Source organism: Nicotiana tomentosiformis, chromosome 6 (assembly GCF_000390325.3).
Source record: "Nicotiana tomentosiformis chromosome 6, ASM39032v3, whole genome shotgun sequence".
NCBI lineage: Eukaryota > Viridiplantae > Streptophyta > Magnoliopsida > Solanales > Solanaceae > Nicotiana > Nicotiana tomentosiformis.
The window spans coordinates 105,755,135-105,814,643 of record NC_090817.1 but is presented as its reverse complement, the minus strand read 5'-3'; the positions used below and the strand labels follow the sequence as shown (position 1 = coordinate 105,814,643).

The 59,509-nt window shown below is 40.2% G+C and overlaps 4 protein-coding genes across 7 annotated transcripts; 1 reads left to right on the top strand and 3 right to left on the bottom strand.

The window, feature by feature from the left end:
• Nucleotides 1-20,477: 20,477 nt before the first annotated feature.
• Nucleotides 20,478-20,939, bottom strand: LOC138894528 (uncharacterized). Its single transcript, XM_070179230.1, has one exon. It carries the CDS (start codon nt 20,937-20,939, stop codon nt 20,478-20,480), a length of 462 nt encoding a protein of 153 aa, XP_070035331.1.
• Nucleotides 20,940-30,858: 9,919 nt separating this feature from the next.
• On the top strand, nt 30,859-37,922 carry LOC104121143 (zinc finger CCCH domain-containing protein 32-like). Its single transcript, XM_009633047.4, has 7 exons — nt 30,859-31,241; nt 31,342-31,487; nt 31,748-31,822; nt 32,897-33,016; nt 33,170-33,496; nt 33,590-33,907; nt 36,741-37,922. The coding sequence occupies exons 1-7, from the start codon at nt 31,157-31,159 to the stop codon at nt 37,134-37,136; spliced, it is 1,467 nt and encodes a 488-aa protein (XP_009631342.1). The 5' UTR covers nt 30,859-31,156; the 3' UTR covers nt 37,137-37,922.
• Nucleotides 37,923-39,573: 1,651 nt separating this feature from the next.
• Nucleotides 39,574-43,773, bottom strand: LOC104121144 (uncharacterized). Of its 4 annotated transcripts, none has more exons than XM_009633050.4 (5): nt 42,958-43,773; nt 42,666-42,794; nt 42,529-42,586; nt 42,096-42,331; nt 39,574-40,568 (listed from the first exon to the last, which is right to left on the bottom strand). In XM_009633050.4, the coding sequence occupies exons 1-5, from the start codon at nt 43,272-43,274 to the stop codon at nt 40,499-40,501; spliced, it is 810 nt and encodes a 269-aa protein (XP_009631345.1). In that variant the 5' UTR covers nt 43,275-43,773; the 3' UTR covers nt 39,574-40,498. The 4 variants fall into 4 exon arrangements, with proteins under 4 accessions (XP_009631345.1, XP_070033761.1, XP_070033762.1 ...); XM_070177660.1 differs by having other exon boundaries at nt 39,574-40,557; XM_070177661.1 differs by having other exon boundaries at nt 40,545-40,670.
• Nucleotides 43,774-43,922: 149 nt separating this feature from the next.
• LOC104121145 (monothiol glutaredoxin-S3-like) lies at nt 43,923-44,584 on the bottom strand. Its single transcript, XM_009633055.4, has one exon. It carries the CDS (start codon nt 44,470-44,472, stop codon nt 44,164-44,166), a length of 309 nt encoding a protein of 102 aa, XP_009631350.1. The 5' UTR covers nt 44,473-44,584; the 3' UTR covers nt 43,923-44,163.
• Between the last annotated feature and the right edge of the window lie 14,925 nt (nt 44,585-59,509).

Sequence of the window (59,509 nt, the reverse complement as noted above, 5' to 3'; positions counted from 1 at the left end):
GCGTGCGCTTTTACAAAGGCATCTGCAAGCATAGCAAACGAATCAATAAAATTAGGGGGTAAGTTGTGATACCATATCATTGCTCCCTTTGACAGGATTTCTCTAAACGTTTTCAGCAAAACCGACTCGATTTCGTCATCTTCTAAGCCATTTCCCTTGATGGCACACATGTAGGAGGTCACATATTCATTTGGATCCGTGGTTCCATTATACTTCAGAATTTCGGGCATACGAAACTTCTTCGAGATTGGCTTCGGTGCCGTGCTCGGGGGGAAAGGTTTTTGAACATATTTCTTGGAATCCAGGCCTTTCAATATCGGGGGTGCTCCTGGGATTTGATCCAACTCTGGAGTTATAGGTCTCCACTTTTTTGTCGTTGGCTTCAATCTTTTTCTCCCCCAATTTCACCCGCTTTGTCAGTTCCTCAAGCATCTTTATTATTTCGGGGTTGGTCCCGAGCTCAACTTCACCAAGCCTTTCCGTGACTTGTTCATTTCTTTAGGTGTTTTCCTGGGATAGTTCGGGCTCAACTCTGTTGGGGGCGCGGCTTTGATTCTGCAGTTGGGCTATCGCCGCATGTTGTGCTTATAACATTTCAAAGATCACCCGCAAATTGATCCATTCGCCTTCACCGTCGTGCGTACCTCGAGCTATTGATCGGGATCCTCCGCGAAAACTGTTCTTGGGGTCGGTCGACAAGTTTGCATTGATGGCCACATGCGAGTTGACATCGATTGTGTTCGCAACTAGGACTCCGTTGGGGTCAATATGGGGCACCTTATTGCTAGGTACTATATTATTGTTTTCGCCATGGTGGCCAGACTAATCAACGTTCAAGTGAGTAGATTGAGGGTTTGACATTCTTAAGTTGACTTGAAATTAAAATCTCAAAGAACAAGCATAAAACAGTATATTATGAAAATTTATATCAAATTACCACTATTATTCTTATCCCCACGGTGGGCGACAAACGTTTTACCCTTAAAAATGGATAACAATTGAATTTATACGCGTTTTTAAGGATATGTGGACTAATTCAATACAAGTGATTAATAGCGTTAGATGAGCAAATTAAAGATGGAATAAATGGCCAAACCAGTAGTAAGACCGAATTCGGGCTCGGTTGTGATCCAAACAATTAGCCTGCCTTCGATTCTGAATCAAACACTTATGAAGGGCTATGAACAAAACTAAGAACTTAGAATAATCTTTAGAAGGAGAGGAAACAAATGTATATTGCCTTGATATGCGTGTTATAGTGTCCCTAATGAATAATCAGCCTCCCTTTTATATAGTAGAGGAGATTTACCCTGAGTACAATTCTAAGAAAGGTCAGAATCTTCCTTTTCGCTAATCACTGATCTACCGCTGATACGGGCCGGGATTCATGCCGTGATATTCGATTGGACACGGATATCACGACCCTTTGTTAATCGTGCGTGGTCGTTTGGTAATGCTCTCTGAGGTCTTGGAACTCGAACCAGACCCAGGTGTGTGGCCGCCATGGCTCTGAGGGCAGGTGTTTTGCTCGGGCCTTGATGCGAGAGGCTTCTAGCTTCGATTTCGATTCTTTGCAGTCATGTTCTTGCTTCGTTTGCCTCACCGGGAAATCGGGGTACTCATTGACCTCGGTTTTATCCGTATACAAAATGTATGGTATGAATATTAAATACGAGTACTAACTTTTATTACGAATAAAAAATGAAAATTTCAATCCTACTTTTCCATTTCAGAAGGATTCTTTTAACTTTAGGCCATCACTCTTTAATTTCCTTTACGTATTTACTCATTAGCTTAAAATTTCTAGTGCCTTTTGCCTTTTCGTTCTTAGTACACAAGGTGGAATTTAAAATTACATTTTATCTTTGTTCTATTTTATTCAATAATGGGTTCAAAAATGAAACATCTCTAACTATTAAGTTGTTCGTCCGAAATATTACGTACGAGAATTTTTTGTTTCAAAGAAAGCATAAAAAATAGGGAATTTTCGAATTTTAATTTTCGGCTTTGGGAGAACTTTTGCCTAAGCCATCACTCTTTACTTGGCGTATTTAAATTAAATCAAAATTTCTACTGCCCATTCGATTTTTCGTTCTCCGAGTACATGGTGAAAATATTAAAATTAACTTTCTACAAAAAGGGAGGAAAATCAAGAAGTGACTTTCTGTTCGTTTTCTATTTCCAATTTGAGATTACAAACATTGATCACACGTCCAAAATTTTATCCAACACATAATTGGACGAACGTAATGCAAACAAACAACAAAGTTTTGCTTAACTGATTCTTCGTCTTAAATGAGTAATTCAACTTTCTAGGAGTAGACTGATATCAATATTTTTGGTCGATTATACATATTTTTTCTAGTTTATTTTTTGGATTCCTACACTATGTTTGTTATCCGCATTGGCCCATTAAATTTGGATTCTATTGGAAAGTTTTACATTTGGGATAAAATATTCCCGATGCAGGACCCCATATTTGTACAACATTGTTTTTTCAAATATGGCTTTGGAGAACTTAAGCCGAGATAATCCCCAAATAACATAATGAAAAAAAAAAAATAATCTGTACGTAGTTGAGTACAGTGCCGGCCCAAGGGTAAGGCTGCTAAAACAGCTGATTTGGGCCTCATAATTTTTAGGGCCCCAAATTTTTTTAATAGATTATATATTAATTTATTTTTAGAAGAATATTTAGTGCTTTAAATGAGAAAGTACAAATTTTTATAGTAAAAAAATATGATTAAATTGTTGATCATAAATTAAGAAAAAATATCTTTTTGAGAATCACTCTCTAGACAATAAATTGAGAAAGGATTCGATAATTAATTCATAACTCAAAAAAGATTAAAACTTTAATACAGTCCCACAACGTATATATCTCTAAGAGAAATTAAATGGATTAGATAAACTTACTAATAACTTTGCATATGAAAAACTAGAAATACAAAATTTAAATGAAATTATATATAAAAATTTTCTTTTATATAAAAAATAGGGTCTTTTGTTGAATTTTTTACTTTAGGCCTCCATATTTATTAAGCCGCCCTGTTGAGTAGTTCAATGTAAATTGCAATTGTTACACAACCGCGTAGATAGAATATTTTTCTTTCGTCGGACAATTCTTCCACGAGTCCATGGCATGCCCCCAATGACTGGACTTTTCGTTAATTATTCCATTTCTTTAATTTAGGAGTGTTTTATGTATATTGACGCATTGGATACTAGCCATTTATTGATCAGATTCATCATTCATACTTAGGGGATTGCCCACAAAAAGATGAAGAGGCGTTTGTTCTCAAAGAAATAAAGGGGGGGGGGGGGGTGGTCTTTATTTCACTCAAGTGTGCTAACATACGTCTCTACGTACCTCTACCCAGTTCAAACGGATCGAGTTATCCTCTTTTTATTATCAATGACTCTCTATTTACTCTTAAAATGGATAACAACTAAATTTGCACACGGTTTTAAAGATATGTAGATTAATTCAACACAAGTAATCAAGAATGTTAGATAAACGAATCAAAGATAAAATAAATAATCAAATCAGTTGTGACGTTAAGTGTGGGCTCAAATTTAAGCTAAACAATAGTTCTGCCCTCGATCGGACCCTCGATTCCGAGCTAAATGTGTATGAAGAACGATGATTAAAATAAAAAATTATCAATAACTAGAAAGCAGAGAAACAAGTTTATATTATTTTGATATGCGTGTTCCAATGTGTATTGAATGAAAAAGCTTCCCCTTTAGATAGTAGGAGAGTTTCATCCCTAGTACAACTCTAAAAAGGTAAAAAAATCCTCATTTCTCGTCAATTACTGATATGCTACTGACGTCGGGCGAGATTCGCGCCGTGATATCCGATTGGGTGAGGATATCACGGTTTTTTATTAGTCGTGTGCAACTGTTCGTAGTGCTTTCCGAGGTTTAGGAGCTCACTCTAAGTCCAGGGAGTGTTGTCTTGCCAGGCCCGGTGGCGAGCACTCCGTTCGGCCCCTGGTACGAGAAGTCCCTCGCTTTGATTCTGATCCCATACAGTCATGTGCCCGCTTCATTTGGCCACCGAAAAATCGAGGTATATGTTACCCTCGGTTTTACCCGTATATAGATAGACCCTCGTTTGCTAGAGATTAGGTTTGCCAAAACGATGGGAAACAATAGATGTTCCCCGGTTCCTTCCTTCGTACGTTACAACCGAGGCGATGAAGGAGCCGAAACATCCCATCAGTCACGTCGTCCTGACTTCGGACACGTGTCAACCATCGGCTGGTCGCCTCCGAATGTGAAACACCACGTAATGATTACGTTTTCTCCTATAAAATCTTTGAACTTTTGTACTTTTTCCACTTTTCGATCTTAACTCTTATCTTCGAATTCCCTAGCAACTTCCAATTCTTTTAAATCTTCATCTTTTTGCCTTTAACCTTCAAATCTTCATAATTGCTCTTAAGTTTCTACCCAAATCTTCATCCTACCTTCAAACCTTCATACATTTTCTTGGATTTTCAACCCAGAACCTCATATCTTCACTCTCAAACTTCAAATCTTCATAAACTCTTTCCAAATCTTCACATATTTTCCAGATTTACAATGGCCAAGACTTCCAAATCAGTTCCTCAGCAGGCTGCCTCTTCATCTTCTCACCCGGCCACAGGTATCGAGGCAACCATCCCCGAAGTAGTTATTCTCGAGACGGCTTCTCCGTAGGCGGCTGCTCCTGAAGTGGCTTCCGCCGAAGCGGTCCTAGATCCCCCCATAAAAAGTTTTATTCCCGGAGGTTGTTCAATCTTAGACGACTTCAAAGTTGAGAAGGCCTTATCCAAACAAGACCGAGGTGAAGGGGCATCGGGATATATATGCTCTGTCACTGAAGGTACCCTTCCCATTGTCCGAGAGGATTGTAACTGGGGAGGTAAAGACGTGGTAGTCCCCGGGTCTAAGGACAATATCACCACTCATGTGGAGGGGTATTTAAGTGTTTACACTTATGCCTTCACACTGGGCCAGGTAGACTTAGTTGTTTTGGACTTCTGCAAGAGATACGAGGTGTGCCTTGGGCAAATCCACATGTATCTTTTGATGATCGTGATCCTCCTTCGTTATTTTGCAAATAACATCGAGTTTCCTCGTTCACCCTCAACCTCCTGCTCCGTTTATATAGTCCTCGAATTTTCTGGGGGGACTAATCAAGCTTACTTGCCGGGCCAACAAGGCCCACTTTTCGAGCATTGACGAGCATCGAGACCGAGGCTAGCAGGGGCGCTTTGTTCAGGTGAAGACCGAAGATTTGATCCTTCTCAAGCTTTTGCTATTCCCCGAGAAGTGGAATGCAACTCATAAGTGTACTATTTCCTTAAGTGTCGAGTTTTCTTTGTTCCCTTTCTCGCAACCAGTATTTGTGATCGTGCAGATCTTTCTCGGGTTCCCAATGCGGTCCCCCAGCTCAAGGAGTGGATCTAGGGCATCTGCTAGTAGATGTCATATTTTGAGCGCTCGTGGCGCAAGATTTTGAAGGGCCGATGGGAGTCATGTTCACATGGTAAGTTTCTTCTTAGAATAGTTAATATTACGCCCCGAACATACATAACGCTGACCCTTTCTCTTTATTTAGAAGGTTTGCCTAAGACCATTGAACTTAGGTCGCTGAAAGGGGGCGGGGATGTGTCCCTATCCATTGATACCTCCATTATGGGACAGCCTGGGGTTGTCGCAGAGGAATAGAAGAAGAGGAAAAGAAATTCCTCGGGCTCGAAGGGGTCCGAGGTGAAGGTAAAAAAGAGGTCGACCACTTGGGCCCACAAGCCCAAGAAGAATACTGGGTCCCGGGTACCGGACTCCGATTTGCTTTACCAGCTCAGGGGTGAGCCCGAAGAAGATGATATCTTTGTTGCCCACGGATTGACCCCTGCCGAAGAGCAGGCGGCGGCCGAGGAAGAGAGCTATGAGGTCGATCTCCCTCCGACTCGGGAGGCCGAAATAGAGAACGGGGCCGAGACCTCCCGAGAAACCGCCTCTATTCTGAAATAAGCAACTGGTGTGATAGATATCCTGGAGACGCCCTCCTACACCGAGTCCATGCTTGAAGAGGTCCAGGCGGGGAAGGAGAAGTCAAATGAAGGAGTTCATGGTGCGGACAACCCTCTATGTTCCTTCTTCAATGGAATTGACATGTCCAATTTGGACGACTTTATCGGGCTAGGTGGCCTGTAGATCCCGAAGAAGGACGTGCCTTCGAAAACTGGCGGACCAAGCTCGAGCCCAAAACTGGTGAATCAGTTTCCTGCTCTAAGTGTAGACCCCGACCGCAAGAGAATAGTCATTATTTCGGTCCAGGAATATTCTCGAGTTTTATCTGCTTCAGTGGGCATAGCCAGTTACCTCCGATGTCTAGTGACCGAAGATGACCAGGCGAATATGAACGAGGTGGGCACGTCGAGTCTCTTCAACGAGGCTGAGCAGGCACTTAACTGGGTAAAGCATCAATGCTCCTTGTGGTTTCCACTTAGATTTCAATATCTCTTACTATTTTCGTTGCTTTGCTAGCCTTGATGCTTCACAATGAGAGCTTTCTTAGGTTCCGCTCTAAGATCAACCAGCTCGAGTTTGAGTTCAAGGAGTAGGCTCGAAAGAAGGATATGTACAAGCTCCTTAGTGAGCAACAATACGGGGTCATGAAGGACATTCAGGGCGAGCTGGACAGGGCTCAGAAGGAAGCTTTGACTCTGAGGCGGGAACATGCCAACCTGGTCGAAAAGGTAAAAGTCTTTGAAGTTAAAAATAAGGAGCTCATCGTGGTGGCTAATGAAAAAACATCGCAGGTCCAACAGAAGATCGACCAACTTTGAATCGAGATGAACGAGGTCCGAGCCATGGTTGATGGGTGGAAGAGCAAAATGGACCTGCTGGGTTCGGAGAAGGAAACCGCCAAAGTAAAGCTGGAATCGGTAGGGGTTCAACTCCGGGTGGCGAAGAAGAAAGCTGACAAGTGGTCTCAGCTGAATGATGACCTCCGAGCACAGTTGAGCTCGGCTGTCGCGGAGCGGGACTCCCTCGGTTAAGAATAAGAGGCAGTGAAGTCCAAGTTAGATACGACCTCAACCGATGCTGATGAAATGGTGGCCCAATACAAGGCCGATGTGGAGGCAGCCGAAGTCCGCCTAAAGGCCAAGGCCGAATATATGAAGCGACTATCCCGAAGAGAGACCCTCGAGGAAATCCACGCCCGAGGTTTTGACCTATCGGCTGAGATCGAAGAAGACAAAAAGTCTGAGGCCGAGGTGAAGAAGATTTACGAGCCCGAAGGTAGCTAAGGCTGTGAGGAATGGGGGGGGGTTTGGAAGGATCCGAAGGTTTAGACGTCTCTGGCAAAGAGTCGGGCCCTGGCCAAGATTAGACGTAGATGCCTTAAAGTTTTGTCTTATGTGCATTTTTTGTTTATTTTGAGGCCATTTTTATCGGGCCTTTGTAAGTATATTCAGCATCTCTTCATAATTTTTATTCTTTCAATATTTCTAATACCTTAGCATAGAATCAAATATAGTTATACGACGTCCGATTTTCAGAGGTCCGAACGAAGCCTGATTCGATACAACTTTGTTTGCTCGAGGCTTTGGAAACTCGGTGTGACCGGAAGTTTTTCCAAGATACTTAAGTGATTTTAGACGATGCTTTTGCCGAGGGTAACCTTTTAGTAGGTTTTGATTTTTTATAAAGGCCTTATTTTCTGATTACGAGCTTCGGACGTCACCGAGCCATTTTTAGGGCGGCCGTAGCCTTTTGTATTTGGGTACCGCCTAATAGGTTTGATGATTCCGGAATTTGATAGCCCGGTTTATCTGAAAATTTTCCGGATGGTAGTCCCCGCGTAGGGGTAGCCCTTGGGCTTGATAAAAAAAATGATAGTCCCCAAGTAGGGGTAGCCCTTGGGCTTGATAGAAACAACGATAGTCCCCGAGTAGGGGTAGCCTGTGGGCTCTTATGATCCAGAATTTAAGAGGCAAGGAAATGTGTAATAGCAAGGGCTAACTTTTTTTAATTTCGGTATGTAAAGTACATGACCGGAAGTGCGCAAAATCTTGTGTTGTGGCTCAAGTGGACTATGTGGGAACGATTCGCATGACCGTTTGGCCCTTACAATGAATCCTAAACACTAAGACTTAGCTTCTAACATACAAGATTTTCTTTTTTCCCTTGCTAAAAACCTTAACCCGAGGGTGATGTCCCCCAGTATTCGAGGTCGAGCTTGAGAGGGCTCGAATACTGTTGATACGAAATGAACGCCCATTGACTCCAGTTTGAGACTGACCTTCGAATCTAAGTTAGCACGTTTTACTATTACCTCGTTAAAAACCTTGCCGAAAAACCCATTTTGGGACAAAATCGATCTAAGGGAAAAAGAGTGCAATACGTGCTTTCAGACCTAATAGTAACATTCATCCTTGGCCATTGCCTACAAGTGTTAGTCCGATTCATAATATTATTAAAGAGTAATCGAGATCGTACCTTAGCAGTAGTACCGCTTTAAGTGTGTTACGTTCCAGTTGTTCGGTAGTTGCACATTGTTTCCTATTTCTAGTTTGTATGAGCCTTTGCCGGTAATTACGACAACTCGATATGGTCCCTCCCAGTTCGGTCCTAACTTTCCCTCGTTCGGGTTCCGGGTGTGTAGTGTTACTTTCCTCAACACCATGTCCCCGATCTTGAAGTGTCGGAGGTTGGCACTTCGATGTAGTATCTTTCTATCCGCTATTTCTAGGCGACCAACCAGACTAGGGCGGCCTCACGACTTGCATCCAATAGCTCCAAGCTCGTGATCATGGCCTCGCCATTCGACTCTTCGGTCGCATATTGGAACTTAAGGCTCGGTTCTCCTACTTCGACTGGTATTAAGGCTTCAACACTGTAGACCTATGTTGCACGGGGTGGCCCCGGTACTAGATTTCGAGGTTGTACGCCCATAGGACTTCGGGCAAGATTTATTTTCATTTCCCTTTGGCATTAGTCAACCTCGTTTTTAGGTTTTGAAGTATGTTCTTGTTTGTTGACTCCGCCTGTCCGTTCCCACTAGGGTGATAGGGTTTTGACAGTATCTTTTTAATCTTATGATCTTTGAAAATTTTATTTACCTTGCTGCCGATGAATTGCTTCCCATTATCACACACGACTTCGTCTAGTATCCCAAATCGATATATTATGTGGTCCCAAATATAGTCAATGACTTCCTTCTCCCGGACCTTTTTGAATGCTTGGGCCTCGACCTATTTGGAAAAATAATCAGTCATAAATAGTATGAATTGAGCGTTACCGGGTGCCCATGGCAGGGGACGACGAATTCCATCCCCCATTTCATAAACGGCCATGGGGATAGGACCAAGTTTAGTAGCCCCCCCGGTTGATGGATCATCAGTGCGTGTCTATGGTAGCCGTCACATTTTTGTACGAAGGCTTTCGTATCCTTCTCTATTTCGGTCCAGTAATAGCCAGTCTTTATTAATTTTCAAACCAAAGATTCTGCCCCCAAATGGTTCCCACAAGTGCCTTCTTGAACTTCTCTCAAGGCGTACTCGGTATCTCCCAGCCCCAAGCATCTGGATAATAGGTCGTCGAACGCACTTTTGAACAATGCCCCTTCGACCAGGCTAAATCTGGCAGCCTTGGTATGCAGGGCTCTCGATTCTTTGGGGTCCGAGGGAAATTTCCCAATTTTTAAGTAGTCTATGTATCTGTTCCTCCAATCCCAGGTCAAACTCGTTGAGTTTATTTTGGCATGGCCTTCTTCTATCACACACTTCATGTGATGTACGACTGTTCCCGAACTGAATTCATCATCATCAATTGATGACCCGAAGTTAGCTAGAGCGTCAACCTCACTGTTTTGATCTCGGGGCATATTCTATAGAGTCCACTCCTTGAATTGATGTAGTGTTACCTATAACTTGTCTAAATACCTTCGCATTCGTTCCTCCTTTGCGTCGAACGTCCCATTGACTTGATTTACCACGAGGAGGGAATCGTACTTAGCTTCGACCACCTTGGCCCCAAGGCTTTTATCCAATTCAAGACCTGCAATCATGGCCTTATACTCGGCCTCATTGTTAGTCAATGTTACAGTTCTAATGGATTGTCTAACTACGTTCCTCGTAGGAGGCTTCAGCACGATGCCGAGCCCGGACCCCCTTGTGTTCGAAGCGGCATACTTAAGAAGGGTCAAAATTCTAGGGGTACTCCCCAAGGCTATCAATAATTCTCTTTCGACTTTGGGCACTAAGATTGGTGTAAAGTCGGCCATGAAGTCGGCCAAAATTTGAGATTTTATGGCGATTCGGGGCTGATACTTGATATCGTAGCCATTGATTTCGACTGCTCATTTGGCCAATCGGCCCGAGAACTCGGGCTTATGCATGATGTTACTCAGTGGGTAAGAGGTCACAACACATATGGGGTGATATTGAACGTACAATTTTAACCTTCTGGAGGCGCTTCACAAAGCGAGCGCCAATTTTTCCAGGTGAGGATACCTGGTTTCGGCCTCGCCTAGAGTTCTACTGACATAGTAAATAGGGAATTGCGTACCTTCCTCTTCCCGGAGTAGGACTCCACTTACCGCCACCTCACAAACTGCCAAGTAAAGGTACAACCGTTCATCCACGTTCTGAGTGTGGAGCAGGGGGGCTCGAGAGGTATCATTTGAGTTCTTCCAAAGCCTATTAGCATTCCGGGGTCCAAGAAAAGTTATTCTTCTTCTTCAACGGGGAAAAGAACTAATGGCTTTTGTCTGAGGACCTTGATATAAACCGGCCCAGGGAGGCTATACCCACGGTCAGCCTCTGAATGGCCTTGACGTTATCCACTATGGTGTTGTCTTTTATGGCTTTGATTTCTTCGGGATTGATCTCGATTCCCCGATTATATACCATGAACCCGAGGAATTTTTCGGATCCAACTCCGAATGCGCACTTATTCGGGTTCAGCTTTATATTGTATCTCTTCAATATGTCGAAGGTTTCCTGTAAATGTTTCAAATGGTTCTCTGCTCGCAGGGACTTGACTAACATGTCGTCAATATAAACTTCCATTGATTTCCCTATTTGTTCTTCGAACATCCGGTTTACTAGGCGTTGATAGTTGGCACCGACATTCTTTAATCCGAATGGCAATACATTATAACAGTAGGTGCCTAATTTAGTGATAAAGGATGTTTTCTCTTGGTCGCCCGGGTCCATCCGAATTTGGTTGTACCCGAAATAGGCATCTAGAAAACTGAGCATCTCATGCTCGACCGTCGCGTCGATCATCCGATCGATGTTAGTCAAAGGTAAAGAATCCTTAGGGAATGCCTTGTTCAGATCTTTATAATTCACACACATTCTTAGTTTATTTCCTTTCTTAGGTACTACCACTACGTTGGCTAACTAGTCCGGGTACTTAACTTCCCGAATGGATCCTATTTTAAGGAGTTTAGATACCTCATCCTTGATGAATGTGTGCTTGACCTCAGACTCCGGTCTCCTTAACTGCTTAACTGGATGGAATTTTGGATTCAAACTCATCTTATGAGTGGTCACCTCCGACAGGATCCCTGTTATATCAAGATGGGACCAAGCGAAACAACCTATGTTAGCTATAAGAAATTCAATGAGTTTTTTCTTAAGCTCGGGAGTTAACCCCGTGCCAAGGTATACCTTCCGATCGGGCAAGTGTTCGATCAATATGCCTTGTTCCAACTCCTCGACCGTCGATTTGGTGGCATCAGAATCATTAGGGATAATGAACAACCTAGGGACTCCGTAATAATCATTTTTGCCTACTCCTCACTATTCCGGTTCAGTCGGGGCCGGTATCGGTGATTGTTATTTAATTTCTTCCTTCCTAGTCGGCTTCGTATTCTTTGATGTCGAGACCACAGGCATGGGGATCACTTCGTCGACTGTAAATATTTCTTTTGCAGCCAGCTGCTCTCCGTAGACCGTCTTGATTCTTCCAAGCGTAGGGAACTTTAGTGCATGGTGCAGTGTTGACGATACTGCCCTCATGTTGTGAACCCATGGTCTTTTGAACAAGGCGTTATATCTCATATCTCATTCGATCACGTAGAATCTTATATCTTGAATTGTACCAATAGTATTCACAAGCAAGGTTATTTATCCTTTAGTAGTTTGATCACGCCCAACTATGCCTTATAAAAAGGACTTAGCGGTCATTGCAAATATATTCCGCCTAATAAGTCCGAAGTCTAATCCCACAGGGAATTAACCTATCAAACACAGCTACTAGACTCACACAAATTCACGCAATCAATCTTCAGAAATATTTAAGTAATAATTTGGGTTTTTATTAACTAAATATTACGTAATAAAAATGCAATAATTAATAACTAACTACGAACGGGTTGTAAACAAGAATTGGAATGATCTAAGGTTGTGATTTCCCCTATTGTCGGAATCTTTTCCGCTACGTTTTCTACAAATTTACCTAAGTCTTCTCTATCGACCATGAGCACTCTAACTGTCGTAACTCTCTCCCGAGTAATTACCATAATTTACTAGACATATTCTCCCGAATTAAGCTAACTGGCATTAAGTACAGCTCACTCAGATCACACCAAGGTTTTGTTATCCCTAATCCCACCTTTAAACCTCCGTATTGATCCCTCATATCATTTAGGAGTGATGTTGTTCAACAACTACCTAAATATGCACTCTCTCCTGATTAATACATACTAAATAGGCACAGCTAATTGAGGGCTCTTCAATCAACCACAAGAATAATATAGTTGAACAAATAGAGAAAATATTACGGCATATTTATATTAACATAACAAGAAAATCATCCTTCAATAGGTTCCATCAAAACCTTAGACTATGAATTTAGCTACTCATGATCAAAGTAACAATATCCAAAGTATGTTGCATAATTAAAGTACAAGATAAAGATAAAGTGATGTAGAAATTGTTGACTCTAACTCATGGCGGTTGTTCTATGAGCTATCCTTGCCTCCGATTGCAAAAGTCCTTCCAAGTGGCATTTTAGGTCTATTTATATGTGTAGGAAAAGACCTAAATGTATAGGCCAAGTCCTAGTCAAACTCGAAAACTAATTAACTCTTCAAAACTCGGATTGGACATGGTCCCAGGCCTGGCGTCGCCAGCCTAACGCCTGTTTCTGCTTGGCCTTTGCCTTGCGTCTCTAGCCTAACGCTAGCTTCAAGCCTAGCCTTTGCCTTTCAACACCAGCCTAATGCCAGCTTCATGCCTGGCGTCGCCAGGTTCTCTCATTCACTTCTCTCGTGCACGCTTTCGACTTGTAGGTCCTCTTTTTTCTTCTACTTTCATCTCCAATTCACCTACACATAAAATTGATCCTATTACACGCAAATAAGGTATACTTTATCATTAAAGCGTATAAAAATGCAAGGCAAATAATGTGCTAAACCATAAATTATAAACACACATCAATATCCCATACTTAAATATTGCTCGTCCTCGAGCAATCAAACTATACTCATAGACACAACCTATTAAGCAATTACCTTAACTCATTATACCAATAATCTTTAAAATAGTTTAAGCATAAAGGTGTGACATCCTCGCCTCAAGATTCGACTCACAAATACCATGCCTTATTCACAATTCTATTACTTACTCTACATGGAAGTCAACAACATTACTTTTCCTTTATGAATCATGTGCCCTCACCCAATCAAAGAGCTTAGTTCCACACACAATGAATTTTAAGAACATAGGAACTCCAGATAGTCAAAATTCACTCGCTCTCATAAATAACATTTATATGCCACAAATGATGCACCATAGGCTTGCCCGTAGTGTAATACTCTACTAATCGAGTTCATCCAATCTAAGATCAAGTAGGACTTTCATTGGTTGTAATGTAAACTGCGGGTCGGGTAGGATACATTTGGATATGAGTGACTACACCTCCCTAAAGCACATTAATATATATACTTTAATACACAACCCATACTTATGTCAAACCCAACATTCCACCTTTACTTCAATTTATATTACCCCATATTTCTTTAAACACACGTATATCACTAGCCACCAACACCAATACTTATTTTTCATACAATATACTATTGTCATTCATTTATTTTTTCAAGTGGCTTCGATTGACAACTCTTAATGCACCTTTCTCCTTATTTCAGTTGTTCCACTCAAAAGCCAACCCACCACCCCACACTTTGACTTTTTCATAATTTTTCACAATTCACGTGCTCATGAGAGGTGACAAGGTTCAAATATATGGTCGATTAAAACAAAGGGGTATGACTTGTAATGTGGTTACCAAAGAAATAGGATGATAGGCTCAACGGGATTAACTACGATACATAACATTTAGGTGGGTAAACTTTATATATCTGGCTTAACAAAGAAACGCCTATATCACTTCCTAGACTTAACAATACTACTATTTCGTTTCGCACACACACAGGTCAAGTTCTAGACATAAAATGCAATGCATAGAATACATACAAAACCTCACACAGACATGGAACATAATTCACTCAAGATTGGTTTCATCGCGACACTCCAGTCAAAGCGGTTAAGCAAAATTAAGAATCTATGATTTCAGGTACTTATACTAGAGTCAAAAACCGAGCCTAAGCGTCACAACCATAGTACTAAATATTCTCAAGGCATAACAAACCTAAGAGATATTGCTACACTCTAAGGCATAGCTCCGTGATTCCTACTCCTAAAAATTAAAACTAACTATACTCGGTTCAACTAAAAACCCTTGGAGAAAAGAACCGCGGCCCAAAGAAAAATCAAGGGGGAATTACTACACTACCTACAAAAAATTGGTATTTTCTTTAAACTTACTTCCCTCAAGAAAACTGTCTAGGAGATCCATCGTCGGGAAGAGTCCAATTTATTTTGTTTTGTTTTTTTCTATTTTTCTAACTAACACTAAATAACTAAAACACATAGCCAAATCAATTACTAAACTAATACTAAAACACATACTAAAACAAAGCAAACAAATACTAAATAACTAAAATTAACATGTACAAGTCCCCACCCCACACTTAGTTCATGCATTGTCCTCAGTGCATGCACAAAATGACAAAACACGAAAAATGAGTGGGGTGTAAAGAAACTCCCTGATCAAGTAGCGTCTTCATCCTCTGAATCTCTCCACTCTTCATCATGTTAGTCCTCCTCATCATCCCATAGAGGTGGGCCATAAAACTATCATCACGCGCATTGCGCTCGGTACTTGTCAAAGATTACATAGCAGTCTCTTCTTTCATCCGGAGACTAGTGATGTCCGTTTGTCGTAGGGGCTGATCAATGGTGTGGTCAAACTCTAGCTCCTCCTCAACCTCATCGTGTCTTAAGTACTGATTTAGAAAATTGGCAAATGGCATTCGATCGACCTTTTTACTCGTTCTGACTACAAACATCTGGTAGCATATCAGATGACCCACATTTACCCTTTGAGCCATCATGAGGAAGTAGAGCGCACAGGTCCTCTCACGGCCAATGAGTGTGTCATGATCGCACGGTAGGAGCCGTGCATTTATCAGTTTAAGCCACACTTGAGCTTCCGCCCTCATCTTCTGCTTGGGGAACCTCTTGTGCTGATTAGTTTTCTTATCCCGAACCTATGCTACCGTAGAATAGACACCACAAAGCATGTGTCTCAACTCTGTATATGTAGCCCAGCGAATGAAGTGGTCCAATGGCTCAATAGGAACATCTGGGGCACCTAAAAAGTTACATATGGCCGTGGCTGAAAAATCTGTCAATCTCCCACGAATCGGCACCAGATGTTCAGTACTCTGCGGATCAAACCCTGTATAGAATTCATGGACTAAGTTGAGATTAATGTCCCCTGTGTTCTTGAATACATAGCGCATCCCCATATCCTAAATGCCCTTCCAAATTGCCTGATACTTTGCTTTCAAGCTGCGTTCGTGGATAGCTGCTTTCGGGTGTACATGTTTAGGCCTACAGCCCTGTACCAATCCTTAGTATGTGGTAGTATGCTGTTGATGCCAAACTCCCGTTGGCCTTGTGGTTGTTGACGCATGGCTGCTATAGCTGCCACAACTTGTACTCCACTTAGATTGGAGGTAGCTTCTCCCCCTTTTCTCTTCTTTGGAGGAGGTACGGAGGTCGCCTTTGCTTTAGATGGGGCAGTTGAAGTAGCCTTTCCTTTGCCTGTGTCTTTTTTGGGAGGCATCTTCATTCCTATACAAATAAGCAGTAGTCAGATAAAACTGCATTACACACTACACACATAATCTTTGCAAACTTTCCGAGGTTAATCAGACTTCACCTCGAATTTTCTTAATGTTAGAATCAAAGAACAAAACATGGGCTACCCGTGAGCCACCCCACACTTAAGATTTTAACGTGGTGCGCGACTTCATAACACTAGTCTATTAATCCCTGAGACACGGGATCTAATGGGGACAAGGAATGCCATTGAGGCATTATATCAAACACTTAACATGCACTAGTGCCATGGGAGTTCTTATGGAAATGAGGGATTGTCTCATCCTCCCAAATCGGCTTAGGGGTTCCGTACTACCACATGTTTTCACAATCGCAGCACCATTCCTAGGGGATTCATGGGGTTTGGGCACACAAACTCAATACTACAATGAATAACAACCACCAATTTTTGTGTGTAATTGTATACATGTACCCAACTCGAAATTACAAAGGAAAGAGATCAAATCATACCTTTGAAGCTTTTGAGAGGAGGGAGCTGCCCGAGAATTTCTGATAAATGTGAAAGAATAGCAAGACTAAGCTTGACTTCAATGGGGATAGGAGAGACAACTATGGTAATGTGATGTTGAGTATGTGTGGGTGAGCCAATTCGTGCAGTGTGTTTGGTTGAGAGCAAAGCTGATGAGCAGATGTGTATGCTTGTGAATTTTTCTTTTAGAGCTTGATGTGTGTTTGGTTTAAGTGAGGTTAGGTTTTTTTTAATTGTGTTCAGTGTTTAGGGCGTGTAATATGAGGAGGTTCGACTAAAATAAGGAAAAAAAAATTAAACTGGGCCGAAATAACTTACCTGGCATCACCCAAGCGTCGCCAGTCTAACACCAGCCTTACATGGCTTTACCTAGGCGTCGCCAACCTAAGGCCTGGTGGACCTGGCGTTATCCAGGCGTCGCCTGCCCCAGCGCCTGGTGTACGTCAGGTGACGCTGAAACCCTGCTCGACTTGCCCAAACTCACCTGCAAACTTGTTAGTACCTAAAAAGAAAAAGAAAAATTCTAACTACACTAAAAATCAACTACGAATTGGGTTGCCTCCCAATGAGTACCTGATTTAACATCGCGTCACGACATAAATAATTGCACTTAAGGCATGCTTAACCTTCGTGGCTCGAGCAAATGAGTCACCGACACTACTTTCGCATCTTTCATGCCCAAATAATGTTTTAACATGTGCCCATTGACTCTAAACGTGCGAGAGTCATTTGATGCAGCAATCGCTATGGCTCCGGTTGGGTGAATCTATACCACACTAAATGGTCATGACCATCTTGACTTTAACTTACCCGGAAATAACCTCAACATTGAGTTGTATAGCAATACCTTATCTCCGGGTTTAAAACTCCGCTCAAGAATATTTTTATTGTGCATTATTTTCATTCTCTCCTTGTATAATCTTGTGCTCTCAAAAGCGTGGTAACAAAATTCATCAAGCTCGTGCAGCTTTGTGACTCTACTTGTGCCCGCAGCTTCTATATTGAGATTCAACTGCCGCAGTGCCCATAAAGCTCTATGCTCCAACTCCACTGGTAAGTGACATGCCTTCCCTAATATCAATTTATACGGCGACATACCAATCAGAGTTTTGAAAGCGGTATGATAGGCCCATAGTGAATCATCTAACTTTCTTGCCCAATCCGTTCTTGTAACATTCATAGTCTTTGTCAAAACACTCTTTATCTCTCTGTTCGACACTTCTACTTGCCCACTCGTTTGTGGATGATATGGGGTGAAAACCTTGTGACGTACACCATGCTTTTCTAACAGCTTTGCGAAGGCTCGATTACAGAAGTGAGTACCTCTGTCACTAATTATCGCCCTTGGAGTGCCAAATCGAGTGAATATGTTCTTTTTCAAAAAGCCAATTACCCCCTTAGCATCATTTGTTGGGAGCGCTGCGGCCTCCACTCATTTCGACACGTAGTCCACAGCTACGAGTATGTATTTCTTGCCATATGAGCTGACGAAGGGCCCCATGAAATCGATTCCCCACACGTCAAACACTTCTACCTCTTGAATTGGGTTCATAGGCATCTCATGTCGGCGGAAAATATTCTCAGTTCGTTGGCATTCATCACAACCTTTCACCCATAAGTGTGCATCTTTGAACACTGTCGGCCAGTAGAAGCCCGATTCTAGCACTTTTGCAGCGGTCCTTACTCCCCCGAAGTGGCCACCATATGGTGATGCATGACAAGCCTACAAAACAGAAGATTGGTCTATCTCGGGGATAGATCTCCGGATCATGTTATCAACATAAATCCTGAATAGGTAAGGCTCATCCCAATAATACATGTGACAGTCGCGAAAGAACTTTTTCTTTTGAATAGAGGAAAAATCATAGGGTACAATACCGCTTGCCAAGTAGTTTGCAATGTCTGCATACCATGGCGCCTCCTCCAATGTCACTGCTAGCAATTGTTCATCTGGGAATGTCTCGATTATATCTTCTAGCTCGATTTTCTTTTGAGCTCCCTCCAACCTTGAAAGGTGGTCTGACACTTGGTTCTCTGCCCCTTTTCTATCGCGGATCTCCAAATCAAATTCTTGTAGCAAAAGAACACAACGGATCAAGCGTGGATTTGACTCCTGCTTTGCTATCAGGTACCTAAGTGTTGCATGGTTAGTATAAATAATCACTTTTGAACCAATCAAATAAGACCTGAATTTGTCGAATGCAAACACCACAACCAATATCTCTTTCTTAGTCACGATATAATTGAGTTGTGCACCGCTTATCGTTCTGCTTGTATAGTAAATTGGGTGCACTAGTTTGTTCTTCCTCTGCCCTAGGACTTCTCTTATAGCATAGTCACAATGATGATTGGTACAGTCACCAGTCTCCTCTTTAGCTCCTCAAATGCTAACTTGTAGTCATCAGAAAACACAAAAGAATGATCCATTTCAAGGAGTTTACATAAGTGGTTATCAATTTTAGAGAAATCCTTTATAAATTGCTTGTAGAACCCGGCATGCCCAAGGAAACTTCTTACTGCCTTGACTGAAGTGGGCGGTGGCAACTTCTCAATCACGTCAACCTCAGCATGGTCAACCTCAATAGCCATATTGGACACTCGATGCCCCAACACTATACCTTTTTGTACTATAAAATGGCAATTCTCCCAGTTAAGCATTAAATTTGTCTCCACACACCTTTTCAACACTCTTCTTAAGTTGTGAAGACAGTCTTCGAACGAATCCCCCACTACAGAGAAGTCATCCATAAAGACTTCCATAATATCTTTAACCATATCAGTGAAAATGGCTAACATACACCTCTGAAAGGTGGCCGGTGCATTGTATAGGCCAAATGGCATTCTCCGAAAGGCAAAGATGCCATACGGACAAGTGAATGATGTCTTCTCTCTATCCTCAGGGGCTATGAAAATCTGATTGTACCCCGAATACCCATCCAAAAGCAGAAGTGATACCTCCCTACCAATCTATCCAACATTTGATCAATGAATGGTAAAGGAAAATGGTCTTTTCGGGTGGTTGTGTTCATTTTTCTATAATCCATAAAAATTCGCCAACCCGTAACTTTACGATTCAAGATCAACTCATTATTCTCATTGGGCACTACAATAATTTCACTTTTCTTTGGTACACATTGAACTGGGTTGACCCAGTTACCGTCAGAGATTGGGAAGATGGTTCCCGTATCTAACCACTTGATCACCTCTTTCTTCACCACTTCTTTCACGTTAGGGTTTAGCCTTCTTTGATGTTCTCTGAAAGGTTTTTTCCCATCTTCCAGTAGAATCTTATGCATACAAAATGTCGGGTTGATCCTCTTAATATCTGCAATGGTCCAGCCAATTGCAGTCTTGCATTCTATTAACACATGCAAAAGTTGTTCTGCCTGCACATCTAACAAACTGGATGAGATAATAATAGGTAAAGTGGATTTAGGTCCCAAGAAAGCATACCTGAGGTGAAACGGTAACAGTTTTAGCTCCAACTGTGGTGGTTCTTCAATTGATGGCTTAGCTAGAGGTGTTTTTCTTTTTTCTAAGTGTAAGGGCTCGAATTCGAGCTCTATTTTCCAGTACCCTCGCCCTTCAAGGGCCAAAACCCATTCTGCCAAGTTTTCACCATCCATTTCTTCTAAGTTCATGAGGCATGCAGCTAGAGGGTCTTTTGCGTTTAGAGTATCATCTTCCTCCTCCAAGATTACATCCACAACTTCTATCAGAGAGCAGTTAGCAAACTCACTGGGTCACCGCATAGATCTTTGCACATTAAACGTTATCTCTTCATCGTTCAGTTTCATCTTTAGCTCCCCAGTTCCACAATCAATTAAGGCTCTCCCAGTGGCCAAGAATGGCCTTCCCAAAATTATGGGAATCTCCTTGTCAACCCGGCAACCGAGAATGACAAAATTTGTTGGGAAAACAAACTTCCCCACCTGTACTAATACATCATCAAGGATACCAGAGGGCCTCTTCACTGTTCGATCGGCCAACTGTAATAACATAGGCGTGGTTCTAGCTCTTCCAATGCCTAAGCTTTTGTAGATAGCCAAGGGCAGCAAGTTTATGCTTGCCTCCAAATCACAAAGTGCCTTAGCAAACGTATAGTTCCCTATTGTGCGTGGAATTGTGAAACTCCCTGGATCAGATAACTTTTCAGCTATGGGTCTTGTCACAACAACACTACATGTCTGAGTCAATATAACCATGGCCAATTCTTGAAATTGAACTTACGAGACATCAAGTCCTTCATCATTTTGCATAACCAGGCATTTCCTTTAAGGCATCAATCAACGGAATGTTCACCTGAATTTGCTTCAACATCTCCAAGAATTTCTTATATTGCTCATCTTTTTTATATTTGGCCAATCTCTGGGGGAAGGGTGTTGGAGGCCGCTTCTTTCCTGTGATTTGATTTTGAAGCTGCTCTGGAACTGTTTCTACTTCCTTCTCTTGCTCTGACTCAGTTTCTTTCGCGACCTCTTTTTCTTTGCTTGTTTTAGCTGGCGCATGTTGTACTGTCACCTCTATTAACCCTGTTGAGTCATCTATCTCGATGTGTACTGGCACAAGTGTTTTAGTAGGCCGGCTTTCGCGAGCCATCTCTTGCTCCAGATCTAGGTCTCTACTATTTCGTAGACTTACTGCCATAAGCTGTTTCGGGTCCTGTTCTTTTGGATTGACTTGTGTATCTGCAAGTAACGTCCCTTGGGTACGATTGTTTAGGGCCATATAAATATGTCCTAATTGAATCTCAATACCCTTTATCGTTGATTCATGCGAGTATACCCTCTGTTGCATTTTTCCCGTGGACCCAATCAATTGTTGCAACATTCTGTTGTTGATGTTTAGTATTCCCTCAAGTTTAGTAAACCCATCATCTGGTCTCATAATCTGTTGTTGTTGAGGTTGTTGTCAACTGCTAATTTTGTTGGATGTAGCCATGTTTCCTTTAGTAAGGCGCAACTTGACCCAGTGGTTGCATAGCTCCAAGATTGTTGTTGTTATTGTGTTGCTGTTGCGCTGATCTATATTGTTGATTATGTTGACCCCAATTCTGACCACCTTGCCTCTGTCCCCAATAGTTGGCTACATAATTCATATATTCTTGATATTGTTGGTTGTCACCTTCCGCACTCCACGAGCAAACATATGGTTGGTTAATGCATGGTGTACATAAACCCCCATTAGTTGTGTCAACTATGTGAACCTGCTGCTTCTGGCCTGATTCATCAATCTTTTTGGTGAGGATACTCATTTGTGTCATTAGAGTGGCCACATTCTCAGCTATGGAGTTGTTTGGGTCCAAAGCCACCGAGTGAACTATTGGAGTAATCGTAGAGGCTCTTGTCATCCATCCTGAGTTTTGGGCCATCTTATCAAGTAGGATCTTGCATTTTGCGAATGTTTTACTCAGAAATGATCCACCTGCTGAAGCATCAACACTGGCCTTTAAGCTGTCAGCCAGTCTCATGTAGAATCTCTGCCCCAACATCTGATCTAGAATATCGTGATGTGGACACTTAACCAGTATGCCCTTGAACCTCTCCCGCATTTCTTGTAGTGATTATGTTGGTCTCTGCCTATAGCTCAATATATCATCAATTTGTTGGGCAGTTTTATTTAGAGGGTAGAAATTGTTCAAAAATTGCTTGACTAATTCCTCCCAAGTAGTGATGGAATTTATGGGGAGTGAATTAAGCTAAGCCTGAGCTTCTCCTATCACCGAGAATGGGAACAACAAAAGCTTTATTGTATCCGATGTCACGTTAGGCTGCCTTTGCGTTAAATATATTGACATGAAATTCTTCAGGTGCTACTGAGGATCTTCAATGTGTGACCCTGAGAACAATCCCTTATTCTACAACAAATGTAGCATGTTGTTTGTGATTTGGAATGATTCTGCTTGTATCTGAGGGACTGCAATTGCGGTTGCCAGATTGTCGGCGGTGGGTTGTGCCAATTATATAATGTTGTTTCTGGTACAAGAGGCACCACACCCCGATTGTTTGGTTCATTCTCATTGTTTCTGTTGTTGATTGGATTTTCTATTCCGTCAGCCATGTCTGGTTCGATTTGTTCTGTCGAGTTTCGTTGCTGTTTGTTTTTCTTGTTTGCACGATTTAGTGCCTTGAAAGCTTTCTTAGGATCTGATAACGCATCGAGCAATTCACCAGTTCTTGAGGAGTTCCTAGGCATGCACATGTAACACCCAAGACTACAAACGTTAAAATTTCAATGTATTTGGTTTAGAATGAAGAAAATTAACTACACTAAGAATTCTAGCACTTCTTTTAGCTGCAATTAATAACGCCATTAATTCCTCGGCAACGGCGCCAAAATTTTAGCATGCCCAACTATGCCTTATAAAAAGGAATTAGCGGTCGTTGCAAATATATTACGGCTAATAAGTCCGGAGTCGAATCCCACAGGGAATTAACCTATCAAACACAGCTACTAGACTCGCACAAATTCATGCAATCAATCTTCAAAAATATTTAAGTAACAATTTGGGTTTTTATAAACTAAATATTACGTAATGAAAATGCAATAATTAATAACTAACTATGAAAGGGTTGTAAACAAGAATTTGAAAATGATCGAACGTTGTGATTTCCCCTATTGTCGGAATCTTTTCCGCTACGTTTTCTACAATTTTGCCTAAGTCTTCTCTATCGACCATGAGCACTCTAACTGTCGTAACTCTCTCCAGAGTAATTACCACAATTTACTAGATATATTCTCCCGAATTACGCTAGCTAGCATTAAGTACAGCTCATTCAGATCGCACCAAGGTTTCGTTATCCCTAGTACCCATCTTTAAACCTCTGTATTGATCCCTCATATACGTTTAGGAGTGATGTTGTTCAACAACTACCTAAATATGCATTCTCTCTGGAGTAATACATACTAAATAGGCACAACTAATTGAAGGCCCTTCAATCAACCACAAGAATAATATAGTTGAACAAATAGAGAAAATACTACGGCAAATTTATATTAACGTAACAAGAAAATCATCCTTCAACAAGTTCCATCAAAACATTAGACTATGAATTTAGCTACTCATGATCAAAGTAACAATATCCAAAGTATGTTGCATAATTAAAGTACAAGATAAAGATAAAGTGATGTAGAAATTGTTGACTCTAACTCCCATTGGTTGTTCAATGAGCTATCCTTGCCTCCGGTTGCAAAAGTCCTTCCAAGTGGCATTTTAGGTCTATTTATATGTGTGGGAAAAGACCTAAATGTGTAGGCCAAGTCCTAGTCAAACTCGAAAACTAATTAAATCTTCAAAACTCGGATTGGACCTGGCCCCAGGCCTGGCGTCGCCAGCTTAATGCATGTTTCTGCTTGGACTTTGCCTTATGTTTCTAGCCTAACGCTAGCTTCAAGCCTAGCCTTTGCCTTGCAACACCAGCCTAATGCCAGCTTCATGCCTGGCGTCGCCAGGTTCTCTCATTCACTGCTCCCGCGCACGCTTTCGACTTGTAGGTCCTCTTTTTTCTTCTACTTTCATCTCCAATTCACCTACACATAAAATGGATCATATTACACGCAAATAAGGTGTACTTTATCATTAAGCGTATAAAAATGCAAGGCGAATAATGTGCTAAACCATGAATTATAGCCACACATCAATTTCACAAGCCATGTTAAATCCGTTCAACACCCGGACCGCCGGTACTATTTGATCATGTAACCCCAACTGCTCTATAACCCTCGATCCGATGATATTGACCGAGCTGCCTGGATCAATCAACACACATTTAACTCGAGATTTGTTGATAAGCGCATATATCACCAGTGCATCATTATGAGGTAACGATGCCTTTAACATCCTCGCCGCTGAACGAAATGGTTCCCTCAATGATGTAATCTCGGGTTCACTTTTCCCTCGTAATGGATACTTTAGTGCGCTTTATCATCAGTCCTTGTGGTACATCGACCCCACCAATGATCATGTTGATGACGTGCTAAGGTTCTTCTTGTTTGGTCTATTTGTTGGAGTCCCTATTTTTGAAGTGGTTTTTGGCTTGATCACTCAAATATTCTCGTAGGTGTCCGCTATTAAATAACCGGGCAACTTCTTCTCTCAATTCTTGGCAGTCCTCGGTCGTGTGTCCATGAGTGCCATGATACTTACATATCAGGTTAGGATCTCTCTGGATAGGATCTGATTGCAATGGTCGAGGCCAGTTGGTCTCCTTGATACACCCGATGGCTGATACGATGCTTGCTGCATCAATGTTAAAGTTATACTCTAACAATCTCGCAGCTTCCCATCCCCCGAGCGGCCTATCGAAACCATTTTTGCTCATCAGACCTCGGCTATTGGGCCCTCGATCGCTTCTCCTTTCGTTTCTTGTAGAGTTGTGCCCGGACCCCTTTCCCCTTCGATTTGCACTGTATGGTTGGTACCAATCTCGGACTGGCCTTGATTCATGATCAACACCTCTCTTAGGCCTGTTATCGGTTCTGATGGGATAAACGGACCCGGAAGGGGATCCGAGTTGGTCGCCCTCGACTTTTGATTTTTGATTGATACTTGTTAAGGACTTCGGCCCAAGTTATCGCCGGGTACTCTTCCAAGTTTTGTTTCAGCTGCTGCAAAGCCAAGAAGCTTCGGGGGTTAAGCCTTTGAGTGAATGCCTAAACGGCCCAATCGTCTGCAACCGGAGGTAAGTCCATCCGTTCTATTTGAAATCTTGATACAAACTCCCTGAGCATCTCGTTGTACCTTTGCTTAACCTTGAAAAGATCCGATTTTGTGGTCTCAACCTTAATGACCCCAACATGAGCCTTTACAAAAGCATCCGCGAGCATAGCGAATGAATCAATGGAATCCGGGGGCAAGGTGTGGTACCATATCATTGCTCCTTTTGATAGAGTTTCCCCGAACTTTTGTAATAACACTGACTCGATTTCATCGTCTTCCAAGTCGTTACCTTTGATGGCGTATGTGTAAGAGGTTACATGCTCATTTGGATCACTGGTTTTGTTATATTTTTGGAATATCGGGCATACGAAATCTCTTCGGGATATGATTCGGCGTCGCACTCGAAGGAAAAGGCTTTTGGAAAAATTTCTTGGAATCCGGCCCTTTCAGTATTTGAGGTGCTCCTGGGATTTGATCGACCCGGGAATTATATGTCTCTACCTTCTTGTCGTTTGCCTCAATTTTCTTTTCGCATGATTCCACCCATTTCGTTAATGCTTCAAGAATTTTCATTACTTCGGGGCTGACATCGGACACAGCTTAACCCGGTCTTTCGGTGATCTGCTCATTTCTTCGGTCCCGGCATGGTTCGAGCTCAACTTTGCTGGGGGCACAACATTGATTTTACAGCTGCTCTATCGCCGCCTATTGCGCCAGTAACATTTTGAAGATCAATCGTAAACTGACCCCGTCGCCTTCGCCTTCGGGCGCTCCTCGAGCTATTGGTCAGGCTTCTCCATGGACGCTATTCTCAGGGTCAGTAGGCAGGTTGGCGTCGATGGCCACCTACGAGTTAGCATCGATTGGGTCTGCAACCGTGACTCCATTAGGGTCGGCAGGGGGCACCTCATTTCTAGGCACCAGATTGTTGTTTTCGCCCTGATGGCCAGATTCAACCTCAACGTTCAAGTGAGCAGATTGAGAATTTGATATTTTAAAACTGACCTGAAACTCAGACCTTAAAGAACAAGTGTAAAATAGAGTGTGTTATGAAGATTTGTATCAAACCACCACTATTATCCTTAGCCCTACGGTGGGCGCCAAATTGTTTACCCTAAAAATAGATAACATTTGAATCTGTACGCGGTTTTAAGGATATGTGGATTGATTCAATACAAGTAATAAAGAATGTTAGATAAACAGATCAAAGATAAAAATAAATAACCAAACCAATTGTGACGTTAAGTCCGGGCTCGAATTTAAGCTAAATAATAGTTCTGCCCTCGACCGAACCCTCGATTCAGAGCCAAATATGTATGAAGAACTATGATTAAAATAAGAAATTCTCAATAACTAGAAAGCAGAGAAACAAGTTTACATTGCTTTGATATGTGTGTTCCAATGTGTATTGAATGAAAAAGCTTCCCCTTTATATTGTTTTCATCCCTAGCATAACTCTAAAAAAGGTAAAATAAAATCCTCCTTTCTCGTCAATTATTTATATGCTACCGACGTCGGGCGAGATTCGCGCCATGATATCCGGTTGGGCGCGGATATCATAATTTTTTGTTAGTCGTGTGCAACCATTCGTAGTGCTTTTCGAGGTTTAGGAGCACGCTATGGGTCTGAGGAGTGTTGTTTTGCCAGGCCCGGTAGAGAGCACACTGTTCGGCCCCTAGTACGAGAAATCCCTGGCTTCGATTCTGATCCCATGCAATCATGTCCCTGTTTCGTTTGATCCACCGAAAAATCGGGATGTATGTTACCCTCGGTTTTACCTGTATACACTCTCCACTGGAGTAGCAACCAGGGGCGGCCCGACGAATTCTGTGGCCTAAAGCCAAACTTTATGAGGGGCCTTAACTTTTTATTTAAAAAAATATTTATTTATTTGAAGTCTATTTTTCTAGCATTTCTTAGATACAAAGTTATTAATATTTTTTTTTATAATCAACAACTCCTAATAAGTCTTTCTTAATTGACAATATAACTAATTTATTTAACCTTTCTTGAGACATTGTTGATCTTAGGTAAGATTTTATCAATTTAATTTTGAAAATTTATTTCCGCTGAAGCGGCAGTAACAAGATATTAACATTATTCCATAAGTAATATATGCATTGGAAAAAGAATCAAATTTTTTTAGTTGACAGAGTGTATCAATTAAACTGTTATCTTCTAATTGTACTATTTTTCTTAATATTTTTAATTTCAAAAATAAATCTAAACCGTCAATATCAAATTGATTATTATGCTTTAGTGATCTTAATTTTTATCGCTAAATAGAAAACTAAAAATATTTTTATATGCTTCGAATTATTCAAATCTATTTTGAAGTGAAAAATATAGCCTTGTCTACTATTTATAAAGTAATCAACTTCAAAGGATTCTTCGAAATATTTTGAGATTTTATTATCAACATTCTCGTCAAATTGTTACTTTCTATATATCATACGTTTCTTACGAAATTCGGGTTTAATATTCATTTCAAGTGCAGTTTTCGTGGCAGAAATCATAGCAGCTGCAAATCCTTCTTCTCTATATTTGTTAAAGAAAGAAATCAAACTTTTTCACTTCAAAGGACCTTTTTTAAACTTATACATAGCATATTAGATATAACAAAAATAGCCCCCAAATGTGGGACCTAAAACAATTGCTTTACTTGCTTTATGGGAGGGCCGCCCCTCGTAGCCACTAAAAACGGACGGCTCAATATCTATGATTCTTTGTCGAACCTTTAAGCGAAATAAGCACACACATACGAATTATGAGAGCAAATTGACAAAGGATATGTAACAATCGCGTTGAATCTTTGGATAGGAGCTTTACCTCGAAATAGAAACAAGTAGACCATTTGTTGTGGGTCGAATATCAGTAAAGTTTGTGAACAATTTAAAATATTTTCTATTCTTGATCCAGCATTTAGCGTGTTGATGAATTTATTTTACTTATAAGTTTTCTTTTAATTTCACGGCTTTAAGTTTTGAAACTTCGTGATGTAAGTTCTTTGAAATTAGTTAGAAACGATTTTGAGGAATGACATCACCAAATGAAAATAACATCATTGTCTAATGTGAACAATATTTCTGTATATTATGAAATATAAAAGAGACTTTGGTACGAAATTTTAGTTTTGTGTAACAAAGCAAACAATTCATTCTTTTAGTTTTAGATATAGTAGTAGCTTACGTAATTGAAGAAAAAAAATTACTAGATTTCAGCCCATTGCCCTTTGGAGATTGTTTTATAAACTACTACCATAATTCTTTGGGAAAAAAGGAAGTAATTTCCCTCACGCTATGTATCAATTATCGCAAACTACAGAGACAGTTAATGAAATTAACTAATTAAGTAAATTAAAATAAAACTAAAATGAAAACCGATAGCACAGTTTTCAACTATAAAAGGTAAAGGTTGAAAGAGGAATATTAATAGAGAAAAGATATCCTTAAAGCAAAATTAGTTTATACAGTAATTAATTTGGGAGTCATTGTTCAAGCTATCCAAAAATCCAAATTTGCGTTTATTCTTACCTATCCCATAATCACTCTAACAAGATAATATCTTGTCTTGGGATGAAAAGGATAATAATGCTAGTGACTCTTGGGTGTTTAATCCTTTATCTTCTTCATTTTTCTCTACAACGTACTAGTATATATCAACTCTTACTTTTATCCTCTTTATTTTTATCTTAAAGCTTCTTTTTTTTCAAATTATTCTTACACTCCTACAATTACTCAATTAATTTAGTATTGACTAAGCAATTATTTGACCAAACAAAAAAGTGAATGCATGTAATTATTTGTAATTACACTTAAATTCCATTAGAATGTTACTTTTCAAACGCATATTGAGGTAATATATTTTTGAAATACCTTCAAAGTGGTCTTTAGCAAAAAAGACAAAAAGAGGAAGAAAAAAAGGAAAAAAGAGCATCCCGTTTTATGTCAAGTGGAGGACAGGCTAAGCACGTTTTGTCGAATTCCACAGGCAAAATGCGTGAAGAACTTAAAGGACGATCATGTCCTTTCGCTAGTCGAAATATTTATAAACTGTAAAAATAACCATATCAAGCATATAAATTGTTTTTTTTTTAGCAAATTATACTGCTAGGCGTGTTGCCTAGTAGCTATTTTATTAATAATAAAAAAAAAAATCAAAAAGGAAGAGTACAAGAAGGGGGACAAAAGCTATATTAGTCTGTCTCTATGCCTTGGCTATATAATCATCTTTGTGCGCCTCCATTGCCTTATGATGGTAGCCTCATGATGGGCTCATGGTGTGGCTGACGGCAAAGTCTGATCTCATAGCCGTTTGGGTACTTCCCAAAAGCATAGGACAAATAATAACACATACTGAGCTAAACCCTACCTCACAAATCCTATTGAGGCATGAACAACCTCATCTACTAGCAAGCATAATCAGGCGCGAGATTTTTTCTTTCTCCATCAGAATCAAGCGAGTATAACATTTGGGGCGTATTTAAAAAGCTAACATACACATAAAAGGGAAAAGAACAGAAAATTTTATTTTCTTGTTTCCATCCGATATTATGCACCCGCATTAGAGCTCCGCTAAATTTGATTTATATCAAAAAATTTCACATTTGAAGGTAAATCATTCTATTATAAAGACGATTCTATATTTAGGGTTCAAAATCGAGATTCTGGAATAAAAGAGTACCCATTTTATTACAACCCTCGTTGATAAAAGAACAAAAAAAGTCGTGAATAAGAAAAAACCTTAAAAATTGGACAAGGAGAAAAAAGACAAAAAATTAAATAGTACTCCCTTCAGTCCGTTTTGTATGTCGGTGTAGGAAAAGAAAAAAGGGTCTAAAATATTTATTACTTTAGAAAATTATAAAGATACTATTTTTTATTTCAATTTTACCCTTGCTTTCAATAAAGCGTATAGTTATTAGTTAAACACTCCTTATACTTAATGAGTTTTTAATTGTGTGTCAACTTTAGAGGAGGGATAAAAAGATATAAATAATTACAAGAATTATATTTAATAATGCACGTATTATTATAAAGAGTATTATTTCTTGTGCAAGATATATCCTAAAAATGAGTTTTGTTTATTTTTTTGAAAAAATAGTTTAATACATGAAGGTTATAGTGATCATTTCAGTAGTTTAATCCATGTATACTTAAAGTACAAATAATCCTAAATTTATGGAAATATAAAAAAGATAACCAAACACTGCACAAACTAATGCTGGATTTTATACTAGTGTTAATCATACCTTGTACATGAAACCAAATCAGCCAAAGGCTGTCGCATTTCGTTTCACCGGATTTTTCTCCTAAATTTTACTTTTCAACCTCCAAAAAAATCTCTCCTAAATATATTTTATGAAATGGAAAAAATAAAGAAAATAAAAAGGCTATTTTATTTTGCCAAATAAAGGAGAGAGACTACAACGACTTTGACAACTCCCTTCCTCCAACCGCCCGCGCACCCCCGACTCCCGCGAGAAAAATAACGCTCTCTCTCTCTCACACACACAAGCCATTACTAAGTGAGAGAGAATAGTGTACGCGCGCGTGACTATAAAAACCACTAAAAAAAAAACCCTTTCATTTCTCTCTCTAAAACCCCCACTCGAACTCGATCAAAACCATTCCCAAACAAACACTCTCTTCTTTCTCACTCACTCTTGTTCATAGATTACATATACGTATAGCCATCCGTACATAGATTATATACATACATATTTGTATAGTTATTTGTATTTATAAGTTAATTTAAAGGACAATGGAGAGGTACAGTGGGAACCAACCAATGGAGGGTGCTCCGGTATCGGAATGGACTTCTCCCGGCGGCGATACTGGGCTCGAAGGCGAGTATACTCTTACCTGCATTTCAATTTCGGACCAATTAGTATCAGTTCGTATAATGTGGACTGTATTTGAGTCATATATTATTTATGGGTAATGCAGAGGCTATGTGGCAGTTGTCGGTGGGAAGTGGGTCAGAATCGTACCCTGAACGGCCCAACGAGGCCGATTGTATTTATTATTTGAGGACGGGCTTCTGTGGCTATGGCTCTCGCTGTCGGTTCAATCATCCTCCCGATCGTAATTTGGTATTTTCTCTTCTTTACTTCCAATTAATTAGGGTTTATTTCAAGGTGTTTATGCTTAATGTACCTGATCAACTTGATTTACTTTCTCACTGTCCAATTCAGCTTGATCTTCTAATATATCAGGTTTTTAAAATCTTCATTAGTGATGTCTATTTTATATCCTTGAAAGTTATAGTCTGAAAGATCTTTCCTTTTTTGTACATTTTGTACTTTAGTCAGCAGAAAAGATTCGAAATTTCATGGATGTAAGTTAATGATAGGTTATGGGAGCTGCGAGAGCTATCGGAGGAGGAGAAGAAAAATACCCCGAAAGAGTGGGTCAACCTGTTTGCCAGGTAGTTTCCTTAAATGTGATGCTATCAGTTTCGGAATTTGGTGTTCATTTAATGATCAAATTCGAGAGTGAATATGTGTTTTCTGGATTTGACTCTCTTAGTGCAATAACTTTGTTTTACTTTTTTGATGAACATGTACTATTTGGACTCCCGTTTTGTTAACCAAGATTTGTGCTTTTACTTCTTATTGGATCTCTATTATGCTGAATGGTAGCTTATGTTGTCCTAGCATCTAGTAACTTATCCTATTTGTGCTCCCATTTCGTTAACCAAGATTTGTGCTTTTCCTACTTATTGGATCTCTAGTAGGAGTATGCTGAATGATAGCTTATGTTGTCCTAGCATCTAGTAACTTATCCTATTTGTGCTCCCATTTCGTTAACCAAGATTTGTGCTTTTCCTACTTATTGGATCTCTAGTAGGAGTATGCTAATAGGCAGCTTATGTTGTCCTAGCATATAGTAACTTATCCACAGAAAAAAAAAGTAAGTTGTCCTAGCATCTACTATGCTATTTATGATGTTGATCATGCTGATATGTGCTTATGTTCTTGTTCCTTTTGGTCTTTGGAAATATACTGTTGAATTGGGATACCGATAACTATTTTAGTTTAAATAACCGGATTTAGTTTCTACTTTCTACCGTTGGTTGCTAGTTTCGAGCTTCTGTTGGAGGAAATGCTTCAAAGAGTTTCTATCTCACCATGATTCATCTGTTCACTTGGCTGTCTAGAATGTTATCTGTTGGAGAAATTTTGTTGTTGTACTTTTAGGATTAAATAATCAAAGGAAAAAATGAAAATGGTTTTGTCTGCTACAATATTCCCTCGCTTATCTTCGTATTATTTGATCTATCAAGTGTACCTATTCTATTCCAAGCTATGACTCACATTAAAAGGTTGTTTAAAAATTTGATCTGCTGCTAATTCACCCAAGTGATTGTTGAATATGGAAACTGTCGGTCAGCTAAGCTAGATGGTTTTTTGTCCTTTTTGGAAACTTTTCAAAACCTTTGTGTATAAGGCTCTTATTGTTCACTGTTATAACGCTAGTTTTTGCTGATTATGATTTACAGTACTATATGAGGACGGGGATGTGTAAATTTGGTGCTTCCTGCAAATATCACCATCCAAGGCAGGGAGGTGGATCTCCAGCCCTGATGACACATAACATTTATGGATACCCGCTGCGACCGGTCTGCCTTCTTTTCATGTTCATTTAGTTCCTTCTGTTTCCTTGTTTTGTTATCTTCCGTTCCTTTGTGTTTTTGTTCTTTTTCCTTGTCTCCTTGGAAAAGTTTGACCATTGACGTATCTTTCTGATTTGGCTCTTTGTGTTCCTGGCACAGGGTGAAAAGGAATGTTTGTTCTATATGAAAACTGGGCAGTGTAAATTTGGCATCACTTGTAAATTTCACCATCCACAGCCAGCAGGTGTGCAAGTGCCAACATCAGCAGCTAGACCTGGAGCTTTTCCTTTGCCAGCGGCTGTTCCCCCACCAGCCACTTATCCAGCAGTGCAATCTCCTTATGTTCAATCAGCTCAACAATATGGAGTGGTTGCTGGCAACTGGCCGTTTGTGAGGCCTACTCTGCTTCCAGGTTCCTATGGCACATACGGTCCTATGCTTTTCCCCCCTGGGATGGTTCCTGTGCCGGGTTGGACTCCTTATCCGGTAGGTATATTATGAGTGTTTTTTGCAGCTGTTGATGTAGACCTTTCCTGAAAGGCACTGTTTATTTCCTGAGTATTAAATTATATGGTGCAGGCATCTGCTAGTCAAGTGCCCTCCCTAACTACTCAGCCTGCTGCTGGAGCAGGTCCAGTTTATGGGCTTACGCAACTATCTGCATCAGCACCTGCCTACATGGGACCGTACACGTCTCTTACTGCTTCTATAGGTCCTTCAGGCAGCATCCAGAAGGAACATGCATTCCCAGAAAGGCCTGGGCAACCTGAATGTCAGTATTACATAAAGTATGGGGATTGCAAATTTGGATCTTCATGTAGATACCATCATCCACCTGAGTGGAGTGGACCAAAATCAGGTTTTATCCTCAGTGCCATGGGTCTTCCTCTTCGTCCTGTAAGCAACTTGGCTTTCAATCTTTAGATTGAGATTCTTCATTGCAAGTTTATGCTTCATTCTTTTGGTCTTGCTTGCAAGTTAATTAGATTAACAGGTCATCAGCCAACATTTGTCAGCCTTTCTAAGTGCAAATTTGCAATTTCCTGTTCTATTGGAAAAAATATTGACAATGTGATGATAGCTAAATTCTGCTCCTCCTCTTTGATCTCCTGTAGGCAGTTGGGGCTTCATTTCTTTTCTTTCATTTTTCTGTTGTTGAAATATATAGAGCATGCACGTTCTGGCAGTTGATGAAGAAAGAGTGCTCTGTCGATCTCTCCTAGCATTTTTATTGTGTTATATATAACACTTTTCTTGATTCATGTTTCCTGAGTAATGCTGATTTTCCGATTAGCACCTGTTTCATTTGAATTTTTTAAACTAGTGTTGTGGTCAACCCCCCCCCCCCCCCCCCGCAAAAAAATAAAAAAAAAAAAACAAACCTAGACTAAGGGTAATACTAATTTTCTAGAGAAGCTAAATCTATTCGAGATTTGGCTATTGTACATGATGTAGATGCAATTTTTGATTCTGCACAATCTGTAATTATGCCTTGTCGCATTGGCTTAGTGTAAGTACTTTTAAACTTTGTGATTACTTGTTAAAAAGTATCTATTCGAGAAGCTATGAAACAACAGCAAAAACAGCTATGCCTCAATTGCAAGCTAGTTAGTATGTGAATCCTCACCATTCATTTCGCTTCAGTTGGACCATTTCATTCCAATATTTAATAATTTTGGGTTCTGTAACACTAAGTAAAAAGACTTCCAGCAAATATTGGACCTAATGTAAGCATACCAAACATCTTAAGCATTAATTTGCCTATATCGATCTTCTGCTCTCATTATATTCTATTTTTTCGCGAAGTATGTACGGATTCGAGAGATTACAGGTCTTTTGAGACAATTTCTCCGTTGATCTTAGGTCTAGCTGGTCCGTTACACTTTCAATCATCATGGCTTCACTCTAGAGGCGGGTACATTTGTAGGTGTACATAGGACTTACCCAGATCATCTCTTTCTTTCATTTTATCCTCTATGTGTGTTGCTTGCACCTTCTATTGGAGGTGATCATTCGGATCTTGTATGGTGCACATCCATTTATAGGTGTACATAGGATATAACCAAATCATCTCAAGCGACCTTCACTCGTCTTATTCTCTCTGTGTGTTGCTTGCACGTTCTGTCGGAGGTGATCATTCTGATATTGTCTAATTTATATGATTGCACTTTCATCTTAACATCCAAATGATAACATCCATAGTTCTATTATAATCATTCTTGTGGAAACTGTAGCTATATGCTTAGGAAATCCAACTGAACTTAGGTGTTGAATAATACTTTGATCTTTTTAGGGTTTTCCATCTAATTTTTGTACTAAAGCATTCTCTATGATGGGAGTACTTTTGTCTCTACCACCTTTTTCTCCATAGCAGTGGAATATGGAAAAGAGGGCAGCGAACTCCATTATTTAATGAATAACATTAAATCAATTTAATATGTTGTCAGTGTTATTTAGCATGAAGTAGTGTCCTAACTGTTATGATAAATTCAAGTGAAAAAAGTAATTTTTATTTTCAATACATCTTTCTTGAAATTTAAGAAACCTTTGTCAATTAGCTATTAGGAATGCTATCTTTGCAGTGGTCTGTTTCACACACAGCTGCATGGCTTTTGTCACCATTTACGGCCTCTACGTGCCATCTCCTAGGTTGCATGGAACTTCGCAAATTTTCTTTGACAAATTAATCTTAGGATTCTGAAGTTGAGTTGGAGTATTTTAAATGTTCTTCCAAGTCAAAGTCATCCACTTCCTAGTTAATGACACAGCTGTCTAATAACTTAATACTACATTTTCAGTCAGAAACTTGTGCATCTTTTGGATGCTTAAAAATTATAGAAAACGTGGTAGAGATTTAAAATATTCTCTGTATTGCCGTGGTCTCATGATGTTTATCTATACAAATACTTGTTCAAGTGCAGAAAAAAGTGGTTAAACTTGTATATTGTTCATAAGCAAATAGAATACAGTGCAAGCTGCTAAATTTCATCCTTATTCGCCAGGCGCTGTTTCTGACATCAAAGGGCTTTTCACCTCAACTGGAGCCTTGTAAATATGTGATATTATCTGAAGTTTGAGTTGTTAGTTACTATTGTACACTTAAAAATTGCTGTGACACATTTACTGGCACCCTTGCTATGAACAGTATACTTTACTGCTGATGCCTGTGGATGGTGAGAAATGCTTGGTTCCTGCTCTATTCTTATGCTTATTTTTGTTCGTTGTGTTGGAAAGTCAACATTTTAGCTTTTTCCACATGTCAACTTGGATTATGGACTAAATTTGAATGCCTTGCTTATCGGTGATTAAAGAACATATTTCTTGACTTTATGATGCCATATCATCATCCTTTTTATGTTATTCATGCATCCATTGAGATCTGCGCATTGCCAAGTTGATGTTGCGTTCTGGTTCTATTTGTGTGAAGTGATTCCTAGTAGTACATTGATCTTTTGGCAAGATTCATCCAGTAGTTAATCATCAGCTATCTGGTGATCAGTTCCATGAATGACCGTGCTAATATAGTAGTTTGACTAGTTTCTAAGCTTATTGCATGAGCCAGGAATTGATGTATCTTTTGATTTACTTCTGTGTAGTATATCTTAAACACTTTTGTTTCTTACCGAGGTGTATTAATTTTTTTAACAGAGTGAATTGTATGCTTTAATATTAACTGTGCCGTGCTCAGACTGGAAGATCATTCTTTTTGGGCTCTCTTAATTGTTCTTAGGGTGCACCAATTTGCTCTCACTATTCACAAAATGGAGTGTGCAAATTTGGACCTTCTTGCAAGTTTGACCATCCAATGGGAATAAGCTATAGTCCCTCGGCATCTTCTCTCGTTGATATGCCGGTTGCGCCTTACCCTGTCGGATCTTCTGTTGGTACTTTGGCTCCATCATCCTCATCCTCAGATTTGAAGCCTGAACTTGTATCTGGATCCACCAAGGATGGCTTCTCTACCCAAACGTCTTCTATGAGCTCTTCAAGCGGTTCAGTTGGTTCAATGTTCTCAAAGGGTGGTCCTGTTTCTCATTCTGGTGTTCAACAGTCTATACAGAATTCTACCTCTTCCAGTGGCAGCAGCAGTACAGGTCGCGATGGTGAGGCTCAAACATCAAGTTGAGAGAAAAGATTGAGAAATCACATTTTTCTACTGCTGAATGATCATGAACAAGGATTCCATTTTTGGTGCTAGCCTTTCTTAGGAGGCTTTTATCTTAGTCATCTTGGTTCCTCCCATTCACATCTAGCACACACTCTAGTTCTGTCTTTCTGTGTTCATATAATCACCACATGGCTCACCTTTTCCATCTAGCACACACTCTAGTTCTGTCATTTTGTGTTCATATAATCACCACATGGCTCACCTTCTCCATTTTTGCCCATTTTGAATAAGTGTATTCCATCTTTCAGAGGTCCAACAACCCTCAATGGAGGCCTGTACTAGGTTTCCGAATAACTAGTAACAAAAACCACCTTCCTTTTTAGATGTCCTTTTTTGGACCTTGTTGTGGTTATTTATGTTGTAGTCTTTTAGGGAACAAAAAAAAATTCCTGCTGTGTCATTCTCCTTCCAATTGGACTGTCTTCACTCCTGTCCTATTTGGTCCCTTTTAAAACTGGGGACAAGCTCCAACTTGACCATAGGAATGAATACCTTGGTCTTGTTGTTTTGGTGTGGGACTTTCTTGTGAAGAAAACAGCTGATTCACAGATTCCGAGCAAGGTAAATGTATTGCTGCCTTTATGGGATCTACCTGATACTTTATGTTGTGATATGGGAAATCACCCAATTTTTTTTCTTTTATAATAATATTTAACACCAAATACAGCAAAATTTCCAAGGGAAAACCTCGACTTTGTAAGAATTCAATTTCTGTTTATATCAAATTCACACTCATCACTGTCACTTTGATATTATTTATCGGTTATGATTTCCCCTGTGAGTGCTGTCAACGATTACTGTTTAGAGTGCCCTTAAAAATAAATATGAGGTTCCATTGATTACCTGAGTTACAAAGTTGAGGTTCTACAGTGCTTAAAGCTAACAAAACCAAGGAGGAAAACAAGTCATAGCCCAATAAAATGAACTAAATGACATCAGGTCTGAGGTCAAGAGTGTTGTTGTAACTAGAGTCGTGAGATTGAATATTTCTCCTAAAATCTAGACCTTTCCAATCTAAGCGACTGATTGACTTGTGATCTATTCTCTGCACGATTGTGGCATGTCCTTTTCTGCCCAAAGAAACTGGAATCTTAGTAGCTTAGCAAAATGCTATAGATTTAAGCATGTTTTTTTGGTTGATAATGTTTTGGACTTACCCTATAACGAAATTTCTCTATTATCCGCCTTCTTGTTTGCTGGATTTCAATTTTGTTTTGGTTTAGTTGAGCTTTCTTCTCAGCAAGTGTCGTATTTTAGGGCAATGTCGAATTATGACCAGGAATATCAATATCTGATGGCAGTAGGAGTTTTCTTTAGAGTCAAAATAACAAACTCAACTTTCTTTTTAGCTTTGCATTACTGTTATTTTTGTTTCAACTAGTAGCAATCTAATATAACATGCATTTCACGCACAACTTTCTACTACATAATCGCTAAAAACATTCAAAACTACTATTAGCATTCTCTTTCTTTTGTTGAAATTAATTAGCCAAACTCTGATAGTAGTGACATATACAGAAAAATAGTAGTAGTTGTACATTAATTCAAGAAAATCAATCTTCTATGTAACTCAAAAGTAATGTAGGAGTAGACTGCACTACTCCACTTTCGAGTTTTGCACGTTATGATATATACCGCATTACATTTCTTATGACCATCAACGTCAGACTGTGCACGGTAAATTCTTGAAAGAATATGACATAAAACTAAAATATAGGAACTCAAACATAGGGGGTAAGTCTCTATGAGAGAACCTAAAAACTCTCAAACAATGCTTCTGAGTTCCAAGGAATAAAGGTGATAAAATGAGAAACGCCATACCTTTAGCTGGAGTCAGTTAAATACTGCTGCTGCAGTGCTGCTTTTGTAATTAGTAGCAAAGGGCCAAATCAGAGAAGATGAGTGCATAGCGAGGAGGGCCTTTAGTAGCAAAGGCCCAAAATTCCTTCTAAGGCCTTTTGGACAAAAATTAAAGTATTAGAGCAACAAAATTTAAATTTAAAAGAAGTATTTGAGGTTGAAGTTATAGAAGAGTATTTAAAAATTAATATTGTTCATGAATTTAACTTAGAAAAAGGTTGAGAGTTTTGACAGTGAAAACCATTATTTCAATTTCAATACTTCCAATCTCAAATCTCCGTTTCAAGTTGAAGTTGGAAAACCAAATCGTAAACTAACATTGATTTGCAAAGGTTGAGAGTTTTGAAAGTGAAAATCATTATTTTTGAAAAATAGGCAAACGTGAAATCTTTAGTGAATTGCAAAGACCCCTCTGGTGATTGGTTTATGATCTTGTTGTGTGAATTTTAGTGTGGAATTGTTTATAATATCAAAATTTAGCAATACAATGATTTTAACCTCCATAAGTTAATCAAAATTTAGTAATACAATGATATTAACCTCAACATAACTTATGCGAAATTTAATATAGAAAACTAAACAATGTATTAATTACACAAAATTATCAGTATCAATTTTGCAACAAGTTTAAAATTTGTTTTATTTGAGATTGTATTTACTTTATCTCCCGTTAACACCTCTCCAACAATGAGCATTTCACAAAAGAGTCCCACCCTCTACAATTTCTGTTTGAAAAGCCACCTTTTATCGGCCACGGTGAACTACCACAGAAGGTCTTTTCTCTTTCAAATGAGAACTTACGAATGATGGAAAATCTGGGAATACTAGCTCCACACTGCCTACCCTTACTTCTGAAACTTGAGTGTGCACCAAAGGCAGATGCAGAACGCAATAGCCTTGTGGCAGTTAAACAAATAAGACATTGAAGACTACTCATTTGGGGGCACGATCAAAATATTGCCAATATCTCTTCAGACTGAGCCCCAGGTAACAGCAACAGACGAAAGCCTTATAAGCTCCAAAGAGATGAACACCAATGACACTTGGATCAAACACTGCAGAAATCTAATTTTGGCATTTCAAATTTCTCCAGCCTCTCATATTAATGGGCAGGATTGCTAATCACACAGGTGTGATGTTTTTCTTCATGTCTTTGACTTCACAAATCACATGAATATGCAGAACAGAAATGCTATCCCTGCCTACACAAAGCCAAGGCTGCAAGATTCCATGCTTATCCACCAAGGAACAGCGCATAATGGGCTCTCTTCAACAAATCTAGCTGGTTCTTGAGGAAGAAAAATTGATGGCTTGCTCTTCCATTCGCCACAAGAATTCAGATTCCAACAACATCATTATAGCCATTGTCAGATGACTGTGCTGCATCTCAACCTTTATCCATCTCAATCCATTGTTACTCTAGGATTGCAGCCAATGTATCAATGACTGGTACTACTGAATTAGTCCAAGGGCTTGTACTCCACCACAATATCATATGTTTGCATAGACAAAGGGCTTTCTGCAAAGCACCTATAGTGAACATCATTATCTAAGTCATAGAATGCGGTACGAACAACAGCACTTTTGAGAGAGAGAGAGAGAGAGAGAGCAAGTCCCCATTACATCCCCACCCTAAAGAGAGAGAGATCTAGAGCCTCAAAAATTTTTCAGACAAAATTTCTTATTAAAACGAATGAAGCCAAAAAGCAAAAAACACATTAAAACGACAGGAAAAAGGAATGGCATTACCTGAAAATAGCTACAAAAGAGCAATTATATAACAAAGGGGATATTTTCTCAAAAGAAGTTATATTCTCTGTTTTACTATGTTATAATTGCAGCTCAGGTATTTAGTTCCACTACCAGGATAGCAGTTTCTAATTCTAAACAGATCACTAGTAAATATAGCACTGCTGGTCTCGAACCTGGAAGAGCTATTTATTTAGAACTTATTTGCCTATAAAAGCAATAGTGAAAAATTGTTTGACAGATAAACCTTGATGAAGTTCTCCCTTTTTGTCTAAGAGATGAATTCAACGCAATGAGTTTAACACTGGCGCGTCCAACAAAATTTTCTATCTTCCAATTTCATTATATCCTAAGATGGTCAGCAATGTTCACAAATGATTGTTAAGATGGTTGACAGGAATTGACTCTCACAGCCAAACACTGGAGCAAGAAGAAAAACAACGATTTATGTCTGATGTTGATCTATTTTCAAAATAATGCCTGATGTTATTCAGAAGTTTTTTTGCCAAACAACATCAAACCTAAGGAGTTGTTTACATTACCCACAATACCGAACCAGAGCTTTGGGCGACCCTATTCTCAGCTTCAGTTACGAAAGCGAGGCATCTCATGGATGCCGATAAGAGATTAAATTAAGCAGAGAAATTACTTGGCATATTCCTTTATCTCAATGTGAGCTCGTCTGAGTGAAACTTACAAACTAGGTCCCAAGACCCCTTTTTTTTTTGTTTTTTGGGTGGAGGGTTTGTGTGTGTGTGTGTGTGGGGGGGGGGGGGGGGGGGGGGAAGGTGATACTCCTGCCCTACATGCAAATCAATTTGCTTGGATAAGAATTTGAGGAATTAACCTAAATAGTCAACAACCCAACTGCTTAAACTAAAAATAAATGGTGGCTGTATAATCTATGTATATCGGCTAGGAAAAGTAAATAGTGAATGCGGCCGAATATTTGTGTAAATATCCCTAAGAATTTTCCCTCCCAAAGTCCCAATATCGACTGCAGTGTGTTCAATTCTGATACTTGGTCCTAAATGGAGAAGTATTTGTACGAGCAAAAAGATTGATTGCTATTAGAACATAGCAATTTTTTGTTAGTTTTTGAGAAATGTCATAAAATATTGACTACGGAGTGTTCAACTTGAATACTTGACCTTCAATGGAAAAGAAAACACTTCTTTGATGAAAATTTGATTGCTATTAGAGTCATGCAATTAGTTGGTTAGTGAACACTCATTTTCATAAAGGTTTGACTAATGTATACAATAGCTTGGTTAAAGTAAAGAAGCATAGAAGTATAATGAAAGATACCTCAGTTCATGCCAAAACATTTCAGCATGTTCATGCAAGAAGGGTCGCAACGGCGCAAGAAAATCATCTCCGGCATACTGTTGTGTTGAATGTGTATTTTCGGAGATAAAAAGTGAGGTAACAACATGGACGATAATGGACGGATCTGGATCCCCCAGTATAGCCTGCAGCTCCCTTCCTATCCAAGGTTCTATTCTCTGTAACATCTTTTCTTTGGCACTCCTATTATCCATGCGCTATAAATTTAAACACCGAGTAAATATCAGAATTAAATTTAGACGTCTCAAGCGGAATCAATTAAGACAAACAACTTCTAGACATCAGGTTTATCATCAAGATAGTAGACATAATAATAGCTAAGATAGTAGACATAATAACCACAATGTCTTTAATTTATTTAGTGAAGAGCGTCAATCTATTGGTGTGAGCATACCTGCACAAGACAATATTTGGATGAAAACCGAACAGCCTGCAATCTCTCTTCATATATACTGCAACCAAAATATATCACGCTAGGTCAAACAACTAGCCATGCATTTAGGATTTTCCACGTTAATTTAGACATAATACCTGGCACGCCAGTGAATTATTCTCCTGTTAATATCATCTGAATTTGAAGCTCCAATCTGATCAAAGGATCGCCGCCTTGGGAACGGCCTCGTTCTGGAGCCAAAAGCATTCAGCTCGTCTCTCCTTCTCCTAATCGTTCAGTACAACATAAAACTCACAAATTAATACTATTTTTGGGGGATAATCCGGGCCAACTTACGGGTACTTCAAATTAGTTTTACTTTACCACTAAAAGTTAAAATTTTGGTTATGGCTGAACCTGATGGACAATTAATTAAGGATAAAAACTAACCTTTGGTCCACCAATCGATCTCTCGGCCTAGATGAGGCAAACCCTAAGTGTAATTTCTTAGTCTCGTTACGAGCTGATAATTTCTCTTTCTTAAAGGTCCCGGAGGAGAAACTGATTCTAGAGAACCATGAATCAAAGTCGGAGTTGCAGAGAGGGCATTTTCGCTTCAGATGGCTCCATCTGCGGATGCAGTCGATGCAGTAGGCGTGCATACATGGGATAATAACCGCTGCTTTCCGATGGTGTAACCGGCTCAGGCATATTGGACATGATTTCCCGACTACAGCATTGACAATTCGCTTAAATCTCGAGTCCATAGGGGAAGAGACGATTTCAAATCGGGTCAATTGTTAAATCCGGCAGATTTTACTGGATTTCTTTGGCGGTTATATCACCGGCCCGGTTCTTGTTTCCTTATTTGGAAAGCTCGTCCAAGTCAAAATAAAATTAAAATTCTCCAATTCTTCACTTTAAGGGAAAAAAACCTAGAATTGACTCGGTCATGATTTTGATAAAACACTAATAGCTTTGTTGGAGTGTCTAAATGGCATGTTGAATTAGATTCAAGAATTACAATTCCATCATCATTTGTATCTTTCAATTTCAGTCATGTGTTTTACTTTAGTAAAAATAAGGTCACTCTTAATATTGGACTATACTCTCTCGCTCTCCTTTTTTACATAGAGTTTAACTCTATATTAGAGCCCGTTCGGAAGGGCTTGTTGTAACTAATTTTTAAGTCAAAAATGGTAAGTTATGAATTTTAACTTTTGATGTTTGATTTTGACATTTTAGTTTAAAAACAAGTATTTAAACACTTTTTTATTTTATTTAAATACAATAAAGTAACTTAAAAGCTATTTTAACTTAAAAGGACTTGAAATAAGCCAAATTAAACGGGCTTTTAAAAAATAGTTACAAATAACTATTCATAATAAGTGTTAAAAATAAAGCAAACTACTTGCTGCTACAAGATGTTAATGAGTAATATACAAATAGTGTTAGAAATCTTTACATTTGTTATTGTATATATAAGATTAATCCTTATACATACACACACTTTAACTTTTCCATTTTTCATACTAAAAGTAGTACTAATTAATTAGTAGCCAAACTCTAACTAAGAGTATTATTTAAAAAATTAAAAAAACGCAAAGCATCACCGGCCATGATCCTGCGCTGGATACGTAGAAGTTTTAGGTGTTACTAAACCCACAAAGCTCCTGCGCTTTTGAGTTTTGGCTTTAAGGACCCTCGAAGATGAAGACTCATCACCTCATTTTCTCCACCCACCATTTCGCCGCCGATGAACACCGCCGGAACTGTTGGATTGCAGCCGAGATTTGAAAGCGCCGCCTCTATCTCATGGCCTCTCTGCATCTCGTCCAGCTCGTAAATCGCGGTGTTAACGCCGAGGTCAGAGAAGAGAGACTTAATAGAGTGGCTCATGCAGCAACAACTCTTGCTGAATATCACCACTGGCTTTTCAGTTACTATTCTGCTCACTCTCTCCATTCGCAAGTTCAATATATAAGCTAAGTATATATATAGATGCCAGCTCCTGTAAATATATATATACGAGTTGATTAATTTGTATTAGACTTTGAGTTTTAAGGTGAGGAGAAATGAAGGTCCAACGAGACATATATATAGACTTCCTTGACGTCGGTACAGATTTGCTAAGGTTGCAGAAAGAATATAATCCTAGAAAAAGGGAAAGTACTAGAAGTTCGATTTAAGAATAATGTATAAGTAACATTTATTGCTCTTATTTTTTGCTCTACTTCGTAGTATTGTCAGTGCATTAGTAAATTTAATAGCACAAATGCAGATAATCCATTTCAAAAATTATTTTTCTTTTTTTGGTACTATAAAAAAAGTATAAATCCAAGTGAGTATAAAATATATAATTTGGAGCATCCTAATATATACCTTTATAAATCCCTTATCCAAAAAGTTGTATGGGAATCATATATTAGTAATTTAATATCCATTGTACGTGTAATTAATTAGTTTTTGAGATTCAATGAGAACTATAATGTGGACTTATGGGTGCAAATACAAGCTTGTCAAAGGTTGCATCGTTCATTTAAAAAGAAAAAAAGAAGAAGCAGTTAAACATGCATATATGCTTGAGAATTACCTATTTTATGTGTTCAATATAATGTGGTCGTTTCATCTCATTACTGACATATACTTCACAAGTATTTCTAATCTATATGTTCTGATGATGGTGTGCAATTATGAATATTGTTAGTAATTTCTATTCGAAAATATATTCAAAAACCAGTAGTAATGAAAAAATAAAAAATATATGTATGCGGTAAAAACCGGTTAGTCCTTCTTACGAATTGGTTTAAAAGGTAATACATTGGATCGGAGAAGCGTCTTCATAGTATCAGGTTGAGGTCCGAAGTCAGGTCACCAAGCTTCGAGCCCGAAGGACCGATCAACGTCGAGTTCGATGTTATTATCAAGCTCGAATTCAAGTCGAACTATGATGCAAAGTAAAGTTATCGAGCTTATGATTCAGATACCGACCAACACTGACCCTGAATCAATACATGGATCCGAGTCAGAATCGAGCTCGAGTCAAGATCGAGAGCTCGAGTGAAGACCAGAAACTCGAGTCAATATCGAGCTCACAGACAAGAGCCGTTGCAAACCCACCAGATGAGAGAATCCTATCAGGAATTATGGAAAAGCTAAATTATTATGGGTCTCCCACTATATATTTTTAATTATATCTAAAAGTAGGATCCTCCACTATAAAGAGGATGGCTACATTTCTGTAAATGAGAGTTTTTACTTACATTGTAATTCAAGCACCATATTCTCCTATATTCAAGAGTTATTCTTTTAAGCTTCCTAAATTGATTTATCTTTCTTAGTCCTAAAAATCATCTTTTTTCTAACCTTGTTTATTTTGCATTCTTTGCAATCCATATTGGATATTTCTATCTATCCTTATGATTTGCATTAAGCTATATCACATATCCTTAGAACTACGTACAAATTCAACTCTATCCGTTTTTCGGGTATGACATCGAATATCAATTCCGTACGACCATCAAGTCTCAAATTTTAGCAGACTTCGTGACCGATTTCACGCCGACCCTCGTATCCGAAATTAAAAAAGAACTCTTATTGAAATCGGGTACGTCATCGGGGGTATGGACCCTTTTTACGGATGGGGCTTCGAACGTGAAAGGGTCAGGGCTAGGCATCATTTAAAAGCCACCCACGGGTAACACTATTAGGCAATCTATCTCGAGCTAGCTAAAAGCTTGGGAGCAGAAGTCATTGAAGCCAAGTGTGACTCTTTGCTGGTGGTAAATCAAGTAAACAAAACCTTCGAAGTTCGAGAAGATAGAATGCAAAGGTATTTGGACAAACTGCAGGTCACTTTGCACCATTTCAAAGAATGGACTTTACAGGATGTTCAACGAGAACAAAACAGTGAGGCTGATGCACTTACAAATTTGAGATCATCGGTCGAGGAAGGCGAGATAAGCTCGGGGACTGTCGTTCAACTCTCGAGATCCGTAATCAAAGAAGGTCATGCCGAGATAAATTCTACAAGCTTAACCTGGGATTGGAGAAATAAGTATATTAAATACTTAAAGAATGGAAAGCTCCCATCGGACCCTAAAAATTTGAGGGCCCTACGAACCAAAGCTGCTCGATTTGCATTAACTATAGATGGAACGTTATACCGAAGGACATTAGATGGACCATTGGCTGTATGCTTAGGTCCAGGAGACGCCGACTACATCTTACGTGAGGTGCACAAGGGCGCTTATGGAAATCACTCTAGTGCCAATTCATTAGTCTGAAAAATAATCAGGGCAGGGTACTATTGGATCGATATGGACAAAGATGCAAAGGAGTTTGTTTGAAAATGTGACAAATGTCAAAGGTTTGCACCAATGATCCATCAGCTCGGAGAGCAACTTCACTCAGTCCTATCCCCATGGCCATTCATGAAATAGGGAATGGATATCGTCGGCCCTCTGCCATCGGCCCCAGGTAAAGCTAAGTTCATTTTATTTATGACTCACTATTTCTCTAAATCGGTTGAAGCACAAGCGTTCGTAAAAGTAAGAGAGAAAGAGGTTATAGACTTTATTTGGGATCATATCGTATGTCGATTCGGGATACCCACCGAAATAGTGTGTGACAATGGGAAACAGTTTGTCGGCAGCAAAGTGACAAAATTCCTCGAAGAACACAAAATAAAAAGGATATTATCAACACCGTATCACCACAGGGGGAACGGACAGGTTGAATTAACTAACAAAACTATCATTCAAAACCTAAAGAAGAGGCTGAACGACACTAAGGGAAAATGGAGAGAAATCCTACCCAAAGTTCTTTGGGCATATCGAACAACATCAAAATCTAGTACATGGGCAATCTCGTTCTCCTTAGTATATGGATCTGAAGCCTTGATTCCAGTCGAAGTCGGGGAACCCAGTGCCAGGTTTTGATATACAACAAAAAAGTCAAATAACGAGGCTATGAACACTAGCTTCGAACTATCGGATGAAAAACGAGAAGCTGCTCTCGTCCAATTGGCCGCCCAAAAGCAGCGAATTGAAAGATACTATAATCGAAGCACCAAGCTTCTCCATTTTAAACTCGGGGACTTAGTGCTAAGGAAAGTCACCTTCAATACACGAAATCCAAACGAAGCAAAACTAGGACCGAGATTTACCCACATCTTATATCCACGAAAAGTTTCCTCAATTTCAAAATTTATTATGCAAACAGGCTTAAGGGCTGATTACTACCCCTTAAGTCGGGGACTGCCAACCAAAAATCAATGAAGCCCAAGGGCTACACCGACTCGAGTTCGAGCAAGCACTCACTCAACTACTAAGCCTACGGGCTACTCTTATCTTGAGTTCGAGAAATCACTCACTCTACTATTTAGCCTACGTGCTACATTATTTCGAGTTCGAAATCACTCACTCGACAATTAAGCCTACGGGCTATATTACTTCGAGTTCGAAATCACTCACTCGACTATTAAGCCTACGGGCTATATTACTTCGAGTTCGAGCAAGCACTCACTCGACTACTAAGCCTACGGGCTACTCTTATCTTGAGTTTGAGAAATCACTCACTCAACCATTAAAGCCTACGGGCTACATTACTTTGAGTTTGAAATCACTCACTCAACCATTAAGACTACGAGCTATATTACTTCAAGTTTGAACAAGGCACTCATTCGAATACTAAAGCCTACGGGCTACTCTTATCTTGAGTTCGAGAAATCATTCACTCAATCATTAAGCCTACGGGCTACGTTACTTTGAGTTCGAGCAAGGCACTCACTCGAATACTAAACCTACGGGCTACTCCTATCTTGAGTTCGAGAAATCACTCGCTCAATCATTAAGCCTACGGGCTACGTTACTTCGAGTTCGAAAACGCTCATTCAGATATAAAGGCTACAAAGTCCGAATTCGATCGAATTGCCTAAAGCCTTATGAAAATATTCATAAGGCATGGATAAAATGAAATCTTCACAAGACAAAAAAATAAAACAGAGGCAAGACAGGAAAAGAAAAGATATTTGTATATATTTACAAGATCATTTACATGATTGTTTGCAACATCCGAAATAGAAACTAAGGGAATACGTTTCTTGGTTATCCCCAGGGGCTGTCTCTTCTCCATTGGGATCCTCTCCGCTCTCGGACCCGCTCTTGCTCCCACCACCATCATCATCATCGTCATCATCAGAAACTAAGGTTTCAACATCGGTTTCGAGCTCTTTAGCCCTTTTTATCTCTTCAGTGAGGTCGAAACCTCGAGCATAGATCTCCTCGAGGGCATCCCTCCGAGATCGGCACTCAGCAAGCTCAGTAATCCAACCGAACCTCGAGCTCCTCTATTCTTCTTACTTGAACCGAGCTTTTCTCCTTCATACTTTGAAGCTGGTTTTCAACCGATGATAATTGGGCTCGAGCAGCCTCTTTCTCTGCAGCAAAGCAGTTCATACCATCTTTCCACTTCAAGGACTCCGCTTATATCACATCGACCTCCTCACAGAGTTTCCCGATAATCTCAATTTTCTGCTGTAGCTGTGAGACCGAAAAATTAGCCATCGTTCCGGTATCAAGCCCATAGGCTTTTAAAAGTGTCATTACCTGCTCAGACTGATCGGTCTGATCTTGGTGAGCCTTGGCCAACTCAGCTTGGATATCTTTGATTTACTCTCCTCTTTGCCCTAAGAGGATTTTAAGAGAGTTCCTCTCCTCTGTGACCCGTTGAATACCGGTATCGAACCAATGCAGCTCAGCTCGAGACCGAGAACTCTCTTCTAGATAAACCACCACAGCCTGTGAAGAAAGAAAAAAAGAAGTTAGGAAAGAATAGCAAAACATAAAAAATAAAGAGAGTTAAGAGCTTACTCGATTCAGAGCTAGCTGCGCTTCACATAAGAAGCCTGACACATCACTAGGGCCAGGAGCGTCCTCGGCCCCCATAAACAGATCATGGAAAGGGTCCTCCCCTTCTGAGACCCGCTTATCTCGAGGGTCCCCAAATCTTGGGCTTACCGAATAGACCCTCTAGAAAAGGCAGGGAGAGTGGGCGAATCTCCAATTACTATTGCCCCAGGCGACTCTTGGGGCGTTCTCCTCAGTTATGAGAGCTTCAAGACCGGCCCCTTTCGATGTAACCACCATTTGTTGACTTCGGTAGGAAGCATCCTTGATCTCTAATGACTCGGGAACCTTTCCTGAACCTTCCTCTGATATCACCTCGGTCCGAGGCGGAGCCTTATGAATCATCATCGATTCAGCCGCCTTTGGGGCATCAGTGCTTTTCTTCATTGGGGCCACCAACGGGGACCCGTCGTTTTCTTCTTCTTCTTCTTCTTCTTCTTCTTCTTCTTCTTCTTCTTCTTCTTCTTCTTCTTCTTCTTCGTCTTTATCCATTAGATGCAGAGCTGATTCTACAGTCAAATGAATGGTATTTGTCTTCGGCTTACGAGCCGTCCTCTTTTTCGATTTTGGATCTTCGGTAACGGAGACCCTTTTTCCTCTTATTTTCCTTCAACGACTTTGGGACAGAGGCCGTAGCCTCTTCCTCGACGGACAGGGGCCTCAAAACCGTATCTTTGTCCACACCTACATACAGGAAAATTTATTAAAAGTATATAGAAAGCATCTCGTTCGAACTACCAAAAAATACGAGAAAGGGGCTTACCATGATTCTTGGCCTCCCATCGGCCCTTTGACAAGTCACGCCATGAGCTCTCGGCGTATGTGGAGGTCGAAGCCAGATCCTGTACCCAGTTCTTGAGATCAGGAACTGCGCTGGTATCCAGGGAACCGCTATATCACAAAAAGGGGATATCGATGAGAAAAGAAATGAAAAGGCAAAATAGTAGGAGATAACAACAGAATTACACTTACGCTTCATGTTCCACTCCTCGGGAAAAGGCATCTTTTCAGTCAGAATTAGGTCTGAAGTCCTTACTCGGATGAGCCTGCCTATTCAGCCTCGATCCATGTCCTCATCTATGCTCGAGAACAGAGCCTTGGTAGCTCGATGCTGAAGTTTTATTAACCCTCCCCGAAAAAGGCGAGGACGGTATAATCAGATGAGATGATCGAGGGTGAAAGGCATCCCCTCAATTTTGTTCACAAAGTATCAGATCAAAACAATGATCCGCCAAAAAGAGGATGAATCTGGCCTAGGGTTATCAGGTATTTACGACAAAAATCTATGATAACAGGATCGAGGGGACCCAACGTGAAAGGGTAAGTGTACACACTTAAAAACCCTTTCACGTGAGTAGTAATGTCCTTTTCGGGAGACGGTACTACCACTTCTTTTTTCCCCCAGTTACAATCTTTTTTTATCTGCTCGATATACCCACGGGTTTTCGAATAAATATATCTTGATACGGGCTCACATCGACCGGGAATCGGCGAACCTTTATCGAGTTTGAAATTGAAGGTAAGAACACACGCCGCCGGAACGCACTCCTTAGCCCGTGGATCCGTCGGTGTTTTGTCGGCGGCAGATTGGGAAGAAGAAGATTTCTCTTTTTGGGGGACTGTTTTTGATGTCTTCACCATATCTGGATTTAGAGAAGGTCATAAAGATTTGGTGGTTTTTAAGAAGAATTTTGTAGAAAAGAACCACAGATCTATGAATGAACTCAGAAGAGACGAAAAGGAACTTAGAAAATTTGGAAGATTAAAGACGTAAAAGTGATAAATGGTGAAAGGAAGGGCTATTTATCGATTGAAGAAATGGAGATTCAATATCATCGGTGGCCGACCACCGTTTGACATGCATTAAATGCCTTGAAAAACTAAGCCAACGGGATAGCTATCATGAGCATCCTGATCGAGCCTAATGTGAACGTCAGCTTATATCTGATCGAGCCATTGTAAAATCATGTCGTTTCTCGCTACATCCTTCTAGAGAAACAAGAGGACTATCTGTATACGGTAAAAACCGGTTAGTCCTTCTTACGAACTGGTTTAAATTGTAATACATTGGATTAGAGAAGCGTCTTCATAGTATCAGGTTGAGGTCCGAAGTCAGGTCACCAAGCTTCGAGCCCGAAGGACCGATCAACGCCGAGCTCGATGTTATTATCAAGCTCAAAACCAAGTCGAACTATGATGCAAAGTAAAGTTATTGAGCTTATGATTCAGAGATCGACCAACACTAATCCCTAATCAATACAGGGATCCGAGTCAGAATCAAGCTCGAGTCAAGATCGAGAGCTCGAGTCAAGATCAGAAACTCGAGTTAATATCGAGCTCACAAATAAGAGTCATTGCAAACCCACCAGATGAGAGAATCCTGACAGGAATTATAAAAAATCTAAATTATCATGGGTCTCCCACTATGTATTTTTAATTATATCTAAAAGTAGGATCCTTCACTATAAAGAGGATGGCTACATTTTTGTAAATGAGAGTTTTTGCCTAGATTGTAATTCAAGCACCATATTCTCTTATATTCAAGAGTTATTCCTTTAGGCTTCCTAAATTGATTTATCTTGCTTAGTCCTAAAAATCATCTTTTTTCCAACCTTGTTTACTTTGCATTCTTTGCAATCCATATTGGATATTTCTATCTATCCTTACAATTTGCATTAAGCTATATCACATATCTTTAGAACTACGTACAAATTCAACTCTATCTATTTTTTAGGTAAATATTGGGAGCAGAAGTCATTGAAGCCAAGTTTTACTCTTTGCTGGTGGTAAATCAAGTAAACAAAACCCTTGAAGTTCGAGAAGATAGAATGCAAAGATATTTGGACAAACTGCACGTCACTTTGCACCATTTCAAAGAATGGACTTTACAGCATGTTCCACGAGAACAAAACAGTGAGGCCGATGCACTTGTAAATTTGGGATCATCGGTCGAGGAAGGCGAGATAAGCTCGGGGACTGTCGTTCAACTCTCGAGATTCGTAATCGAAGAAGGTCATGCCGAGATAAATTCTACAAGCTTAATCTAGGATTGGAGGAATAAGTATATTGAATACTTAAAGAATGGAAAGCTCCCATTGGACCCTAAATATTCGAGGGCCCTACGAACCAAAGCTGCTCGATTCACATTAACTGCAGATGGAACATTATACCGAAGGACATTAGATGGACCATTGGCAGTATGTTTAGGTCCAGGAGATGCCAGCTACGTCTTACGTGAGGTGCACGAGGGCACTTGTGGAAATCACTCTGGTGCCGATTCATTAGTCCGAAAAATAATCAAGGCAGGGTACTATTGGATCGATATGGACATAGATGCAAAGGAGTTTGTTCGAAAATGTGACAAATGTCAAAGGTTTGCACCAATGATCCATCAGCCCGGAGAGCAACTTCACTCAGTCCTATCCCCATGGCCATTCATGAAATGGGGAATGGATATCGTCGTTCCTCTGCCATCGGCCCCAGGTAAAGTTAAGTTCATTTTATTTATGACTGAATATTTCTTTAAATGGGTTGAAGCACAGGCGTTCGTGAAAGTAAGAGAGAAATAGGTTATAGACTATATCTGGGATCATATTGTATGTCGATTCGGAATACCCACCGAAATAGTGTGTGACAATGGGAAATAGTTTGTCGGCAGAAAAGTGACGAAATTCCTCGAAGACCACAAAATAAAAAGGATATTATCAACACCGTATCACCCCAGTGGGATCGGACAGGCCGAATCAACGAACAAAACTATAATTCAAAACCTAAAGAAGAGGCTGAACGACGCTAAGGGAAAATGGAGAGAAATCCTATATATGATTTCTCTCTAGTTCGAAAACGCTCACTCAGATATAGAGGCTACAAAGTCCGAATTCGATCGAATTGCCTAAAGCCTTATGAAAATATTCATAAGGCATGAATAAATCGAAATCTTCACAAGACAAAAAAATAAAACAGAGGCAAGACGGGAAAAGAAAAGATATTTGTATATATTTACAAGATCATTTACATGATTGTTTGCAACATCCGAAATAGAAACTAAGGGAATAAGTTTCTGGGTTATCCCAGGGGCTGTCTCTTCTCCATCAGGCTCCTCTCCGCTCTCGGACCCGCTCTTGCTCCCACCATCATCATCATCGTCGTCGTCATCATCAGAAACCAAGGCTTCAGCATTGGTTTTGAGCTCTTTAGCCCTTTTTATCTGTTCAGTGAGGTCTAAACCTTGAGCATAGATCTCCTCGAGGGCCTCCCTCGGAGATCGGCACTCATCAAGCTCAGCAATCTAATGCGCTTGAGTGTTAGCGATCTCGGCTGCCTCTCTTGCTTTTGTCTGGGCAGCTTCAACATCAACCCGATAAATGGCCACGAATGCATCCGCATCAGCCTTTACCTTTCCGAGGTCAAATTCGGCCTTAGCAAGTTCAGAAGCCAACCGAACCTCGAGCTCATCTATTTTTCTTACTTGAACCGAGCTATTCTCCTTCATACTTTGAAGCTGGTTTTCAACCGATGATAATTGGGCTCGAGCAGCCTCTTTCTCTGCAGCAAAGCAGTCCATACCATCTTTCCACTTCAAGGACTCCGCTTGTATCACATCGACCTCCTCACGGAGTTTCCCGATCATCTCAATTTTCTGCTGTAGTTGTGAGACCGAAAAATTAGCCATCATTCCGGTATCAAGCCCATAGGCTTTTAAAAGTGTCATTACCTGCTCAGAATGATCGGTCTGATCTTGGTGAGCCTTGGCCAAATCAGCTTGGAGATCTTTGATTTACTCTCCTCTTTGCCCTAAGAGGATTTTAAGAGAGTTCCTCTCCTCCGTGACCCGTTAAATACCGGTATCGAACAAATACAGCTCAGCTCCAGATCGAGAACTCGCTTCTCGATGAACCACCACGGCCTGCGAAGAAAGAAGAAAAGATGTTAGGAAAGAATAGCAAAACATAAAAAATAAAGAGAGTTAAGAGCTTACTCGATTCAGAGCTAGTTGCGCTTCACAGAGAAAGCCCGAAACATCACTGGGGCCAGGAGCGTCCTCGGCCCCCATAAACAAATCATGGAAAGGGTCCTCCCATTCGTGAGACCGGCTCATCTCCAGGACCCCCAAAGCTTGGGCTTACCGAATAGACCCTCTGGAAATGGCAGGGAGAGTGGGCGAATCTCCAATTACTATTTCCCCAGGCGACTCACTTGGGGCGTTCTCCTCAGTTATGAGAGCTTCAAGACCGGCCCCTTCCAAGGTAACCACCATTTTTTGACTTCGGTAGGAAGCATCTTTGATCTCTAATGACTCGGGAACCTTGCTTGAACCTTCCTCCGATATCTCCTCGGTTTGAGGCGGAGCCTTATGAATCACCATCGATTCAGCCGCCTTTGGGGCATCAGTGCTTTTCTTCATCGGGGCCGCCAGCGGGGACCCGTCATTTTCTTCTTTTTCATCGTCTTTATTCCTTAGATACAGAGCTGATTCTACAGTCAAAGGAATGGTATTCGTCTTCAGCTTACGGGCTGTCCTCTTCTTTGGTTTTGGATCTTCGGGAACAGAGACCCTTTTCCTCTTATTTTCCTTCACCGGCTTTGGGACAGAGGCCGAAGCCTCTTCCTCGATGGACATGGGCCTCAAAACCGCATCTTTGCCTACACCTACATACGGGAAAATTTATTAAAAGTATATAGAAAGCATCTCGTTCGAACTACCAAAAAATACGAGAAAGGGGCTTACCATGATTCTTGGCCTCCCATTGGCCCTTTGACAAGTCACGCCATGAGCGCTTGGCGTATGTGGAGGTCAAAGCCAGATCCCGTATCCAGTTCTTGAGATCGGGAACTGCGCTGGGCATCCAGGGAACCGCTGCATCACAAAAGGGGGGATATCGGTGAGAAAGGAAATGAAAAGGCAAAATAGTAGGAGATAACAACAGAATTACACTTACGCTTCATGTTCCACTGCTCGGGAAAAGGCATCGTTTCAGTCAGAATTAGGTCTGAAGTCCTTACTCAGACGAGCCTGCCTATCCAGCCTCGATCCCTGTCCTCGTCTATGCTCGAGAACAGAGCCTTGGTAGCTCGATGCTGAAGTTTTATTAACCCTCCCCAAAAAAGGCGAGGACAGTATAATCGGATGAGATGATAGAGGGTGAAAGGCATCCCCTCAATTTTGTTCACAAAGTATCGGATCAAAACAATGATCCGCCAAAAAGAAGGATGAGTCTGGCCTAGGGTGATTAGGTATTTACAACAAAAATCTATGATAACAGGATCGAGGGGACCCAACGTGAAAGGGTAAGTGTACACATTTAAAAACCCTTTCACGTGAGTAGTAAATATATCTTGATACGGACTCACATCGACCGGGAACCGGTGAACCTTTATCGAGTTTGAAATCGGAGGCAAGAACACACGCCGCCGGAATGCACTCCTCAGGTCGTGGATCCGCTGGTGTTTTGTCGGCGGCAGATTGGGAAGAAGAAGATTTTTCTTTTTGGGGGACTGTTTTTGATGTCTTCACCATCTTTGGATTTAGAGAAGGTGATAAAGATTTGGTGGTTTTTAAGAAGAATTTTGTAGAAAATAACCACGATCTATGAATGAACTTAGAAGAGACGAAAAGGAACTTAGAAAATTTGGAAGATTGAAGACGTAAAAGTAATAAATGGTAAAAGGAAGGGCTATTTATAGATTGAAGAAATGGCGGTTCAATATCAGCGTTGGTCGACCACCGTCTGACATGCATTAAATGTCTTGAAAAACTAAATCGACGGGACAGCTATCACGTGCATCATGATCGAGCCTAATGTGAACGTCAGCTTATATCTGATCGAGCCGTTGTGAAATCATGTCGTTTCTCGCTACATCCTTCTCGAGAAATAAGGGGACTATCTGTATACGGTAAAAACTGGTTAGTCCTTCTTACGAACTAGTTTAAATTGTAATACATTGGATCAGAGAAGCGTTTTCATAGTATCAGGTTGATGTCCGAAGTCAGGTCACCAAACTTCGAGCCCGAAGGACCGATCAACGCCGAGCTCGATGTTATTATCAAGCTCGAAATCAAGTCGAACTATGACGCAAAGTAAAGTTATCGAGCTTATGATTAAGAGACCAACCAACACTGACCCCGAATCAATACAGGGATTCGAGTCAGAATCAAGCTCGAGTCAAGATCGAGAGCTCGAGTCAAGATCAGAAACTCGAGTCAATATCGAGCTCACAGATAAGAGTCGTTGCAAACCCACCAGATGAGAGAATCCTAACAGGAATTATGGAAAAGCTAAATTATCATGGGTCTTCCACTATGTATTTTTAATTATATCTAAAAGTAGGATCCTCCACTATAAAGTGGATGGCTACATTTCTGTATATGAGAGTTTTTGCCTAGATTGTAATTCAAGCACCATATTCTTCTATATTCAAGAGTTATTCTTTTAAGCTTCCTAAATTGATTTATCTTGCTTAGTCCTAAAAATTATCTTTTTTCCAACCTTGTTTATTAATCATTCTTTGCAATCCATATTGGATATTTCTATCTATCCTTATGATTTGCATTAAGCTATATCTCATAGCTTTAGAACTACATACAAATTCAACTCTATCTATTTTTCGGGTAAATATTGGGAGCAGAAGTCATTGAAGCCAAGTTTTACTCTTTGCTGGTGGTAAATCAAGTAAACAAAACCCTTGAAGTTTGAGAAGATAGAATGCAAAGGTATTTGGGCAAACTGCACGTCACTTTGCACCTTTTCAAAGAATGGACTTTACAGCATGTTCCACAAGAACAAAACAGTGAGGCCGATGCACTTGCAAATTTAGGATCATCGGTTGAGGAAGGCGAGATAAGCTCGGGGACTGTCGTTCAACTCTCGAGATCTGTAATCAAAGAAGGTCATGCCGAGATAAATTCTACAAGCTTAACCTGGGATTGGAGGAATAAGTATATTGAATACTTAAAGAATGGAAAGCTCCCATCGGACCCTAAATATTCGAGGGCCCTACGAACCAAAGCTGCTCGATTCACATTAACTGCAGATGGAACGTTATACCGAAGGACATTAGATGGACCATTGGCAGTATGCTTAGGTCCAGGAGACACCGACTACATCTTACGTGAGGTGTACGAGGGCACTTGTGAAATCACTCCGGTGCCGATTCATTAGTCCGAAAAATAATCAGGATAGGGTACTATTGGATCGATATGGACAAAGATGCAAAGGAGTTTGTTCGAAAATTTGATAAATGTCAAAGGTTTGCACCAATGATCCATCAGCCCGGAGAGAAACTTCACTCAGTCCTATCCCCATGGTCATTCATGAAATAGGGAATGGATATCACCGGCCCTCTGCCATCGACCCCAGATAAAGTTATGTTCATTTTATTTATGATTGACTATTTCTTTAAATGGGTTGAAGCACAGGCGTTCGTGAAAGTAAGAAAGAAAGAGGTTATAGACTATATCTGGGATCATATTGTATGTCGATTCAGGATACCTGCCGAAATAGTGTGTGACAATGGGAAATTGTTTGTCGGGAGCAAAGTGACGAAATTCCTCGAAGACCACAAAATAAAAAGGATATTATCAACACCGTATCACCCCAGTAGGAACGGACAGGCCGAATCAACCAACAAAACTATAATTTAAAACCTAAAGTAGAGGCTGAACGACGCTAAAGGAAAATGGAGAGAAATCCTACCCGAAGTTCTTTGGGCATATCGAACAACATCAAAATCTAGTACGGGGGCAACCCCGTTCTTCTTAGTATATGGCTACGAAGCCTTGATTCCAGTCGAAGTCGAGGAACCCAGTGCCAGGTTTTGATATACAACAGAAAAGTCAAATAACGAGGCTTTGAACACTAGCCTCGAACTATCGGATGAAAAACGAGAAGCTTCTCTCGCCCAATTGGCCGCCCAAAAGCAACGAATCGAAAGATACTATAATCGAAGAACCAAGCTTCGCCATTTTAAACTCGGGGACTTAGTGCTAAGGAAAGTTACCCTCAGTACCCGAAATCCAAACGAAGGAAAACTGGGACCGAACTGGGAAGGACCGTATCAGGTTCTCAAAAATGTCGGAAAAGGATCATACAAGCTCGACATTATAAACGGCAAACAACTATCAAGCAATTGGAATGTGTCGCACCTAAAACGATACTACTGCTAAGGTACGACCCTCCCATATTTATTTGTATTTCAAAACTAACCCTTGCAGGAGTTCGATCAGGAACAAGGATGGATCATTCAACACAAAGCCCTAGGTCTGAAAGCACGCGTTGCACTCGTTTTCCCTTAGACCGGTTTTTATCCCAAATGGGTTTTTCGTCAAGGTTTTTAATGAGGCAACCATTGATCGTGCTAAATTAGAACAATTCAACAGTATCCTAGGCTTCTTTACAATCGACCTCGAATACAGGGGGGGCATTACCCCTCAAACATATCAAGTTCGATGCAAGAAAGTTACTTCATAATAACAGGGTTCCGATAGGAAAACTTGTAAGAGCCAAATGGTCAAAACGAACCATGCTCATGTAGTTGGCCCGAGGACTGACACAAAACATGAACACATGTATAATGACTTATAAAGAAAACTTTATTCTTTACCCACATCTTATATCCAAGAAATATTTCCTCTATTTCAAGATTTATTATACAAACAGGCTTAAGGGCCTACCACTACCCCTTAAATCAGGGACTGCCAACCGAAAATCAACGAAGCCCAAGGGCTACACCGACTCGAGTTCGAGCAAGCACTCACTCGACTACTAAGCCTACAGGCTACTCTTATCTTGAGTTCAAGAAATCACTCTCTCTACCATTTAGCCTACAGACTATATTATTTCAAGTTCGAAATCACGCACTCGACTATTAAGCCTACGGGCTACATTACTTCGAGTTCGAACAAGGCACTCACTCGAATACAAAGCCAACGGGCTACTCTTATCTTGAGTTCGAGAAATCACTCACTCAACCATTAAGCCTACGGGCTACATTACTTCGAGTTCGAAATCACTCACTCGACTATTAAGCCTACTAGCTACATTACTTTGAGTTCGAGCAAGCACTCACTCGACTACTAAGCCTACGGGCTACTCTTA

Excerpts from the sequence above, each read along its gene's own strand:
- LOC138894528 (XM_070179230.1), bottom strand. The coding sequence starts at position 20,939 with ATGGTTATATTGACTCAGACATGTAGTGTTGTTGTGACAAGACCCATA.
- LOC104121145 (XM_009633055.4), bottom strand. The coding sequence starts at position 44,472 with ATGGAGAGAGTGAGCAGAATAGTAACTGAAAAGCCAGTGGTGATATTC.
- LOC104121143 (XM_009633047.4), top strand. The coding sequence starts at position 31,157 with ATGGAGAGGTACAGTGGGAACCAACCAATGGAGGGTGCTCCGGTATCG. Across the intron at positions 33,017-33,169 it reads ATGGATACCCGCTGCGACCG|GGTGAAAAGGAATGTTTGTT; the intron begins GTCTGCCTTCTT and ends TTCCTGGCACAG. Across the intron at positions 33,497-33,589 it reads CGGGTTGGACTCCTTATCCG|GCATCTGCTAGTCAAGTGCC; the intron begins GTAGGTATATTA and ends TATATGGTGCAG.
- LOC104121144 (XM_009633050.4), bottom strand. The coding sequence starts at position 43,274 with ATGGACTCGAGATTTAAGCGAATTGTCAATGCTGTAGTCGGGAAATCA. Across the intron at positions 42,795-42,957 it reads GATCGATTGGTGGACCAAAG|GAGAAGGAGAGACGAGCTGA; the intron begins GTTAGTTTTTAT and ends CTGAACGATTAG. Across the intron at positions 42,587-42,665 it reads ATAATTCACTGGCGTGCCAG|TATATATGAAGAGAGATTGC; the intron begins GTATTATGTCTA and ends TTTTGGTTGCAG.